This window comes from Protomyctophum bolini (assembly GCF_963924005.1).
Source record: "Protomyctophum bolini genome assembly, chromosome: 22".
Lineage (NCBI taxonomy): Eukaryota > Metazoa > Chordata > Actinopteri > Myctophiformes > Myctophidae > Protomyctophum > Protomyctophum bolini.
The window spans coordinates 2,178,106-2,250,194 of NC_137883.1; the positions used below are offsets into that span (position 1 = coordinate 2,178,106).

Below are 72,089 nucleotides of genomic sequence, written 5' to 3' on the forward strand. Positions count from 1 at the left end.
GTTAACAGTCTTTGTATTGAGTTTGTGCTTGAAATGTACTGTAATTCTGCAAACTGTTAATAAAGATTTCAATCAATCAATCAATCAAAAGGCTGTGGTCTGAATATGGATCCAACCGGTGGAAAAGGGGCCTGGTAGTTGTCAGGGTAACTAACCTGGTGGCTGTGTTGCAGAATGATTGGAGGGAGTTTGTCATCAGTGGAGATCTGGCACACCTGGATTTTCCTCTAGTCCTCTATATAAAAGAGGTGGCTGCTGTGAGGTGTTTTCATCCTGCAGTAAATCACATTTACCGGGCAGCTTCCCTCCAAAGCAACATCAACATCCTTGACCTGTAGTAGGCCCTACAGGTTATAGGCTACAGTACTGACTGAGGAACAAACCTTTTTAACAAAGATTGAACGGTAAGTTCATTTAATAACTGATCTACTTTTGTCATAGTATGATAAAGCCACTATTTGTTCGTGCGTAGCGAGGTAGGCTAGCCATCCAAACAACGTTTGCTGCTTGTGGACTGCTTTTTCAACAACTTTCATGGCAACGGCTGTGATGTTGTAAGGATTAAGACTCTGAACGCAGGTTTTCACATGCATGCTGTCTAACCCTAACCCCACGACTGTTACTGCTCACACATTTAGGTGGCTTTGAGGTTCATTTTCTGCTCCAGTGCTCGCTCTGCCTCCCTTCGTTGGGTTTGTGAACATCATGGCCAACTATGAGTTCGATGCTCCGTCTCATGTGATGGACTTCAACCACCCTCCCCTGGACGCGGATGACGCGGACCGCTGGTTCGGTGAGTTAAATGCTGCTTTGGATTGTTTGAACGGTGTCTGTACAGCTGCAATTTTAGTGATTTTGATGTTATTTAATACAAACAGACTTTTCTGTTTGGCTGTATGGGCTGTCAATGGCAAATGGTGGCTATAGTTGCCACCCTGCCATTAACTTAATGGCAAGATGGCAGCGGAATTTATATTACTGTCATTCATATGTTTTTAAACTGCTCTAGCTTAACCTGTTCTAGATGACTCTACATATGCTATGGTTTCATGTCACTTTTATTAGTTAATTTAACTACTGATTGTTGCATCACTATCAACAGATACATCGGCTAGTAATCTGGCCACAACACCTAACAGAAGTGGCTTTCCCTTTGGAACATCCCCTCAAATCAAGGAACCATGTGACTCTGGTTAGTTTAATATTCATCAACAATATAGATGGTGTAATCCTATATGGCCCTTGTAATAACTTGTATGTTGTGTGGGTAATTCAATAAGACGAGTTTCTTGAAGAGTAGACGTTTATGTTTAGAATAAGAATAATGTGGCAAGTTACAGATCAGGAGCACAACATGTTCTGGCGGGCTCTGTATGAATAATGCAGGAAGCTAGCACAGCACCCTGGGAAAGCTGTCTGTTCTAGGCATTACTAGTCAACCTATAGACTCAATCAAAACAGATCAATATAACACAGACATGAATAATCATGAAGCTAATATGATTTGAGTCATATCATTACATCTCCTTTTCTTAAAATAAAAGTTTTACTTTTATAAAAATGAAATGAAATATTGTAGCATTCACGAACCACAAATAGTGTTGCTTTCAATAAACTTAAAGTATATTTCTTTTCTCTTCTTCACAGAAACTACTAAACATGAACTTCAATAAAGATGAATAAACACAATAATGAAATACAGTTTCACAATTCACTTTTCTTTTCTTTCTTTCTTTTTTTTTTTTTCTTTTTTTTTTCTTTAAACATCACTCAAAAATAACAATTAAATGGTCACAAGCAGTCTCTCTGGTGGTTTCACAGCCCTTGAGGACTTTCTAACTGCTTGCCCTCGATCCTGATCCGTGGATGGATTCTCAGCCGTGTGCTGAGTTTGTTCAACAGTCTCTGTTCCTTGACTTGCTGCGGCTGGTCCTTTGAGAAGGTCTCGGCGGTTCCTGCGCAGTACAGCGCCATCCTCTGTCCGAATGGTGTATGACCTTGGTTGGACCTGGCTCAGAACAGTCCCTTTCTGTGACCATGTGTTTGTTCTGTCTTTGAACCTTACTTGGTCACCGGTGTGTAGTTCAGGTAAATTCCGTGTTCCTCTGTCAAAGTAGAACTTCTGCTTTTCTTTCTGTTGCTGTTTCTGCTTTCTCACTCGGTCCCCTTCCTTTGTTTTGAGCAGGTTCTCCGGGATAGGTAGGTTTGATCTGAGCAGGCGTCCCATGAGGAGTCGAGCAGGAGACATACCACACTCAAGTGGTGTTGTGCGGTATATCAGCAGGCTCTGGTAGAAGTCAGTTCCACTGTCTGCTGCTTTTTGCATCAGTCTTTTCACTGTTTTGACGGAATTTTCCACTAAGCCATTCGACTGCGGAAAGTGTGGGCTTGAGGTTGTGTGCTTAAAGTCCCACTCCTTGGCAAAGGTTCTGAATCTGTCATTTGCAAATTGTGGACCATTGTCTGAAAAAACTTGAGAAGCCACGCCGTGCCTAGAGAATATGGCTTTCATGCATGTTATCACTGCTTCCGCAGTGGTGGTGGTCAGTCTACAGACCTCTGGATACAGTGAGTAATAGTCTGTGACAACAAGATAATCCTTACCTTGACATGCAAACAGGTCAGCACCCACCTTCTGGTATGGTCTGTCTGGTGCTTGGTGTGGGTGTAGTGGTTCTGCAGGGTGACTCGCTTGATATTTGAGGCATGTTGTGCATTTTGACACTTCATTTGTGACATCTTGATTTATTCTAGGCCAGAACATCACCTCACGTGCCCTCTTCTTGCACTTTTCGATTCCTAGATGTCCTTCATGAATCCTTTTGAGCATCTCATGTCTCAGGCTCTTTGGAATGACAATTTTACTGCCTTTATAAATTATGTCACCGACCTCTGATAGCTCAGCCCTGTAGTTCCAATACTCTGCTGTTTCTGGTGAACAGTTTTGTTTCACGTTGGGCCATCCATTTCTGATGATTTGTCTCAATTGTTTCAGCGTCTCATCCTTGTTAGTCTCAGTCCGTATGAGCTCCATCTTCGCATCTGCTACTGGCAGTGCACTTGTGATCATGTGTACATAAGCATCTACATCTTCATCCAGTTTAGTGTTTGCACGCTCCTGTGGGTCAACAGCTCTGGATAGTGTGTCAGCTGTATACATCAGTTTTCCTGGTGTGTATGCAACGTTAAGTGAGTAGCGTTGCAGCCTGATCATCATTCGTTGTATGCGGAGTGGACAGTCATTTAGTGGCTTTTGGAACAATGAAATCAAGGGCTTGTGATCAGTCTCCACACTGATTTCTTGTCCTGATGAAATCTCTCACAGGCATATGTGATGCTGAGCAGCTCTTTTTCGATCTGTGCATATCGCGTTTCCGGGTCTGTCATAGATCGTGATGCATATGCTACAGGTTGCCAGTCATCATATTTTTGTAGAAGTACTGCACCGAGCCCACTCTGTGATGCATCAGATGATATTTTAATAGGTTTCTCTGGGTCATAGAACCTCAGGACCGGTTCCTCTGTGAGTTGTCTCAGTGGGGCCATTTTTTCTGACAGGTTGGGTATGAATTTTCCCATGAATGTGATCATTCCATTAAATCTTTGCACATCTTTTTTGCATTGTGGCCTTGGCATGTTCTCGATAGCAGACACCTTTCGTGGGTCTGGTCTGACACCTTCACTGCTCAGTATGTCGCCCACGAATGTCAACTCTGTCACACCCAGCTGACATTTCTCTTTATTCAGCCTCAGGTTTGCTTTCTTTGTCGCTTCCAGCACAGCTTTGAGTCTCACATCATGCTCAGCTCTGGTGGCACCCCATATTATGATGTCATCCATTGAGGTATCAACTCCTTCCACATGCTCGTAGATCATGTTGATTGTCTTGTGATACACTTCAGGAGCTGAAGCAATGCCAAATGGTAGTCTTAGAAATCTGTATCGGCCAAATGGGCTGTTGAATGTGCACAGTTTTGAGCTTGGCTCGTCCAACTTCATCTGCCAAAATCCTGAAGACGCATCTAGCTTGCTAAAATATTTTGCATTTGCAAACTGTGCCATGATGTCTTCACGAGTAGGAAGCTTGAAATGTTCTCTCTTAATGGCTCTGTTTAGATCTCTTGGATCCAGGCATATTCTGAGTTTCCCATTATTTTTGTCCACAACAACAAGGGAACTCACCCACTCAGTCGGCTCATCTATTTTCTGAATCACGTTCAGGCTCTCCATCTTGTCCAATTCTGCTTTCAGTTGCTTTTGCAGTGCAAATGGGACTTTTCTGCATGGATGTATGACTGGTGGCACACTTTTGTCTACTCTGACTGTGTGTTCTCCTGGCAGGCAGCCTAGACCCTGAAATAGGTCTTTGTACTCCTCCATGAGTTGATCATATACTGTCTCTTTTTGTCTGTCCACGACGAAGACTCTCTTCACCATTTGTAGTCTCTCACAGGCTGACAATCCTAGTATAGCCTGCACATCCCTGGGTACAATGATGAATGATAGCTTGTGCACTTTGTCTTTGTGCGTCACATTGACAATGCATTTTCCTTTCTTCGGTATGTCTGCACCTGCATAGGCTGTCACTTTCATGTTTGCTCTATGTATTTTTGGTCTGGGTCTTATTTTCATGAAATCAGTCTCTGACATCACATTCACATTTGCTCCAGTATCCAATTTAAATTTCAGATGTATGTCATTCACTTTCAGTGTAGTGATCCAATCCTTGTCTCCTTTTTCATCATCATTTACAGCATCCACGTAGAACTCCTCTACTTCATCATCTACTGCATCCACTTTGCCTTTCTGGGCTGGATCCTTACAGCAACGGGCATAATGGTTGTCTTTATTGCATTTATTGCACTTTTTTCCATATGCAGGACACTGCCTAGGTGGATGTTGTGTTCCACATCGAATACAAGATTTCTGATTGGCCACTCTGTTTTTGTGTGATTGTCCCGCCCCTCTGTTGACATCAAAGGTCTTATTTTTGTGGAACTTGTGTGCTTCTCTCTTCACTGCATCCACGTTGCAGCTAGCATCACTTAACAGCTCTTTAGCCTGTGTTCTCACAGTCTCTGCAGCTCTGCACAGTGCTAATGCTTTCTCCAGGTCTAGATCTGCCTCTCTGAGCAGCCTCTCTCTCAGACCATTATCTGTGATGCCACACACAATCCTGTCTTTTATCAGTGATTCTGTCAATCCACCGAATTCACACGTCTTGCCTCTGTTTCTCAGCTCATTTACATACTGATCAATTGTTTCTCCCATTTTCTGCACACACGTGAAAAATCTGTGCCTTTCAAATGTCACATTGCGTTTTGGAATGCAATAAGCCTCAAACTTTTCCATTATTTTTGGGAGCTTCATTTTATCTGCCTCTGCAGCAAAGGTGAAGTTATTGTACACTTCCAGTGCTTCATCTCCCACGACATGTAAGAATACGGATGCTTGCATTTTAGCACTCTTTCCATCCCCTCCAATTGCAGCTAAATACAGTTCAAAACGCTGCTTGAATCTCTTCCAGTTTTCAGCCACGTTACCTGTTAGCTGAAGAGCTGCTGGTGGACGTAGAGCTTCCATTCTTACTTCGTTTACAGTTCTCAAAAGTTAGAAACGATGTCGTCTTTTTCTGCCGGCTTATTGCGCAACTGACATTTCTTGCATTCCTCTTTTCTCCGGAGATTCTTTCACGTTCCAATTCTTTGCACCGTCCTCTTCCAAGCCAATTCTGACACCATGTAATAACTTGTATGTTGTGTGGGTAATTCAATAAGACGAGTTTCTTGAAGAGTAGACGTTTATGTTTAGAATAAGAATAATGTGGCAAGTTACAGATCAGGAGCACAACATGTTCTGGCGGGCTCTGTATGAATAATGCAGGAAGCTAGCACAGCACCCTGGGAAAGCTGTCTGTTCTAGGCATTACTAGTCAACCTATAGACTCAATCAAAACAGATCAATATAACACAGACATGAATAATCATGAAGCTAATATGATTTGAGTCATATCATTACAGCCAAAGGTCGATACCAGCAGGGTGCATTAGTATTGGGCTAATGGTGGTCCACAGATTCCACAATAAGGTCTCCAGTAATTGGTGGCAAATGGCAATACATTTGTAATGGCACTTTAGTTGTGAATTATTAGTAACCTGGGATCTTAAATGCATTTGACAATTACTCTAGCACCCAGTGGATCCAGTTCACCAGCCCCAAATCATCAAAGCAGATGTAAAGCAGCAGATTTGTTTAAATATAATGAATGTATGTCTGAAAACGTAATACAATAAGTAATCTATTGTGTCTCTTTTCCTTTTACAGATCCAGTGGAGAATTTGCCTGGGAATATTTAATTAAAGAAAAGAGGCAAAAAAGATTATGTTCTGGTCTGTTATTTATTATACACCTAATACAGAATGTATGACATGTTTTTAGTTTTTAGTGACTTTGTTCTGCAGGAATGAGTCTACTGTTATTTTGAAGAGATCGTCCACAACACTGGTCACTGGGTTAATGTGAGACTTCATTCACCACATTCAACACTGCTGTAGGCTGAAAGATTTATTTTATCTAGTCTCTTGTCAAGATCACTATCATCCTCATGTATTATTCATCTTGTTATCCTGTATATCCTACTTAGAAATAGTAAGGTGTGCATGATAGGTTAGAACTGTAGACCATTCATCATCAATGCGTTTACTTTCAGGAATTATACATAGTAATGTATGTGACATGTTTATTCATTCATACTCCAATGGTGAATAGTTGCAGACAGTCGCAGTACAACCCAGTCTCACAAAGACGGCGAATTACCATGGAGTAGAAGGGGTTGAATTGAATACTGACCTTTTTAAAACAATATTATTGACATTTTAGCAAGTACATTACTATTTATAACAGATGTTTTAAAGTATCGGTTTGATTATTGATGTGCCAGAGGAACCTATGATGGTGGTGATTACATTTTTGGGATATACTGTACATTGATATACTGTACATAATATTGTGTCAAATATGTAACATGGTAAATGTAGTGTTGCATTGCATAAGCCACATATGATTGTGTACAGGATGTGGCATGATAGATGCTTGTATTGTATCTTTTTGATACAGTCAAATCTGTCTAGTGTAAATTACTTCCCTATTGTGAGTACAGTATTGTACAGTTCACCAGGCCAAACATATATATACTTCACATACTGTACATATCTGCATATATATATATATATATACACACACTTTGGTAGTAGTCTTAGCTCTGTGTGCCTGTCTGTGCTTGTCATAATCTTACAGGTTAATATGCAAGGTGAAGGTGACATTGTATATACCGGTATGTGTTTGTTTCACCAACCTTAGGACTGTGGTAGCCTGAGATTATGTGTGTGTTAGGACAAAATTAACATGGAATTCATTACATACCAGGTCTGTTAGGTTGCAAAATGGAGTGGTGAGGTAAATTAAAAAAATGTGTATTTTTGTTTGTATCATTTTGCATTAATTAAGCATTTACAAGATCATATATTTCCATTTTGCACTTGATCATTTCCCCGAAGCTGTTTGGAGGTGCAGACAGAACAACTCAAGGTCTTTCTTCTGGCAGAGAAGTTGTCAAAGCAGATGCTTTGTGAATAAAACTTCAGCCCTGGGAATTGTGTTGTAGGAAGGCATAATCGTATTAGTTTGCAAATAACATTTTGTGTTAGTCCACAGTCTCACACCACAGGTTTGCAAATGTTCCATATGAAATATAACAAATGTATCTGCAGTTGAATGCGGTTGTAATATGTGTGTGTTGGTTGCAGATCATATAGCTTGTTTTACATTAATTCATAATGTTATATACACATTTTGTTTGAAATATAAACTTATCCATCATTGAAATATAATTGTATTGAGTGACATTTGAAGTTACTGCACAATGTTATTGCTGGCCAAATTGGCCAATGCATTATAAAGTAAGTTGAATGTTTGAATTGGACACGCATTCTACAGATGAAAGAATGCGCACGTAGTATTGGAATAAACTATAATCAACCATGGGTTGAACTCTCAATGTTGCGTGCGCATTCTTTCATGTGTGCCATGTGACACAAACAACCAATAGCATTATTTGACACACCCATCAGCACTTTGACAGAAAGCGCTAATGTACACTATTTATTCCAGGATTTGACAAGTGACAAGTGACAAGTGAGAACATGGCAAGTGGAATGAGTCCAAGTGCGCGGGAGAAATCGGCCATTATTGGCGAGAAATTTGAGCTCCTCATGGTAAGTTTAAAGATTTATCCTGTAAATGTCGATTTAAATATGTATGTTAGTAATTCAAATGAGACTGTTGACCATGCTTATACTGTATTAGCCATGGTTCATGACTCTCGTATTCATATATGAGAGTCAAGAGTTAACTGCACCCTGTTTTTGGCGTTTGCTATATTTACAACTTTTACGTATATATAAACATTCGGATATATTTATTTTTTCTTTGTTTTTTGTATAGTATCAGGTGAAAGATCCCCAAGTTGAAACGGATGAAGTGCTTTTTAACTTGGCGTGTATGAGTTCGTCAGCGGTGATGGGACACAACGCCCTCGAGTCCCAGTTGACTTATATGAGGCAGAAAATTAAATCTTTGGAGAACGTGAATATCCATCTTGGTCGGCAGATAAGGAGGGGCCGGGGGTCTCGACAGCCGAGGGCGTGCCAAGCATGTTCTGATATGTTTCGTAAGCTATATTTTAAATTAGTAGAATAGGTTAGTTGTTAATTAATCATTTTGAATCAAGCTTAACACTATTCTATTGTATTTTTTTGTATGAAACTTTAGCATTGGATGATGACATGGACGCATGTTTGCAGCAAGAAGGTAAACTATATTACATCCAGTATAGAATAGGCTTTCAAAAATGTCATTCCATGCCAGCATCTGGCTTCTATTTGCTGTTATTGCCAAGCATTTTTGTCATAGCTTGAGGTGACACACGGTAGCATCCGGGTGGCACATTGTGTCCTTTCTTGTGTTCCAAACTGTCATAATAGACCTTATTAATTGTAAACAAACCCAATAGAGCACCGAAGTCCTGACGTAAGTCGCTCATCCCGACGATTCCTCTGGTTCGCGGAAGTCATTTCTCTATGGAGAATAACATGGGGTGATCTTAATATCGTCTACTATAAGCGTTGTGGTCCAAAAATGAACAAGCTGTCTCTATTGTTAGGGAAGTGTCTCTGTATCGTTCAATCACTCACTCATATATGATATATATGCTTCTAGCGAAAATGTCACTAATTCAGCAGCAGTAACATTAGCGTTTTCTTTCAGTCATGTTGATTTTTCATATCCATATGAGTGAAGCGGCCAGGGTGACATTTCAAACACAGTTGTTATATGAGGCGATGTAAAATCGCGTCAATGGGGATTTCAATGCAAGTAAACAAATACCGGTACATGAACTTGGGGACTGACGTTCTCTACTGAAAGTGACGTCAGAGTTCGGTGCTGTATTGACATGATTCTATTTTATGACTATTTAGCTGGGCCAGATGGTGGTGTGGCGGCAGCAGCAGCAGCAAGTGCTGGATTTGAAGAAGGTATTTGTATGAAATGATTACTAATAGACATAATCTAGATATTTGTAACGCATTTGACATGATTCTATATATTTTACTATTTAGCCTTGGAAAATCCCACAGCCCTGGAAAATCCCACAGCCCTGGACGTCTCCTCCGATTTGGAAGAAGGTATTAGCAGAGGTTCTACTTATATCAATTATAAAATAAAAATAAATTGCTGTATTTTAACCATACTCTTTTCCCTTTTGTATTTATTTAGTGCTGGATATGGAGAGGCTGGACGACGTTAAAGATTAATAAAAATGTATACACTATGAAGTTGTTTGTAGAATTATTGGTATCTTAATCAAACATTTGTTCATGTACTAATGATTTCTGTTGAGGTAATATTGGGAAATATGTAAATGTATGGACAATGGGCAGATCCTTCATGGATGTGCGTTTTTAATGTCAAGGCATGATGTAGAAATAATGTGCTGCTGCAATGTACTGCTGTAGCTTAGCATCCCGGATAGCTAATAGTGTGACTGGGGGTCAAGTTAGTACTGGATGTTTATGCTGTTGAACCGGAAGTGATATCGTCAGAGTCGATTTATTGTTAAAATGGCTTCCTATTTTCAGCAGAAGACAGAATGAAACATTGTAACATTATTGCAGTATAACGTGCTTATTATTAGTTGCTTTGGAATGTATTTTCCATGCAAATTAAGGTCATAATAATGCAGATGGCATCGATATGTAATATAGTGCGATAATGTAGTTGTTTTAGCTATAGGATTGACGATTGATATGAATATAATGCGAACTGGTGTCGTTGTGGGGTTGCCAGGTTCTGTGAGAGAAATAAGCAACCCGATATATGAAAACGAGGCCAATATAAACGAAAATAGCCGATCTACAAGCATTTAACAAAACCAATGTTGTCCCTGGCATATATTATGTGTTCTCCAGACAAATAATAATAATAACAGGCTAATATAGCTATCATATTTGTACTCATACTCAACATTTACATAGGCCTAATTTATCTGCTACTGTTTTTTGCCATTTTTTCACACTACAAAATGCCAATTAAATACAGTAGTCTATTGGGAGAAATAAAAAGAGGGATAACAGGCAAACTATCAAGATAACATTCTGTAATTCTGTAGACTTATTGGTACAGCCTATGCATTGTTTTTCTTTAGAAACAAGGCCAATTAATTATAATAAGCAGATATGGCAACACATCAGGAATGAAGGGAAAACATCGCCTCCTAAAGTTACAGATCACTGCTGAAATGCTCTAATTTGGGATTGTGGTTATGATAACCTATAACAGTAATTGATAATACATAACGATATGGTTACAGTAAAGGTACTAACAATACATTGTGTTAATAAACAATGTAAACTATACGTTGGTAATGTATTTTGTCTTACATTTACCATGAAAAATCATTGACCAGTTTTAGTTTGATATACAAGCGGACCATGGTCATTGTTCAGTTCTTTGTAAAAAGAGGCTCTACGCACACCAAAGTCCTTGTGGCGGTGCCGACGCACGGGAGAAAACTATACAGGAGGAGATCTTGAATGAACAAGAAGGTGGCCGCACACACCAATAGCCAGAGTACCAAAATTTATTCGGACAGCAGGTTAGACAACATCCAACGTTTCGGCGGTTAAGCCTTCATCAGGGAATACAGGGCACATCATGGTTCACACTTACATATGGTGCCAGATAGTCATGTAACCAATCAGAAGGGGGTAGGGGAGCACGGGTTAAATCAGACCTGTCCCTGTGAATTGAGAGGTCGGGATCATGGTCATGTGGTTCTCAAAATCAAATGACTATAAGGCCTCCAAAGAGGATCTGGAATAAATATTCCTTGTCATGGAGACACAGGGCTGTATTTTGCGTGTCTTAAGTACCAGGTCTTATTACCTAACTTGAGTAAACTAAAGACCTGGAGGCGTGATCAATGCTTTTTGGCCACTCAGAATAGCCAAATGGCATTGATCACGCCTCCAGGTCTTTAATTTACTCAAGTTAGGTAATAAGACCTGGTACTTAAGACACTCAAAATACAGCCCACAATGTCTGAAAAAGTTACAGCAGAAAAGCAAATGTGAAATGAAGAACAATAAAACAATATGACAGCAATAACAATTACAAAAAAATCTGTATATATATAATTAAATACATTCAGTGCAATCAAAATAGAAGAAACATTTTAAGTGGATTAAGTACATGTACTGGCAATAGACCTGAATGCCCCTCTGTGGAGTCGGCCTGTATAAGTATAGGACACCTGCAGGTGAAAAGGGGGAAGGCGGCCATCAAAGTAAGTTTAAAAAGAGGATTTACCAACAATAGTATTAAAAGGTTAACTATAAAGGTACAAAATTATTTTTTATTGTAATATATTTATAAAAAGGATTTAAGGTCAAAATCTACATTAAGGCCAAGGGGTGATAATGTTTTTAAGGACTGAATCCAAAAAGCTTCGCGTTTACGCAGAAGCTGATCGATCTGTCCTCCTCTTCTAGAAACAGACACTTTTTCTATGCCTATATAATTTAGAGAGGACACAGGGTGGTTGGCTTCCACAAAATGGGCGGCAACAGGGTATATAATATTCTTGCACCGAATAGTGCTACGGTGCTCAGCTATGCGTGCTTTTAGTTCACGCGAAGTCATACCAACATATGCCTTGCCACAGGGGCATGTAAGAAGGCAAATGACAGCCCTAGTTGTGCATGTAATAATGCCTCTGATGGGGATATTTTTACCAGAATGAGGATGCTTAAATTTATGACATTTTCTAGTGCTGTTGCATTGGGCGCAAGAGCCGCATTTATAGTTGCCGTTAGGGATAGGAGCCAATACACGTTGAGTCGGGGTTGGGACAGGGGGTAAATCGGACTTGACCAAGTGATTTCTGAGACTCTGACCACGAGAGAAAACAATCAGAGGAGGTTTGGAAAAGGTGTTATTAAATAATGAATCAGATTGTAAAATATGCCAGTGTTTTTTTATAATATGACTGAAATTTTCAGACATTTTAGAGTAGGTAGTAGAGAAGATGGTTGACTGAGTCTTGTTTTCTGACTGTCTGTGAAATAAATCAGACCTGGGTTTTTGATTGATTTTATCCAGGGCGTTGTCAATCTGGGTATTAGAATAGCCCCGTTCTTTAAATTTAGCCTGCATATTTGTCAAATGCCGGTTCAAATCTGTAGGTTTCTCTCCAGTGTGAATTATCTGGTGTTTTCTAAGGCTGTCCATTTGATGGACAGCCTTAGTTTCCTGATTTGCACAAATCAGGAAAGATAGGCTATATAATCACACCCATGTGAAGTGGGGGCGCTAATATATTAAAGTCTAACTCATTTTGATATGGTGATGTAATGATGATGTAAAACAAACGGTGACAACACAAACATTAAATGTCATTAACAATAAAGAGACAATATGACATAATGAGGGACAATATGTATTATACTTCTACCCTATTATGCGTACACACCAGGGGTCGATATACGGTGTTTGATGCACCTTTAAATGCTATATATTTGACTTCTGTCACCTGTATAGGCCAAGGGCCGATATACGGTGTGTGGTGAAGTCTGATGTATATGTGTACGTTACATTACATCGGTGACAGTGTATATTATATTTTTTGGCCTGTCGCCCGTATAAGCCAGAGGCTGATATACGGCTTGTGATACAGCCTTATATATTTATACGTTGCACAGTCAAACTGTTGTTTGTATTCTATCACCCGTATGTGCCAATGGCCAAGGTACGGTGTGTGATGCCGTTTGTTACCAGTATATCAATACACAAGTGACAGTGTATACTTTCTGTCCTATCGCCTAAATAAGTGCGATAAAGCTTTATATATAATATATATGCACGGGTAACTACATATTATATTCTGTCCTGTCGCCCGTATAAGCCAAAGGCTGATTTACGACGTGATACAGGTTTATACAGTCTAGCTTTGGCCATAGCCTTCGCTGCTTGTTAGCTTAGAGCTGGCACAGCTCATCGTGGATGGGCACTGGGTCTGCTTCGTTGTCTGGGTCTAGAGCATGAACACCCAGTGGTGGCAGGACCTGGTCCGGCCTTGTGGTCCAGTTATCTGGGCTGGTATCCCGGCCTGACAGCGGGTCGCGGGTTTGAGTCCGATCCCGACGATATTAGGCGTGACTTAGTAGTCCAAGTGTGACTGGGTAGTCCAACCTTTCCCCATGCGCTGTCGAGCCTGCGACCTGAGACGGCTCGCTCTATGCATCCCGGCTAGAGGCCGTCGACCCACAAGGCTCCTTCCCTGGTGACAACCGCCTCCCCCATCTAGAGGGGGACAGTGCAGCACCGGGATGGCCGCTTCCCACCTGTGAGACCCCACCGGCGGTGGCAGTCTCCCTGCTGTGGGCACTCCGGCTGTCAGACGCCGTAGAGAAGTACAATGGTTGCTGGGACCTGCGACGAGTCGACAAGTCACCAGCTCCTGAACGGCACGTTAATGCAGACATGCTGCTGGGCTCCTATGTTGCACACTTGGTCCTCCAAGGTGCCGGCCAAGCCAGGACAGACAGAGCAGTGAAAGTATTCAGGCTAATTGCTCTGCTGCAGTCCGGTTCGGTGCGAGCCAACAGCCAGGCAGTGGCCCCAGTGGTGGCGTCAGGCCGTCAACTCTGGGTGTACCGGTCACGCCTGGGGCTTACGTGCGGAGAGCTTTCTGTGACCTCCCTGTCACACCAGGCATTGCCTTCGGCACAGGGGAGGCCGACATTCTTTGTAAAGCAGAGAACCTAAGCAGGGATGAGGATGCCCTGGACGAGTTCCCTGGGAAACCGCAGCCCGAGCCTGCACCCAAAAGAGGTCAAGGTCGTGGGCGCACCAGAGATTGTATATATGTGTCTATATATATTGTATTCGTTCTATCACCCGTATAAAGCCAAGGGCCACTGAACGGTGTGTGATAAAGCTTTATATATTTGTAAGGCTCTCGGCCGGCTTGCAGCAACGCTTCGAAGAAGGTCCTGCTCCTTTGCCGGCCCCAAGCCCGGCTCCGTCAGCACCAAGCCCAGCCCGGGGGGCAGTGGCAGAGTGGCACGTGGGAGCCTGCGTCGCCAGAACAGAGGGCGTGGGGGCCCTTCTGCTAGGCGAGGCAATCCTCTGGGAAGAGCTTTTCGTCCCTTTCGCAAGAGGTGGTCTTTGCAGGGATGGCTATAGATTCGTCTCTCATGAGGGCGAGTCTGCCCGGTTCTGTCCTTTCTCCACCGGTTCCACCAGGGACGGATGGTGTCCGTCAGGGACTGCCAACGCCTACTGGGCCTGCTAACAGCGGCCTCATCGTTGGTCCCCTTAGGCCTCTTTCTTCTCGGCCGCTGCAGTGTTGGTTCAATGCCCACCAGCTGAATCAGCGGCAACACAGACACCGTCGTCTCTGATGACGAAGTCCTGTGTGCTCGCACTCACCCAGTGGCGTGCCCGCTCCTTCTTGGAGTCAGGGAGTTCGCTCAACAGGGTGACATGCAGAGTAAGGTTTGCACCGATGCCTCTCTGGTAGGTCGGGGTGCAGTGTACGGATGCATGGCAGCCAGCCGCCGCTGGGATTCGCTGTGGTCTGTCCGAGACGTCGATGTCCTAGAGCTCAGAGCTGTGCGCCTAGCTCTATGGGATTTGTGTTCAGTGTTTGGAAGGCCGGCATGTGTTGGTCGGGTCAGACAACACTACGATTGTGGCCTTCAACCAACAAGGTGGATTGAGATCCCGCCGTCTCCACGAGATGACGCGGGAGCTTCTAGTGTGGGCTCATGCTCACTTCACATCTCTCCGGGCTGCGTATGTTCTGGGGGTCCAGAACTCCGCGGCGGACAGGCTGTCCAGAGATGGACAGAGAGGGGGGATTGTCTCCACCCTCAGGTCATGCAACTACTGTGGGCCAGGGTTCGGAGCGCACACGTGGACCTGTTTGCCTCCCAGAAGACCACTCACTGCCCCAGTTGGCTTTCACTGGCAAGTTCTCCGGGGCCTCTGGGCCTGGATGCCTTGACACACGATTGGCCGCTGACGCGGCTCTATGCCTTTCCCCCATTCCTCTGATCCAGGCAACGCCGGACAGAGTCGAGATGGAGGGTCATTGGTTGCTTCTGATAGCCCCACGTTGACCGAGACACCCTTGTTTCAGGGTACTATGTACGGTCTCTGGTCGTGGGGACACCATGGCAGTTACAAGAGGCCCGACCTGCTTTGTGGAGTCAGGGAGCCCTGTGGTACCCCCGCCCGGTCGCCTCCAGCTATGGGCTTGGCCCCTGAGAGGCGCAGGGGGTCGGGTCTAGGTCTCCCAGAGGGAGTTCTACATACGTTGCAGAGTTCCAGAGCCCCGTCTACTATTGCAAAATACCAGGTTTGCTGGCGCCGGTTCCGCACTTGGTGCGCGACCTGTGGTGCTGACCCGGAACACTGTGATGTTCAGATTGTGCTACACTTTCTGCAGTCACTGCTGGACGAGGGCAGGGCGGCCAACACTCTAAAGGTGTATATGGCCGCTGTCTCTGCATGCCACTCTGATGGCCATGACGGACAGCTGGGTAAGCGTCCATTGCTGTCACGCTTTACGAAAGGAGTAAGGCGCCTCCACCCATTGAAGGCTCTTTGGGTCCTCGCTGGGGACCTTGGCTTGGTGCTCTCAGCACTCGGGAAACCTCCCTTCGAGCCCCTGGATACTGCCTCTCTTCAGCACCTTCATGGAAGGCTGCGTTTCTCTTGGCAGTCACATCTGCAAAGAGGGTTGGGGAGCTCCATGCGCTCTCGACGAGCGCAGTGTCTCCAGATGGGTCCTGGTAAATCGAGTGTTACTTTGCGACCCAATTCCTCCTTTCTGCCGAAGGTTCTGTCCGTGGGACATGTGAATCGGCCTTTTCACATGTCTGCCTATGTCCCCCCCTTGAGTGGGGAGGGCTCGGGTGATGCTCCTCACGTCCTCTGCCCGGTGAGGGCTTTGGACGCCTACGTTGTGCGAACGAAGGTGGTCAGACTGACTGATCAGCTCTTCGTATGCTATGGTGATAGTCTTGGGCCAAAGGCTTTCGAAGCAAAGACTCTTGTTGATACCATTGCTTGTGCTTACCGCTTGGCTGGGCAGGCTCTGCCGCCCGCGGTGGTGGCACACTCGGTTCGGGGCATGGCTACTTATTGGGCGCAGCTTAAGGGGTCCCCCTTTCGGACATCTGTGCCTCAGCCAGCTGGACGTCGCCTAGTACCTTCACCAGGTTCTACCGCGTTGATGTACTTACTTACTTACTCCTCTTCGTCCCCAATGGGGCTTCAATGAGCGCTCTCCATTTCATTCGATCCCTGGCAGCATGTTGCGCCTCTCCCCAGGACAGGTTCATCTGTTCCAGCTCCTGCGTCACAGTTCTGCGCCAGGTGGTCTTGGGCCTCCCAGGTTTTCTTTTTCCTGGTGGTGTCCATCTTAAAGCCACCTTTGTGATGCAGTCCTGCTCCATTCTCAGTACATGCCCTAGCCATCTCAGTCGTCTGTGTGTAATGTCCTTGGTAATGCTCCGGCTCCCTGTTTGTTTGTACAGTTCATTGTTGGATATTTTATTTGGCCAAAAGATCTGACATATAGGTCTTAGGCATCTGTTGTGGAACACTTCCATTTTCCTTGTGTCTGTCTTGACCACTCTCCAGCTCTCAGATCCATACAGCAGAACAGACTTGACATTGCTGTTGTATATGAGCATCTTCGTTTTGAGGCTATACTTTTTGGATTTCCAGATGGATCGGAGTTGGGAGAAGGCACCCTGAGCCTTTCCCAGCCTTGCTCTGATGTCTTTTGATGCCCCACTGTCCTTACTGATAAGGCTGCCCAGATAGGTGAAATCGTCCACAAACTCGAGTGGTTTTTCATCGACAAGGATGGGTTGTGTGGGGGTGGAGTTCACACACAGCACTTGTGTTTTTGAGGTGTTAATACCGAGTCCGACCTGTCTGGCGAAGGTGTTAAGCCTGTCAGTTTTAGCCTGCATGTTGTTGTGGTTTGTGGATAGGAGAGCAAGATCATCAGCGAAGTCAAGGTCTTCCAACTGGGAGAATAGGGTCCACTGGATGCCTCTCGGTCTGTCAGCTGTGGTGTTGGTGGTGATCCAGTCAATGGCGACAAGGAAGAGGATAGGAGAGATGATGCACCCCTGCCTCACTCCGGACTGCACGGGAAACGCCTCAGAGAGGTTATTCCCCATGATGATACTACACTCAAAATGTTCATAGAATGTTTTTATGATGGATATGAGCTTTGGTGGTATCCCATAGGAGTTCAGTATCTTCCAGAGGGTGTTTCGGTGGACACTATCAAAAGCCTTCTTGAAGTCCACGAAATTGATGTAGAGGGGTGTGTTCCATTCTAGGCACTGCTCTATTATGTTCCGCAGTGCAAAGATCTGGTCTGTACATCCTCTTCCCTTCCTGAAGCCTGTTTGCTCCTGTCTAAGCCTGGTGTCAATGGCTGTCTCCATCCTGTTGAGAAGGACTCTGCAGAACACTTTGCTTGGAATAGATAGAAGTGTGATTCCACGCCAGTTATCGCAGTTCTTGAGGTTGCCTTTCTTTGGGATTTTGACAATAAGACCTTTGGACCAGTCTTCAGGGATGGTGTCACTATTCCAAATGTTTTGGAAGAGGTCCGTCAGCACTCGTGTTGATGTAGCAATGTCGGCCTTCAGCATCTCGGCATGGATGGTATCAATGCGTGTGTGTGTGTGTCACTGTGTATGTCTGTGTGTGTGTGTGCGTGTTTCAGAGAATCAAGGAAGGGAAAGCACATGATTCTTCAGTTTAATCTCACGTGAGAGAGAAAGAAACACATGACGTATAGCCATTTTGTCTCATGCATATTCTGCATTGCTGCCTCTCTCCCTTCTCCAGGTCAGACAGACAGACAACAGACAGACAGACAGACAGCTTCCAGCGTTTGGCCTCTCTACACGTCGCCTCGCAGCTCGACTGATTTCCTCTGGTGTTCAGAGTGGATTGGAAGTTTTCTAGCACCATTTGAAATCGGTTGCGTTGAAAGGGAACCGCAATACAATACTTTTTATTTATTTTTACGTTTGTTTTTGTGGCTTTCGCCTCTATTTTATATATTTTTTATAGAGGGACAGAAAATAGGCTGACAGGAAATGTCAGCCCGCGGCACATTGTCAAGCTCAGGCTACCGGCCAAGATGCCTGGACCGCTGAGCCACGGCCTAGGCCAGGGTTCCCCAATTAATTTTCCTCAAGGGCCATATATTTTGACTAGCGTACCAGGCTAAGGCCCGAGTCTGCGCAAGGTCGAGGTCTTGCCCTGAAAATTCATTTTCAGGGTAAGACCCCATTTGAAAAGGATGCCCAGTTTGACATGCATAGGCAACTGACCCCCATGTACAGGGGCGCAATAAGCTAGGGGACGGAGGGGACGAATCCCCTGCCAGCGTCACATTGGTCCCCCCCAAATGAGTTTGGGGGTCCCCCTCTGGCTGGGGGGTCCCCCCCTTTATCCCCCCTGGCTCCAAAGTTATCTTAGGAGTAATACTTGTGAAATCCTGCGTTCATAAACGCGATATATTTTGAAGGGTATATTTGATCCACCCCTGTCTAAATCCCAAAATGGTTTGGCCCACCTTCGGTTTTTTGGAAGTTGTTACACCGCCATCAGTGACCCAATGTGCTTTGCACTCTGTGGTGATTGCGTAATGATTCTAATTATACAGGAACAGGATTCAATAGATCACCATTTTTGGTGTCACGCACAACTTTTGGTAACGTCTAACGTGTATTGACTAGATCGATAGGAGATGAATGAATATAGGCTACTTTATCCTCTACTCTAGTACAGTGGTTCCCAAACCTTTTCGTGTCAAGGACCCCCAAATGGACACGGTGACGTATTAGTTGTTTAATTTCAAGGACCCCGCTGCGTCCACATGACATGCCACAAGGCGACAAGGGTCCATTTGTTTCCAAACTATCATGTAGCTGTACTGTACTGTACCCCCTGGAACTCACGGCTCAAGGACCTCTGGGGGTCCCCGGACGGCCGGACCCCACTTTGAGATTTATATTATTATATTAGCCGCTAATGAAAGCACAACTGTCAACACCCAGGTAAGGTGCAACTACATATTTAAAACATGCGAACCCAGTCTGCTCTCCTGAAAACTGCCCAGGTGTTGTACATTTTATATAGAATAGGCTGACTTACAGATGGTCAGTGAGTTTTGACCTGTTATAGGCGCTGCTGATAATGTGGTTAAACTTTTACGTTTTGAGACACATGGGAGGAGGAGGAATCACAGCCACTGCCAGGTAATTCATAATAATAATTATAACAACTGTGCCAAAGCAGTTTTGTATGTGCATTGAGTCACTGGAACAACCTCTCTGTAGTCCGACCCTAACCATAACCCCACGTTTTGGTGGTTAGACCCCCCCATCCCCCCCTCCCCTAGGGTGGTGAGGGGGACGGGGGGGACGGATTTTTCGGCTCTATATCCCCCCCTAGCGTTCGGTCAGTGTTGCGCCTCTGTATCTTGTGATATCGCTACTATTATTCTGAAACATAATACTACTTCCACCACTGTACCCAGAGCCAGGCAGGATTGAGGTTAAAAAAAGCACACCTGTGTGAAGTGAGGGACGCTCTTATCACTATACATCATCTCATTCTGGCCAAAATAGCCCATTATGCTCGTCTACATAATATCACGTGAATGTTCCTTTAATTGTCAAAGGCATTTAACCCATTCTGGGCGGGAACCCGGGTGTCATGTCGTGCGTTAGCTATTGAAAAATAGCAGATCTACAAGCTCATAAGCTCATAAGCTCGACCAGTATTTAATACGTGGACACCATGGAGCCACTCAATGACTCCAGTGACGACATGGACATCGACTCCCCACAGCCGCAGCCAATGCGAGGGGGCAACATCATGTTGTGCCTAACAGTGCTCAGGTCTATAACTTCCAGACTGAACTGGATCTCAGCCAGACTGAGGTAACTACTGTAACTGAACACATTGATAATATGTCTTAATAATGTACATGCATGCACATTCATAACTGATCAACATTGATCAGAAGTGTGACAGTCAACGAGTAAAACGAGTCAGAGTAAAACATCCAACAATTTGCAAAGTTTGTATTCACTAAAAGGCAAAAAAAAACAACCAAGGGCTTTTCCACTAAAACCGTTTATTTGAAGAAAAAAAACTGGGTCAAACTGGGACAAACCGGTGCAAAAAAAACGGCCAAGGGCTTCGCCACTAAAACCGTTTTATTTATTTTTAGTGTTTTTTTCTTTAAACTGGGTCAAACTGGGACAAACTGGTGCAAAAAAAAATAAAAAAATGGATATAGCATTCGCTCAAACTGGCTTTTAAAGATATTCTCGCACAAATAATGTAGTTTTCAGGTCCTACATTATAGTATGGCAACAGCCCCATAACTAACGGTTATAATCTTTTTTGGGAGGGGGTCGATTTGATGTGCCTAGCACATAGAGGGTTGAAAGCCGATCACAGATATATAAATATTTTCTCTGTACGATGAATGGAAGTGGGTGAAATTAACGTTTTAAGCCATTACCCAGCATGCTTAGTGTCGAGCGGCCATTTTAGAATCGAACAGCCATTTTGTGGAAATTGGGACAATCCAGATTTTCAAGATTTTCGCATTCATCGGCCTGTAGCTCAGGCTACGATAGTCCCACAGAAACCAAACGCATGTTCGAGTATATAGTTCAAAGGCTTGTGAATCCATAGGATACTTCGGCGTCCCTGAGAGCCCCTCGGTTCGTTCACTAGGGGTGGGTGAAATTTCATAACAAAGTCATTTTTTTGGAAGTCATCTTTAAGGGTTTTTTTTATCCCTAACCCTCACCCTAACCCTTTTTCGACACTTCCCCTTAACTAATTGTTGTGGCGCTGAGTCGATTGGTGCAGGTCTCGAGTGTCTACGACACTTGGAAGTGGGTGAAATGGCCTTTTAAGGACCAAATTCGTGCAAAAAATGCCTTAAAAAAGTGAGATTTTGAAACTGTATAGGCTATCGTTCGGTCCAGGACGCACCAATCACGCCACAAGTGGTTTGTTTTTCAGCTTGGAGTAACTACTGTATCAGCACTGAACAATATACACTAAGAAATACACTTTCAAAGACTCATCCGCACATGGTCAGAAAGTGACCAAATGTCATATTTCTCTGGGTAACATTAACTATCACTAGGTTTAGCTACTGGTACTAATAGTCATATACTGGTGCTCATTAAAACAATTTAAGAGCCATAATTGCCAATTATGTACCGGATTCCAATGACGACAAGACGTCTTCCCTTGGGATTTTTTTTTTTTTATCCATATTTTAAAAATTCCTCTAATCTGGTGTTTGCATATCTGCTATTTTCCAGCATAGGACCGTTGCACAGTGCAGTATAAACAAGTCTTTAGGATTCATAAGTCGTTTTTAGAATCCTCCTCCTCAGGAGCATATCCACGGATATCCCAAGCCGTGCATATCCACGGATATCCCAAGCCGTGCATATCCACAGCTTCCCAAGCCGTGCATATCCACGGCTTCCCAAGCCGTGCATGCCTATTCCCACTATAGGCTGAGGAAGAAATGCCACTTGACAGTTTTCAAATCAGCCTCATGGTGGCGCTACAACAGGTCAAGTTGCGTCTCTCTCACACACACACACACACACACACACACGCACACACATTTGAATTATTTTATTTGGATCTGCACAAGAGGCGTAATACAATAGACCCAAACACTGATCAGAATTATATGGTCCAACCAGATATAGCTGCTGCACATGCTTAACACACAGAGGGAAAAGAAGAAAAAATAAATATATATAGCACATTGTTGAAATACTATTACTTGACACTACTAGACAGGATGTTTGTTTGGGGTTTTTTTAAGCCACCTAGGGATAAATGAAACTTGATGTTAGTGTGGAATGCAAAGTGTCACAGTAAAGACTCGGGTGGGATTGGTCCCTTTATTTTTTTGTTTGGGGTTTGAACCCACAATCTCCCGATCATGTGGCAGCGTTCTAACACACTGAGCTACTGGTTCCAGACAATTCACACTTATTTTTTGTTTGTTTTATTCTTCTGAAATTGGTGTTGAAAGTAAATACTTGAGTGTGGTTTGAACTCACCATCTCCCCAACATGTGGCCAGTGTTCTAACACACTGAGCCACTGGTTCCAGATAATTCACACTGCTTTTTTGTTTGTTTTATTCTTCTGAAATTGGTCTTGAAAGTAAAGACTTAAGTGGGTTTTGAACTCACCATCTCCCAATCATGTGGCAGGGTTCTAACACACTGAGCCACTGGTTCCAGACAATTCACACTGCTTTTTTTGTTTGATTTGTTCTTCTGTAAACTCATAAAGTTTTTCACCCAGTAAATCAATTGATACTTTTTTTCCACCACTGCATGTGACTCACTTGCCATCCTGATCTTGCAGGATGGTAGCCTGTATTGGCTGTACCGGGGGCTTCCTGTGACCCCATGTCCCTCCATGGTGTCTGTATTGGCTGTACCGGGGGCTTGCTGTGGCCCCTGTCCCTCTATGGTGCCACTCTGTCCCCGCATCGAATCCTCTCCTCCTCGCTGAGGGTGGGGCTACGGAGCGAGTGGGGAGGACGCGAGGAGAGTGAGTGAGTGTAAAAAGTTGCGGTATTGGAATTTGGCTTATCTCTCACTCTGTTTCTAACACAACAGTGCCACTTTTGCCCCTATTCGTACTCTAATCATAGGGACATAGATTGGGATATAGAGGCATTGCTGTTCCTTGGAGTGGTTGCCCCCCTCGCCCCAATCAAACACAAGTGTTTGGTCAAACCATGTGACTTCCATTGGAAAAGCATTAAGGCGGCCATGAAACACACGCAGAGCACAGAACAGTTGTGCTTTATGTGTGTATGAAACCTATACTGTAAGTTATCCTACATGAGTTGTAACCTCTTCCTGTGTGAGACTTGGTCTCAGCCTATTAAAAGTACTTAATTCATATTGTAACGACCCTGCGAAAGACCTGGCCGTAACTTGCTCCTCCAAGTGAGCGAACTCTCTTGGCGCTGCTTGTTACTTGCCTTGTCTACTGAGTTGGGGGCCGGGGTTCGGCTCCAGCTCAGGGTGCTAAACGTTACAATATACACCATAGTATATCTAGTTCACTCATATGTTTTGGTCATGCCCAAGACTGGTGGATTACTGCAGGTCTGTTATTTCTGAAATACTAGGACTGAATGTGGATCCTTCACCTTGCGTTGCTATTTTAATACTAGGACTGAATGTGGGTCCTTCACCTTGCGTTGCTTTTTAATACTAGGACTGAATGTGGGTCCTTCACCTTGCGTTGCTTTTTAATACTAGGACTGAATGTGGATCCTTCACCTTGCGTTGCTATTTTAATACTAGGACTGAATGTGGACCCTTCACCTTGCGTTGCTTTTTAATACTAGGACTGAATGTGGATCCATCACCTAGTGTCCCAGAAGAGGGAACCAGACTGGAAAAGAACAACAGACAGGTGTCCCAGAAGAGGGAACCAGACTGGACAAGAACAACAGACAGGTGTCATTGAAACATACTCTGTTTGGCATACCAGTATTCCAGGATGATGCATCCAGGCACACCGCTCTGCTTGAGTTTGACAAAGAGCTTGTGCTGATTAATTATAACAAAAGCATGGGAGGTGTCAATAAAACAGCATGGGCCATGTCTTCTGTATTATTCTACTGCTTGTGTACCATGGTTGTCAGGAATGGTTTAACTTAATGTATCTGATTGTACCTCATCTCTATAACACAGCCTTGATCAAACACCTGTACTACTGTAATTTACAGGGATTGTGACATAAAAAAAAACTGAACTTTTAACTGTGAGTAGATTGTGGTCTGGGGTTTTCTGGCTCAAACAAGTGCTCAGATTTTACTGTGGAATGTGACGTAAGAGCCATATATGTCAATGGGATTTCCCAGCAGATGTCACATGTTTTTCCTGTTTTCATTGCAGCTCAAAAAGCTTCACAGACACAGAGAATCCACTGAATGTTCAAAGTTCAGATTTTTGGGTCATAAAAATAAATAAAATAATGAATGAATGGAAATGAATGTCATGAACATTTTAATACATTAACTGTATAATCTTCTCATTGTCAATAACGTTCCTTTAAATGATGCATGGGCAACAGGCGGCCCGGGGGACACATTCAAACATGACTGAATTTAATTACTTCTAATTAAGTCTAAATGAGTAGCTTAATGCGTAGTATTAAAATATTATTGTCTTGTTTATGTCCAATGTATTTGTATTTAGTTTATAAAGTTAACATAACTATTATTTAAAGGCATTTGAAAGGATTCAGCATTTCAATTAAAATATAGCAAAACTAACTGATCTACAAGCTCAAAACGCAGTCTAAAACATCGCAGTGCGATGCGTTTTGAGCTTGTAGATCAGCTATTTTTGCTACAACAGTAATATGCAATGTGGCCCCTCTGGAGGGTGTGCGGAAATATAGTGGCCCTCTCCATCGTCAAAGATGCCCACCCCTGCATTAAACAATACACTCTAATGGATATATGGAATCTGAAAATACAATCTTTCTACTTGTATTTGTCACTGTTTTTTGCCATGAACATAATTGTGTGTAAGTGTTTTTGCTGTTTTGTGGTTGTTAGTACTGACCAAAGACAAATTTCCACATTGTGGACAATAAATTAAACTAACTAACTAACTAACTAACTAACTTTCAGTTATACAAAAAACAATCAGATGTTTTGATCAATTACAAAAGATTTATTTGATGATTTACAGTAAATGACAGTTCAATCAACTAATAAAGTACTACCGGTATCCATGTATCACTTCTATAATGTTCTGTGAAAATGGACTGATTTAAAATGACGTGTCGATGAAGAATACATATTTTCATCAATAATTGGTTCCACCATATTTTAGAAAGTAAAACATATTTTCATGTTTTTGCTTCAAATGAAGTCTTCTTAAATGCTGCATATTGTTTAATCCGTTTCTCAAACACCCTGTGATAAATCTTAATCTAAATACATAGAAAATGACACATTTTGAATTAAATAAATATATAATTGGTTTTAGTTCATGTGACAGTTAAATGTTCACTTTATCATGATGAAATAAAGGAGAAAGTACAAATTTCAAAATTAAATGAATTTGCTTCTATCCATTCATAATATTCAGAAAATAGTCTGTATGATGACTTAATTGTCGCATACATAAATGTAGAATCAAAAAAACTTTTAGTTCTGCATATTATTCAACAGAATGTGTTGTAAGATCTGGGAATCTCAGTTGCCTTTAAAAACTAAAGTTAACCATGCCTTCTTCTAATACATTTTCATAATAAAAAACACATGGGGCCATCTATAGGTCTGTGAGTGAGTCTGTGTGTCTGGCTAAGACTAATCTTGCACTTTGCAATTTCACAATTTGTGAACTGAATACTGCCACCATCTGACGGAGTCTGGTTAAGTCTAATCAGCATCAAATTACTTTTTCTCACTACTACGCCACAGATGTATTTTTTTTTAAATAATGTGTGTTGTTTTGTGCATATTTAGCTGTTAGTGTTCTTCAACACTCGCATGTCTGAAGTAAGGCCAGGCACCACACAAGCTGACTTCAGGTCAAAAATACCTTTGTTCATGCAATGTTATTGGCTACGGTCTCCAGAGGCTTTGACCTCCACCGGCGGGGTAAAGACATTGTCTTTTAAATTGGACAATGGGCTGTCTGTGTGTTAAAGTCCACTCCCGTGGGGGGAGGAAGGGGTTGAGGGGTCAGTTTGACCGAAAATGTTTCAGATGTAAAATAAACGTAAAAAGAACAGAGTTCATTTGAATCGAATATTTACGAAAGGTCATGGAAGGAAACCTTCTGAGAGCTTCACGGGCAAAGATAATCAACTTCACAATCTCAAAATGGGTCAGAAAGACCTCAAAGACACTCAAGTGTTAAGAGTCATCAAACGATAGTATCGGATTGTGTCACTTTGAAGAGGGTTGTGAATGTTTCAAGTCACAGATTACATCTCCTTCAAGCTTTCAATAGCTTCCTCTTGGGTGATATCTCTCCATTCTTTTGGAATTTCGTCGCTGTCCGCAAACTTTTTGCCATATTTCGTCTCCAGTTTCTCTTGAAATTCACAGACAAACCACTTCCAGTAAAGCAATTTTGATTCATCATCCGTGATCTTCCAGTTGGCAAACTCTGGACCAGCTTTTCGATACTCTTTGTACAAGACAAGATTCTCTGAATCTGCTGACTTGTAGAAACCTCCATTACTTCCAACTTTTGTTGTGCAGAAAGAAAGAGAAAGTATTGGTTTGCCTCTAACGTACATTCCGCAAATCCCTGGCGAACGATGAAAACGGACGTTGTGATCGTCAGGAATGTGATCCTCTAGGGTGTTGGTGCAAATGGCGCCACAGAACGGACACTGTGCCCAGCAACACTTGCACAAATGGTCGATGAGAATTTGATCTGGGCTCACACGAACATCCTCCGTGTTGATCGAGAGGCTGTTTAAATCATCCTTCATGGAACGGAGACCTTTCTTGATCTCATCTTTAAGAAAATCAAATTGGTTTATGTCATTGAAGTTTTCATAGCAGTTTGTGTCGAATCTTAGATCATCCTTTAACAGACTGGAAAACTCCTCCAGCCACATGTCGGTGTCTCCTTTCCGAGTCGTGACTTTCTCTGTCGCGTCATGCACTGCTTGATCCAGAAGCTGGCACACATTCTCCACATGATTCTGCATGATATCGAGTACCTTGTCATGGTTGGTGGTGATGTATTCCTTAACCTTTTCTTTTATAAATGTCTCCACGTGCTTCCTTGGACTTGTGATGTAGTTCATGTAACTGTCAAAGTCCGCTAACTCTGCCAGTGATACTAAAACATGTCTCTCCATGTTCACCCTGTTCCCGCTGAAGGGAGGGAGACTACATTTCATCTCTGCAGCCAAGCCAAGGGCGGTCTTGTCATAGACAGACTGAGTGGCAGACTCCTTCAGTTTGCTACAGAGCAGCTCACCAAGCACAGCGGCAGAAGAGTTTCCTTCACAATAGCCTCTGAACGCGTTGTAGTATTGGACCTTTTTGCTTTCCAAATGAGTGAGTGGATCATTGTTGATCTTGAATTCTTTGTGAGACTTGGAAAGACAACTCTCTGCAGCTTGAAATACATGAAGTAAAAGATCAACTTTAAACGCAGGTTTAAGGGCGTATGTCTTGTCTGAATCAAATTCTTTGAACTGGTGTATGACCTTCTTTGCTACTTCTTGCAAGTAACTGCTATTGTAGCCTCTGGTTCGAACAGGTTTGCTCTCAATAAAGCCAACGGATTGATCCACAATATTGCGGATGAAGGTTCTAGCCTTTTGATAAGGAAGTAGGTCTGTACTAATCCCAATCTTGTTCAATCCTTTAGAGATCATGCTTTTAGGGCTTACATAAACCGAATAATCCCATAGATCTGATAGGTTTTTGTATTTACCAGAGCATCTGTGTTCATGATAATGCTCAATGCCCATCTCCTGAAGGATATAATCTTCATCCTCTTGCATGTTGATCTCTTTTATGGAAGGAATATCAGCTTTGAATTCAGTAACCCAACCTTCCCAAAGATCATTGAACGCCCTTTTGAGTTCCTTTTCTTCCTTTGCCTTGCCTTTTAATTCACCGGCAAGTGCTTTGCTCTCCTGTAGCAGCTTGTTTTCGTACACCGTCTTCTTATCATCCAGCTTCTTCCGAGCATCTCTCTGCTGAATAATCTCCTCAAGCTTCTGTTTGGATCCTTTCACCAGGTCATCATGGAAGTCTTTAATTTTGGTTTCAAATCGTCCTCTCCACTGAAGCAGTATGTCTTTATCTTTAACGGCGTCAAAGTGCTCTTTCATCTGTTGTACCACTTCTTCATGAGTCTTGTTCATTCCTTTGACGAGCTCATTTTGAATCTTGTCAATGGTTGTGCCATTATCAATCCTGGTGTGGAGTTGGTTTTCAGTGTTCAACATGTCTTGTTCTGTACACTGAAATTTCCCTTGTGTTTTTGAAACTGAACACAAAGTTTTCTTTCAGCAGGGCATTCCAGAGGTCTTCAATGGTGCTTTTGAATTCTGACAGTGGAATTCCACGAGACTCTTTTGCTTTAGAGAGGATCATGTCCTTCAGCTCTTGGATGCTCTCACTATAGCCCGGGTTTGGAGGAGCCATGGGTGGGCTGCCTTCCCACAGCTGGGCAAAGTATTTCACATCGGTTTCCACATCAAATGCAATTATATCACTGAAGAACTCTGCATTGACCACTTCCTCCTTGGCAGCTAGCTTCGTCATCGCATCAAGATCTTCTTGTAGTCGTCTCTTCCCCTCCTTGTTTTTGCTACCAGCCTCGATATCTGTGACATTCTGATGAACAAAGATACAATTTGGAGTCATCTTAACCTTCTTCATCCTCATGAAGGCCTGAACGGCAATGTGAAGAATGTCTTGCATGTCAGACGTATTCTCTCCAAAGATGTTGATCAGAGTCATGTTTCCCAGGCCAATGACAAACGTTGCCAGTTCGTTGTCATGGTGAAACATATTCTTCCCCGCCAGCTCGAGAGCACGCAGTCCTTCGGTGTCCACGACCAGGACGTAGTCGAACTGGAAGACGTCCTGTTTCTCCTCTGACACTTTCACCAGCTGCATGAAGGCTCCTCTGGTGCACCTGCCGGCGCTCACCGCAAACTGCAATCCAAACATTGCATTCAGCATGGTGGATTTTCCGCTGCTCTGGATGCCTAAAATTGACAAGACAAAAACCCTCTTGTCTCCCAGTGTCTTGACGACCTCGTCTAGAACACTGGTGATCCACGTTAAAGGCACGTGAGCTGCATCTCCGTCCATCAGCTCCATTGGATGTCCTGTGATCATGAGCTCTGCAGCCAGCTTAGGGTATTCAGAGTGTCCTTCTTTCTTTGGAGATGCATGAGCTTCGTACATTTGTCCCAATTCTCTCAGGATGTGCTCAAATCCAACTGTCGCTGAATACAGTTTCTCGGAAATGTCTTCCAACTCCTTTTGCTTCTCCTCCAGTTGTTTTGGATTGTCACGCTTCTTTTTCAAAGCCAAGACCGCTGACCACTTTGCATCATATTCCTGGTTGATTTGATAAAGATCGTCTGTTGAGAAGGTATCCAGTAAGATTCCAATCCATTTTAGGAAGTAACGTTTTTCATCCCCTTTCAGAGACTGCAGGTTTTGAACAAACAGCTTCATCAGCTTACTGGAGGATTTGTCTCGTTGTTCAGTTCTTTTTTGCTCCATTCCCTTTTCTTTTTTAGATTTGTCTTTCTCCTCGTCTCCTTGGAGACGGTACCGATCTTTATTGAGTTTGCACCACTCATGCCACATTTTGCCTTGGCATGGCAGAAATGTGTCTTTGATCTCTGAAAGCTTCTTTCCTTGAAGCAATGTCAGAATCTGCACAGCAGCAGATTTCCCTCTTTGGCATGGGTGTTCAGCTTCATCTGTTCTGATTCCAGAGACACTTGCCATGGTATCAAGCTGGAAGGATTCGTGTGGTGTTGACAAAATCTTTTTAAGTATTGTTTTCAATTCTGTAGCCACATCTGACTGACTTCTACCCTTCAGACCCATTTTATATTTTCCTGATCCTATCCCAACTGTAGCAGAATCATCATCAGCTCGGAGACAAATGAGATGATTTGGACGCTTGCAAAGGTCTGACAGAATTTTCCAACCTTTGTCACCTTTTCCCAGAGTAGGTACAAGGACAACGTTGACTGAAGCCTTGTTGATCAGTATCTCACGCTGTTTTTCATGTAATACAGCATCTCCATGAAGGTTACAGAAGGCAACACAGTCAGAGAAAGCATCATTGGCTTTTCCAGCAGGGTAATACCAGGCAATCTCTGCCATACCATCTATCAGGCAGTGAGATTTGGTGGCGCCTGGACAGTGCCTATGAAAGAACGTGCTGTGACGGTCATTGACTATGGTATTCATCAGCTGAGATTTAGATGATGACAAGGTGTCATCATCTCCGACAGAGGTGTCGGAGCCAAGACGGAAAAATGACACCATAGGTGTCTTAGCTTGACAGATGGGCATGTTCTTACTTGTGATGGTACCTGATTTATCAGTCACTTTCCAGGATTTTCTGAGTTGTCTAAAAGTCCATAAAGGACACTCGATATCCCCTGTGAACGGGTCTGGCACTAGCAAAGGTAAGGCATACTGACACTGGGCTAGTTTAGTAATCATGTTCTGCCTGAGGAAGCTATCTGAGCAGTGAAACACAGCCATCTGAACATCCATCGGATGGACGTGGCTCTGCTTCAGGCTCTGGCTAGTGTCTACATTGGAGCTGAATATAAAATCACAGTCGCTGTCTTCTGTGTCAATGTCATCAGCGACTTCAGTGGTTGCTGAATGCTTGTCCTCGGTACTGCCCACTGCTACTGGGATGTACCTGGCTCTGTGGTCTAGCATCAACAACTTCTGAAGGAACGTGTGAGCTACGTCTTTCTCAATTATTTCATCATGCTTCTTTATAGAAGGGAGAATTTTCAGAAAGTCAGCAGTAGTCAACTTATCTTTATAGTGGTGTTTGAGGTTAAGTCTAGAAAACAGTTCATCGACTTTCCGAAGTTGCTCTTCTGGGATGATCTTCTCTGAATTCTTCACAGGTTTGTGTACTTTGCCAACCTTTAAAAAGAAAAAGAAAACACATAGAAAACAAAGTTAATACATTTCCACATAATGATGTTAAAGGTAGTGTAAGTGATTTTATTTGTTTAAAATAAGTGTTAAAAAGCTCAATATTGTGACAGTAATCATTGCTATAGAGTGTGTGTTCAGTACCAGTGTTAAATAGCTCTATATTGTGACAGTAATCATTGCTATAGAGTGTGTGTTCAGTAACAGTGTTAAATAGCTCTATATTGTGATAGTACCCATTGCTATAGAGTGTTTGTTCAGTAACAGGGGTCTCCATGTCTTTAAACAATGCATTGCAATCAGGATACACAGTCAGGATACAGATTGGCTGAAATCTTGTCAACTACCTGAAAATGCCTTTTCTGTTTATCAAAGAGCTGGAGAGACATGGAGACCTCTGTTACTGAACACACTCTATAGCAATGATTACTGTCAGAATATAGTGATTTAACCTTTTAACAAAATATATCACTCACACTACAATTAAATCAATCAGATATGATGCAAACATTCCTGGAGGTCAGGACTAAATAATGCACTTGACTTAAAAAAAAAAAGATAACTTACATCATCCTTGTTCTTGACTTTCTCTACAATGGTGGAACCTGTTTGAATCAATAAGGGTTAAAGAAGGTTAAACCTATAGTAAGCATCTTAATGCTACTTTAAAAGCTAACGTTACAGTATTTTGTGATTGCAAATATTTTCCTGAAAGTCATTGCAAAAAGCTATTGCAAAAATGTTCTGGTTTTGTCCGTTTTTGTTGTTGTTTAAATATTCAAGTATTGACATTATGAATAATTGTACCTGTCTCACTTGTATCAGGATTAATCAATCAATCAATCAACGTTATTTGTTCAGACTCAAGGTCCAATAACAACAGACAACATAAAACACTACATACAGAGAGAAACACCCCTAACCCATAAAACATAATTTTACAATAAACATTCATAACAGTGCTTCCAAAAAGCAGACCGGTACCTGGTGCTACTGAAGCTGGGGTTACATAGCAGCATAATTATACAGTTTTTAGACTCATTGAGCCGACACATACATTTGTACATCAGGTTTCTCAGTAGGGCATGAAAGGTGTAAACTCCCACACTACAGAACAACTCACTAGCACTGCTCCACCTCGGTTTGTTCAATAGTATACGCATGCAATCGTTATAGGCAACCTGCAGTTTATACAAACTTGCTTTCTTATATTTTACCCACAAGGGGGCGGTATAGAGGGGAGTACAGTATGCTCTGAAGAGATTAACCTTCACCTCAGGTGAACATGAGCGGAATTTCCTCCCCAGCATGTTTGCCTGAGCATACAGTATACGGCGCTGCCTATACAGATCCTCATCATCAGACAGTTGGTCAGTTATTACATGTCCCAGATACTTCGCTTTACTGCAGATGGATACCACCTGATCAGATAAATAAAAGGATGGAAAGGAGAGGTCTTTATCCCCTTTCGTTCTGCAGAACATTACTACGCTCTTTTTGGCATTATATTTAACGTCATACGCTACCCCATATTCAGAGCATACATTTAGCAGCTGTTGAAAGCCAACAATACTGGGAGAGAGTATTGCCAAATCATCAGCGTACATCAGATTGTTAACCAGGGAGTTTCCAATCATGCACCCTGTGCTACAGTTATTCAGCTGAACAGAGAGATCATTCATATAGAGATTAAATAGGGCTGGGGAGAGTAACCCCCCCTGCCGGACCCCATTACCTACAGTAAAGGGAGCCGAGACCCCACTTCCCCATCTAACCTGCATACTCTGGTTAGCATACCAGTATGCCAGGATTCTTATGACGCTGTCAGGCACCCCCCTTTCCCTCAGTTTTAGGAACAGCTTCTGATGACAGACCCTGTCAAAGGCACGGGAAGCATCAATAAAACCAACTATAACGGATGAGTTAAGGCTTTTGTAGTTATCAACCACCTCTTTTAGAGCATAAATGCAGAGGTCAGTACCATGTTTAGCCTTAAACCCAAACTGATTGTCCGTGGTGTTAAAAAAGGAGCCTAAACGATTTAATAGGATCCTTTCAAGGACCTTGGATAATACCCTGGCAAGAGCAATAGGCCTATAGTTATCCAAGCTCCCCACTTTTCCTGCCTTGTCCTTGATAACTGGTACCAGAGTGACAGACAACATAGAGTGTGGCAGTAGTCCATGTGTCATGAGACCAGTGAAACATATGGCAAGTAGAACTGCAACCTTAGGGCTGCAACCTCACCCTGCAGCAACAGAACACATTACAGATACCAAGTTACAGCAATGACACTACTGCATGGGGTCTAGTCTATCTACTTTGTTATAGCAAATGCTTCACAACAACACAGTGAAACAGTGAACAGTGAAACATTCCTTAAACAGTACTTAATTATCTGTTTTGAATCTCAGGTATGTTTCCATTGCATGTCTCATAAGTCATCAACCTAGAGTACACACCTTAATGAACTGACACCAACTATTTAAGCTACGTTGACAAACACAAAACTAGTTTAGCTTGTAGAACATCCTGTCTCCTCATGTCCCCAAGTAACACTGTCCTCTGAAAGGCCATCTGCAATAACCTAATATTAAGTATACTGCGCACCCATTCACCTTTGCAGCTAAGTGTCCCTTTCTCGGACTGCAACTGTAGCCTACTTACTGTATATGACGGAAGACCCATTTATTGAAATCCCAAACATGGAATATACTTGGACCATGCATTATGTCACATATAATGCTTGTCTGGACGGCCACCTGCCAGTATACAGTGGATAACTTCCCAGTCTTTCTGGGTAAGTTGGGTGACTATATAGCTATTTTTACCCTGAAATCCCAATTTTGGGCCTGTCATTATAGGCTAAGAAGAAAGGACAATTGCTGATCTACAAGGTCACAACATGCCGTAATGTGTTGTGAGCTTGTAGATCGGCTTTTCCCCAAAAATAAGTTTTGATAAATGACTTATTTTAAAATGTGTAGCGCAGTGGAATAGAGTAGACACTATGACACGTCAAGAGTCAATTAGTACTATAGGCTATACATTTGTGTTCTGGTAATATCATTGATCACTTGTTTTGCATGTCCGTGGCAAAAATAAAATATTAATGGAAATGTCCATCACATTCACAAGCTGGCAAAGTGATTTCCCCGGGTGCAGATAGCTGCTGTATTATCATGGTTATTGGTGGTGGTGGCAATATTAATAATTTTAGTCTGAATATATCAAATCCTGTTTTGAGGATCACACAAGAATAGCATCACTTTATGGACAAAATAACACCCAAAAGGGTTCATAATTTCAGTCTGCTTGAGGTGTAATGCAGCTTTAAACAAAATAGCAGACAGTGGCACTGGTACATATCTGAACTCATCTTCTCACAGTGCGTGTCAACCACATAGCCGACATTTCTCAGCTTCAATGATCAATCAATCAATCGTTGCATAGAAGCATCATGGTTTTGTTATGCGTACACACCCATGGTACTGTGCCAAGAGAACTCACAAATCAAACGCACGTACAGTACACGCAGTCAAGTTGTCTACAGTCTACCGATGTTAACCATCTCAAACCCACACCCTAACCTCCCACGGGGAAGCACACCTAAACTGCGGTCATCCTGTTCAAGAGCGTTCATTTGGGCAAGATAGTCGAGCATATTTAAGGAGATCACGAGCAAAGAAATACTTGATGAGTTCCTCTAAGGATGACAAGTAGCCCTCCCAGTCACCTGACCGACAACAGAAAGACAAAGAGAAAAGAGAAAGACAGCAGCAGCCTGGCTGATCTTGGCTGATCTTTATTTAGCAGCAATATTTGCTAAACTTGGGTCTGAGGCACCTTACTTTGAAAATAGCTGATCTACAAGCTCAAACTACAACCTTGTAGATCAGCTATTGTTGGCTAAAGTTCTCCTTGGAAAATGGATGCTATGGTTCAAGTGGTTTAATGTAAAAAAAAGAAAAAAAGTTCCTATCCCACAATGATTTGGTGGGCCCCTGTATAGTAACTCTGAGGACCCCCTAGGGGTCATGGGCCCCCTGTGGAAGACCCCTGGTATTGGCTACTACCATTTTTTTTATATCAGAGCCCAGCTACAAATACTTTTATGCTTAATTTATGATCTAATTTGACAATATTCTGGAGCAGGAGCAGAGCGAGGAATGTAATGAGAACTGGAATAGGCCCAGGGGTCAGTCCGGGAGGTCCCAGGTGAGGAAACACCCGTACCAAAAGTAAAAAAAGATTCTTCTGATCACTTTAAAAGTTTAAGAAATCAACTCAGAATGTTTTAAAACATACAAAATAATTCTAATATTATGAAAATCGGACATTAACTGGCTGGCATACTGTTCTGGGAGGTCCCAAATAGATGACCCCCCCAGAAACGGGGTGGGGGTCGGGAAAATTTGAACCCCATCATTTTCTCATAGTTTGGACTACAACATTGCACTGCTCACTTCACAGGGGTGTGATTTTTATTAATATTACAGTATTAGTATTTTTCTTATGAAAGCAGAGAGTCTTCCGTTTCATACGGTATATAGTATGTACATGTCGCTATAGGCCTTATTTTGTGAATAATAGTTCTTCAGGTCCATGCTTTCTCTAAAGTTCTCTCTGGTGGCCGCAAGCTGCATTCAATAAACAATTAGACAAACTGTACATGGGATCAATGTGTATTTGTTTTCCTCCTAAAAGTAGACATTCAGGGCTTTCATTCAGTGTATAGTATGTATATGATATTATTTGTGTTCATTTTTATATCTGTCTGTCAATGTCTGTCAACTTCAAGCCTCCATATCTCTGTTGTTTTTTTTCACGAGCAGCATGCAGGCAAAAGCAGGTGTTAGAAAAAGGTCAATATCTCCAGAATGGAAGATGGTAGAATCATATATTTTTTTTTAAATTGAAGTGGACAAGTTAGGCTTTCTTTTGATTTATGCGGTGTGATTCTCGCTATAAGAGGCCCCTCGCTGTGGGCCCCTAAAAAAGTTCAAAAGTCCATAGAATCGTTCAGCATTGATCGGGTCTGCAGCCCACAGCCCGCCAGCACTAAAAGTGTTAAGTAGGTTACAACATTACATTATATTCACTTCAGAAGTCCCGCCTCAGATTTCAAACAGGCTGCCTCCTCTCTATGGGAGCCAATCAAAATTGTTGCCGTCACAGGATGGCCTGTGAGAGTAGGCGGGACATAATGCATGTTGCTCATGTGGCCAGCTAACTGTACCTTTATATTAATAAGACTAGTTAAATATCTATAATATTTATGTATACAGAACCTTATTAAAACATGTAACTATAAGAATGAAATGTCAAAGGAATACATTTGAACTGTTACTGACTCATAATAAACTTTACCAATTAAAGGATAAAACACAAGTTAACCGAATCTTACTTTAAAGACTAATTCAAAATAGGTTATATATTTACAAATGATAAGAATAGCTCTGTAATGTCATACATTCAACTAACTTTATAGTTCAGTCTTAAACAAACGGAATATGAAACTAAGTAATGAAAAAGATAGAAGGTATAAATAGGTCTAACAAATTGAGCATAAATATATTCTAGACTGCAGTTTTGAGACTACATTACTTTTAAGATAAATCAAATCAAATCAAATCAAATTTTATTTATAGAGCACATTTTCAAAGACCAGGAGGCCAACCAAAGTGCTGTACAGGAAACATGACACAAGTAACATAGTAAAACAAAATCAAAGCAACACAAAAGTACACAGGTTATATTACAAAATCGAAGCAACACAAAAAGTACACAGGTTAATTAGGTCAAACATTAAAAGCCAGGTAGAAGAAATGGGTTTTTAGTAAAGACTTAAAGGCCTCTAAGGAAGGAGCAGACTTAATATGAGGGGGTAGACAGTTCCAGAGTTTGGGGCCAGCAACTGAAAAGGCACGGTCACCTCTGGACCTGAGATTTGAATTGGGCACAGTCAGGAGCCGCTGGTCAGCTGACCTCAGGGCCCTGGATGGGGTGTAAGGGACCATGAGTGACGATAAATACAGGGGAGCCAAACCGTTAAGAGATTTAAAAACAAATAATAAGATCTTAAAATCAATTCTGAATTTAACAGGAAGCCAGTGGAGGGAGGCAAGAACGGGAGTGATATGATCACGCTTCCTCGTACCAGTGAGTAGGCGTGCGGCGGCATTTTGGACAAGCTGCAGACGTCTGAGGGTGGACTGGTCCATGCCTACATATAGCGCATTGCAATAATCGAGCCGCGATGAGATAAAGGCGTGGATAACTCTCTGAAGGTCAGGTTGGGAAAGGTAGCCCTTGATCCTGGCCACTAGCCTAAGTTGATAAAAACTTGCTTTGACCACGGAGCTAATCTGTTTATCAAATTTAAGGTTGTTATCAAAGAACACACCCAGATTTTTGACAGATGAGTGGATATTTGCACTGAGGGGTCCCAAAGTGGCAAGGGACGGGGCTGACTGTTGGCCAAAAATGATAACCTCCGTCTTACTTTCGTTGAGGGTGAGAAAATTATTTAGCATCCAACTTTTGATGTCGGAGATGCAATCGAGGAGTGGCTGGAAGGGGTCTGTGAGCAGACTATTGGTGTTTAGAGGTAGATAGAGCTGCACATCATCCGCATAGAAATGAAAAGAGACATTATGCTTCTTAATTATGCTTCCTAGGGGCAGCATATATAATAAAAATAAAATGGGGCCTAAGATAGAGCCCTGGGGAACTCCGCAGAACAGGGGGGCGGTGCGTGAGGAGTATTCCCCGAGCCTGACAGCAAGACTCCTGTCAGTCAGGTAGGATCTAAACCACAGTAGAGCCGTACCAGTGATACCTACATAATGCTCTAACCTGGAGAGCAGGATGCTGTGATCCACGGTATCAAAAGCGGCAGTCAGGTCCAAAAGGACCAGGGCGGCCGGACTACCTGAGTCAGCGGTTAAACTCAGGTCGTTAAAAACCTTAAGTAGGGCCGTTTCGGTGCTATGACCAGGTTTAAAACCAGACTGAAAAGTATCATGGATACCATGAGTAGTTAAAAATGCTTGAAGCTGTATGTAAACTACTTTTTCTAAAACTTTAGATAAAAATGGGAGCTGGGAAATAGGTCGGAAATTAGCGAGGACGGAGGGGTCTAAATTATTCTTTTTAAGAAGAGGTTTGATAGTGGCGTGTTTAAAATTAGCCGGGACTGTACCCAACTTCAGGCAGGAGTTTATGATTAAAATAATGGTGGGGCCAACAGAACTGAAGACATCTTTCAATAAAGATGAGGGGATGCTGTCCGAGGGGCTATTAGTTGGTCGCAGAGCATTGACAATATCAGTGAGTGCGGTTAGGGAGACAGGCTTGAAATGAGTGAGGGTAGCAGTGGGAGTGGATAGGGCCGGCACCAGGGAAGGTGAGTGGGCAGATCTGAGTGTAGTAATTTTATCTAGAAAGAAATTAAGGAAGTTGTCACAGAGAGTAAGTGAGGGCACAACCGGGGATGTATCACAGGGATTTATGATGGAGTTAAGGACATTGAAGAGGACCTGTGGCTTGTTACTGTTTTTAGACACAAGGTTGGAAATATAGTCCTTTTTTGCAGCTACAGCAGCTTTCTGGTAGTCCCTGAGGCAGTCGCGAAGAATCTCTAATGAAACATGAAGTCTATCTTTTTGCCATTTCCTCTCAGCGCGTCTACAGGCTCGTCTGAGATCGCGGGTGTTAACATTAAGCCATGGCTCAGAGAGTGCTTTAGTGCTCTTAATTTTGAGCTTAAAGGGCGCAACGGAATCCAAGGTGCTAGTGCATGTATGGTTAAACATGGAGAGGAGTTCCTCCGCACTCAGAGTGCTAGTGTGATCAAGGGCCCAAATTGCTGAATTGTTAAAAATGCGGGAGAAATGAGGAGCAGTGGCAGAGGTGATGGTGCGCTGGCGACGGGCAGGGGCAGCAGATTTGATTTTGGAACAGGGAATAACGGCAGTGAATAGGATGGGGAAATGATCGGAGATACAGAAGGACGTGCAAATGTCAGTGACAGTGATAGATAGACCATGAGACAAAATAAGATCAAGAGTGTGCCCCTTATCATGGGTAGGACCGGTAACTGATTGTGTTAGGTTAAAAGCATCGAGAAGATTAAGAAAGTCCTTTACTAGGGGTTTTGATTCACAGCAGACATGCACATTAAAATCAGCAGAGATCACAATATGATCATAGTTGACCATGACTTCCGATAGGAGGTCACCAAAGTCCTGGATGAAACCTGCGTTGTATTTTGGAGGGCGATAGATGACAGCACAGAATACATGAGAGGACAGGTTTATCCGGAATTGCTGGAGCTCAAAACTGGGGTAACGACGGGCAGGTTCAATCAGTTGACAATCTAAATTTGAATTAAAAACTGTCGCTAGGCCCCCACCAGTGCTAGTGGTTCGAGGGGAACTGAAGAAGGAACAGTCAGAGGGGAGGAGTTCTGAAAATGCTGAGAGGTCACCTACAGGCTGCCAGGTCTCTGTAAGGAACATAATGTCCAATTTGTGAGACATAAAAAAGTCCTTCAGGATGAAAGTTTTATTGATCATGGACCTGACATTTAAAAGAGCCATACTAATGTTTAGTTCAGCCTTGGGTGGAGCAGATGCACGCTTCAGTGGACGGAGGATACGGTGGTTAATATTATGTCTAGGTAGGGGGAGTGGCACTGAAGGCAGTATATGATTTCTATTGCCAGTTGTTGTTGAAATAGTAGATATATGGGTATCATTATTTCTAGTTATATATGATGATGGTGATGATGACGATGATGATGTGATAGTTATTAAATTTGAGAGAGTATTTGCACGCTTTGACATAGAAATATTTAACTGTCTATGTGTTATTATTGTTTTAATATTTAGTGTGATAATTGTTGTGTTACAAACTGCAACTGTAAGTGTGGATGTTGGTCCAAGTCCAATGGAAATGAGGCTGGGAATTGAGGCGGAACTAATGGTACTGGAGCTAGGACCAGGGGGACGTCAATCCGTGACGGAAATCACAGAGGTGTCAGGACTGGACTGTGTTGTTGTTGTTATTGTCGAGTAGGGTGAAAGATGATGGCGGAGGCTAACAGTTATATTTGTGGCCAGTGCTTGACTTCCCCGGCTGCTCGGGTGTAAACCGTCGTTGTAGAAAAAAGAAGCACGGTGCAAAAAAAGATTGAAGTTGTCAATGTAACCGATATCATACGTGCGACAGAGACGCTGCAACCAGGCACTCATACTGGCGAGTCTAGTGAACTGCTCATCACTACGGCCAAAAGTTGGGATGGGGCCGGAGAGGAAGAATGGCATTTTAGAGCTGCGTAGAAGATCAATCAAATGAAGAAATTCATCTTTTGTCAACTCCGATTGGCGGAGGGCTGTATTATTGGTTCCGACATGGACTATAACACGTTTAATGGTGGATGGGAGAGACGGCAGCAGTTCTTGGAGCGCTTTGGTGATTGTTTTTATCGTGGCACCGGGGATAAGACACTGTCTCCAACCTCTGGAGTGCTGTCAGCATCAGGAACAAAGGCTTTGTTTACACAAGCCATTTCTAAGACTTGTATGTAAATTCTGTACCTGAAATAAACTCAACCGACAGTGAGTGATTAAGATTTACTCATATGGACAATGGGTTTCCTTGAGTGATTTATAAAGACAATGGGTCTCTCTGCGTGAGATCTCTGGGGTGAGATCTTCCCAGGCCTAGCTTCCTGGACCCCTAATCTACACCAGAGTCATGACCATATGACCTTTGTTATAAGTCATAAGATATCAAATTATACATCAGACGCTTGTAGTGTGGTACGAGGCGTCAAAAAAACAGCTCCCGTAGGATTTTTGTGCTAAAATTGACCCCCACCCCGTTTCTGGGGGGGTCATCTATTTGGGACCTCCCAGAACAGTATGCCAGCCAGTTAATGTCCGATTTTCATAATATTAGAATTATTTTGTATGTTTTAAAACATTCTGAGTTGATTTCTTAAACTTTTAAAGTGATCAGAAGAATCTTTTTTTACTTTTGGTAGGGGTGTTTCCTCACCTGGGACCTCCCGGACTGACCCCTGGGCCTATTCCAGTTCTCATTACATTCCTCGCTCTGCTCCTGCTCCAGAATATTGTCAAATTAGATCATAAATGAAGCATAAAAGTATTTGTAGCTGGGCTCCCACGCACTGTGAGAAGATGAGTTCAGATATGTACCAGTGCCACTGTCTGCTATTTTGTTTAAAGCTGCATTACACCTCAAGCAGACTGAAATTATGAACCCTTTTGGGTGTTATTTTGTCCATAAAGTGATGCTATTCTTGTGTGATCCTCAAAACAGGATTTGATATATTCAGACTAAAATTATTAATATTGCCACCACCACCAATAACCATGATAATACAGCAGTTATCTGCACCCGGGGAAATCACTTTGCCAGCTTGTGAATGTGATGGACATTTCCATTAATATTTTATTTTTGCCACGGACATGCAAAACAAGTGATCAATGATATTACCAGAACACAAATGTATAGCCTATAGTACTAATTGACTCTTGACGTGTCATAGTGTCTACTCTATTCCACTGCGCTACACATTTTAAAATAAGTCATTTATCAAAACTTATTTTTGGGGAAAAGCCGATCTACAAGCTCACAACACATTACGGCATGTTGTGACCTTGTAGATCAGCAATTGTGCTTTCTTCTTAGCCTATAATGACAGGCCCAAAATTGGGATTTCAGGGTAAAAATAGCTATATAGTCACCCAACTTACCCAGAAAGACTGGGAAGTTATCCACTGTATACTGGCAGGTGGCCGTCCAGACAGGCATTATATGTGGCATAATGCATGGTCCAAGTATATTCCATGTTTGGGATTTCAATAAATGGGTCTTCCGTCTTATACAGTAAGTAGGCTACAGTTGCAGTCCGAGAAAGGGACACTTAGCTGCAAAGGTGAATGGGTGCGCAGTATACTTAATATTAGGTTATTGCAGATGGCCTTTCAGAGGACAGTGTTACTTGGGGACATGAGGAGACAGGATGTTCTACAAGCTAAACTAGTTTTGTGTTTGTCAACGTAGCTTAAATAGTTGGTGTCAGTTCATTAAGGTGTGTACTCTAGGTTGATGACTTATGAGACATGCAATGGAAACATACCTGAGATTCAAAACAGATAATTAAGTACTGTTTAAGGAATGTTTCACTGTTCACTGTTTCACTGTGTTGTGGAGCATTTGCTATAACAAAGTAGATAGACTAGACCCCATGCAGTAGTGTCATTGCTGTAACTTGGTATCTGTAATGTGTTCTGTGCTGCAGGGTGAACTACTGTATGGGTATAGTGTGGTACGAGGCGTCAAAAAAACAGCTCCCGTAGGATTTTTGTGCTAAAATAGATTTTTTTACAGATCTTGGTTCTATAGAGTCCAAACTATGAGAAAATGATGGGGTTCAAATTTTCCCGACCCCCACCCCGTTTCTGGGGGGGTCATCTATTTGGGACCTCCCAGAACAGTATGCCAGCCAGTTAATGTCCGATTTTCATAATATTAGAATTATTTTGTATGTTTTAAAACATTCTGAGTTGATTTCTTAAACTTTTAAAGTGATCAGAAGAATCTTTTTTTACTTTTGGTAGGGGTGTTTCCTCACCTGGGACCTCCCGGACTGACCCCTGGGCCTATTCCAGTTCTCATTACATTCCTTGCTCCTGCTCCAGAATATTGTCAAATTAGATCATAAATGAAGCAAAAAAGTATTTGTAGCTGGGCTCTGATATAAAAAAAATTGTAGTAGCCAATACCAGGGGTCTTCCACAGGGGGCCCATGACCCCTAGGGGGTCCTCAGAGTTACTATACAGGGGCCCACCAAATCATTGTGGGATAGGAACTTTTTTTCTTTTTTTTTACATTAAACCACTTGAACCATAGCATCCCTTTTCCAAGGAGAACTTTAGCCAACAATAGCTGATCTACAAGGTTGTAGTTTGAGCTTGTAGATCAGCTATTTTCAAAGTAAGGTGCCTCAGACCCAAGTGTAGCAAATATTGCTGCTAAATAAAGATCAGCCAAGATCAGCCAGGCTGCTGCTGTCTTTCTCTTTTCTCTTTGTCTTTCTGTTGTCGGTCAGGTGACTGGGAGGGCTACTTGTCATCCTTAGAGGAACTCATCAAGTATTTCTTTGCTCGTGATCTCCTTAAATATGCTCGACTATCTTGCCCAAATGAACGCTCTTGAACAGGATGACCGCAGTTTAGGTGTGCTTCCCCGTGGGAGGTTAGGGTGTGGGTTTGAGATGGTTAACATCGGTAGACTGTAGACAACTTGACTGCGTGTACTGTACGTGCGTTTGATTTGTGAGTTCTCTTGGCACAGTACCATGGGTGTGTACGCATAACAAAACCATGATGCTTCTATGCAACGATTGATTGATTGATCATTGAAGCTGAGAAATGTCGGCTATGTGGTTGACACGCACTGTGAGAAGATGAGTTCAGATATGTACCAGTGCCACTGTCTGCTATTTTGTTTAAAGCTGCATTACACCTCAAGCAGACTGAAATTATGAACCCTTTTGGCTCTATTTTGTCCATAAAGTGATGCTATTCTTGTGTGATCCTCAAAACAGGATTTGATATATTCAGACTAAAATTATTAATATTGCCACCACCACCAATAACCATGATAATACAGCAGCTATCTGCACCCGGGGAAATCACTTTGCCAGCTTGTGAATGTGATGGACTTTTCCATTAATATTTTATTTTTGCCACGGACATGCAAAACAAGTGATCAATGATATTACCAGAACACAAATGTATAGCCTATAGTACTAATTGACTCTTGACGTGTCATAAAATGTCTACTCTATTCCACTGCGCTACACATTTTAAAATAAGTCATTTATCAAAACTTATTTTTGGGGAAAAGCCGATCTACAAGCTCACAACACATTACGGCATGTTGTGACCTTGTAGATCAGCAATTGTCCTTTCTTCTTAGCCTATAATGACAGGCCCAAAATTGGGATTTCAGGGTAAAAATAGCTATATAGTCACCTAACTTACCCAGAAAGACTGGGAAGTTATCCACTGTATACTGGCAGGTGGCCGTCCAGACAGGCATTATATGTGGCATAATGCATGGTCCAAGTATATTCCATGTTTGGGATTTCAATAAATGGGTCTTCCGTCTTATACAGTAAGTAGGCTACAGTTGCAGTCCGAGAAAGGGACACTTAGCTGCAAAGGTGAATGGGTGCGCAGTATACTTAATATTAGGTTATTGCAGATGGCCTTTCAGAGGACAGTGTTACTTGGGGACATGAGGAGACAGGATGTTCTACAAGCTAAACTAGTTTTGTGTTTGTCAACGTAGCTTAAATAGTTGGTGTCAGTTCATTAAGGTGTGTACTCTAGGTTGATGACTTATGAGACATGCAATGGAAACATACCTGAGATTCAAAACAGATAATTAAGTACTGTTTAAGGAATGTTTCACTGTTCACTGTTTCACTGTGTTGTTGTGGAGCATTTGCTATAACAAAGTAGATAGACTAGACCCCATGCAGTAGTGTCATTACCCACTCATAATCAAAATAAAAAAGAGAGCACTTAAGTTCTACAACCACCTAAAAGAAAGTGACCTAGATGCACTCCATAACAAGGCACTCACACACAGTGAAACTCTAGAGAGATGCCCCCTCAGCCAGCTGGCCCTGGAACTCCGGGCACAAACACAAACAGAGCCACGAGATAGAAAACCCATTGGACTAAACCAAATTATAAAACAGCAAAGGGAAAACTATTGGAAAACACATTGGAAAGAAGCAACACAAAAGCAGAGTAAACTAGAATGCTATCTGGCCCTAAACAGAGAATACACAGTGGCAGAATACCTGAGCACCGTGACCGACCCAAAACAAAGAAAAATCTTAACTAGATACAGACTCAGTGAGCACAGTCTCGCGATCGAGAAAAGCCGTCATAGGCAGACCTGTATCCCGAGAGAAGACAGACTATGCACCCACTGTACACTAAACGAAGTGGAAACCGAGCTACACTTCCTAACCATCTGTCCATTGTACCAAGACATCAGAGACACATACTTCCCACAGATTACAACCACACACGGAGATTTTGAAAACATGACCAATGACAAAAAACTCCCATATCTGCTGGGCGAAGTACAACAATGTGCAAACACAGCAGCAAGATTTGTGAGTTGCTGTGATAGGAGAAGGATATCAAATGGAACACAACCACCCTAAAGACTAATCATTGTTTATATTCCTGCACTATACCTGCATCGAGTTATCTTGGTACACAGAAGTTGATCTATTGAAGATTCTGACCTTCAAAGTACATAATTTTTGTTTTGATTGTATTGCTGTATTGTTGTATTGTTCTTTCTGCTTTGGCAATGTAAACGTATGTTTTCTCATGCCAATAAAGCCCTTTGAATTGAATTGTGTGTGTGTGTGTGTGTGTGTGTGTGTGTGTGTGTGTGTGTGTGTGTGCGTGCGCGTGCGTGCGTGCGTGGGTGTGTGTGTGTGTGTGTGTGCATGCGTGTCACCTGCTTACACACACAGCCAAAAAGGAGGAAGCTTAAAGTCTAGACATTAAAGTGCATGACACATTTATGTACCGGTATGTATTTTGTTATAGTTATTTAGGCCCCAAAATGTCTAAATCTCACACAGGCAACCGGCTGGTTCCACTCGCTGCACAAGGTGACCTTTTTTTCACTTGAGCACCTGCCCCTCAAAATGTCTGTGCAGTGTGCACGCCACTGCATCCAGTCCTAGTATTTCAGAAATAACAGACCTCACTCCAACCAGTTATCTGAACTGACTTGTATATTACACATGGAGAAAATGTGTTATGTTGTGATGGATAACTCAAGCACGTTCCATGCTATTTGGCAGCCATTCTTAGAACACCTTGCTCAAATGTCTCACTGATCCCACTTAGCATTTAGTCTGCATGCAGCATCTGTTTGTCCTCCACTTTCCATATGATATACTCTAGTCTAGTCTCTAGCAGTGTAACTCATTGATTTGAAATCAATCACTTTGATCTTATGCAAAGCAGGAGGGATGTCTGCCGATGTATATAAAGTAAATTTGGCCTTTTGCCAGTTGAGTAACTGGTAGAACATGGTTAATACCCGAAGGTCATGACTGTATCTTAAATCTTATAAAATATATTGAAGCTCATTGAAGCTAACTTAAGTATATTAGCATGTGTTTGCCACTAGCTATGAGTTCGGTAGTGTCATATCCCTATATTAACATATCATGATATGGTATGGCATGGTGTAGTTGTTACAAACTGTTCAAGTCTAGGGGTCTTAACAACACGGCTCATAAAAGAGTATCTGCTTTAATACTCAATTCAACAATAAATAACAAAGTGGCTTAAGTGCATCACAAAATGATAGACAGAATGGCTCTGTGAGCCAAGAATGAGTAGTATGACTTACATGACTGCATGGATCAACAAACACACTCTAACAGACAGACAAATGGAACTACAACTAAACCGGACATGAAACACATAAGCAGTCGGCTGGAGGGAAGGCCAGCTAAGCACGCCTAGGCTACTAATAAATATATATATGATAGCATCAGCTCTATATATACTTAGCACCATTAATCAAAACATAATCATAAACAGCCAACGGCTGTTACAGTAGTACAGTTTGGGTTCGGTAGTGTCATATCCCTATATGTATGGTATGGCATGGTGTAGTACAGTTGAGTTTGGGTTTTTCACCCCAGCCTACTGACAGTTAATATGCTGAGCCGTGTATCAGACGGTTATTCTCTTGAAACCACATGGTTTCATGGAAATCATCCACCTGCATGTCTTATCTCTTTACACAACATAACTAAACATTATGATATCAGATTATCAGATCTGATTGTGAAAGTACAACAGAAGTACAACAGAAGGTACAACAGTTTTATGAATAAATTAGCTGGCGTTTTCAGCTGAGTCAGCGTGCACGCGGTTTCATGGAAATCATCCACCCACATTTCTATTAACCTGCAGGCCACATTAAGTGAAGGTGGGGGCCACATGTTGCCCAAGTATGTCCTATAGGGGCTCTGCTGGAATGACGTTAACACGAGCGCCTAAATGTGTCAGAAGCATTGCTCACACACCTGGTGGTCAAATACTATAATCATACATGGGCAACTGGAGGCCGTGGTGGGGGCCACATGCGGCCCCCACCTTAAAATGTGGCCCTCAGGTTAATATCACAATACTGATGTATTATTGATTTGCAAACATGACCCGCTTTGATTACTTCAGTCTAGATTAGTAGCTTAATGAGTACAGTATTAAAATTATATTGTCTTTTTTAAAGCAGGAGGGATGTCTGCCGATTGTATAGAAAATAAATACATTTGGCCTTTTGGCAGTTGAGTAACTGATAGAATGTGGTTAATACCCGAATGTCATAATTTATCGGACGGTTATTCTCTTGAAACCACATGGTTTCATGGAAATCATCCACCTACATGTCTTATCTCTTTACACAACATACAACTAATCATTATGATATCAGATTATCAGATCTGATTGTGAAAGTACAACAGAGGTTAAAGTTTTATGAATAAATTAGCTGGCGTTTTCAGCTGAATGGAAATCATCCACCCACATTTCTCATCACTTAAGTTTCATGAGTAAGTGACGTCACCGAGTCAGCTAGTGGGCACTACACGGTGTGTGTGTGTGTGTGTGTGTGTGTGTGTGTGTGTGTGTGTGTGTGTGTGTATATAGGCCTATATTCTGTGATCAGCAGTGAGGTGTTGGATGCGACGCTGACAAGGAACAATAGTGTGGTACGAGGTGTATTTCCGTAGGATTTTTTTGCTAAAAGTGTTTTTTTTTGCTTTTTTGGCTTTCATAGGGACCAAACTGTCAGAAAATGATGGGGTTCAAATTTTCCCGACCCCCACCCCTTATTTGGGGGGTCATATATTTTGGGACCTCCCATAATATTACGCCAGACAATTAATGTCCGATTTTCATAATATTAGGGTTGTTTTATAGGTTTTTAAATATTCTGAGTTGATTTATTATTATTACACTTTGAAAGTAGCCAGAATAATCTTTTCTGACTTTAGGTTGGGGTCTTTCTTCACCGGGACCCCCCGGACTCATCTCAGTACTCATTACATTCCTCGCTCTGCTCCTGTTCCAGAACAATGTCAAATTAGATAATACTTAAAGCATTAAAAGCTTTTGTAGCTGGGCAGTGATTACAAAAATGAGTAGTAGTTAATACAGGGGGTCTTCCACAGGGGGCCGGGACTAGTTTTTCCCCTATTCTTGCACCCATATATACAGATTTGCAAGTATTTCGAATAGTATTAGAATATCTTGCGTTTATGTAAAGTACTTTGATAGTTTATTAGTATTCTACCATTATTGTTGACAGATGTTACTGCAGGTAATAAAGGTATTGCAACTTCTCACTTTGGGCACGCAGAATGTGTCCATTTATTTCACACACTGCACTCACACTAACAACACACACACACACACACACACACACACACACACACACACACACACACACACACACACACACACACACACACACACACACACCTATCCTCTTAAAGAGCCCATGGTCAATTATGCCTACAATACATTATTTGCAGGATCTATTCATCTTCGTCATCATCATCTTGAATGTCCTCCCTAATAGTGTTGGGACCGTACCCAAGTTCCCTCAGCCCTATGTTCCCTCAGCCCTATGTTCCCTCAGGCCTATGTTCCCTCAGCCCTATATGTTCCCTCAGCCCTATATGTTCCCTCAGCCCTATGTTCCCTCATTCCAAAACAGAGGGGGGGGGGGTAAGGCATCGATTATACTATAATGCTACCCATACAGTAGTTCACCCTGCAGCAACAGAACACATTACAGATACCAAGTTACAGCAAGGTGTAGGCTGTCAATCACAATCACGACTGGCCAGTCACAGCGCACCATTTACTCAAACCCACAGATGAAACCATATTCGCTTCATTATTGTAATATATCGGGTTCTGTAGTATTTATGAATGGACACGGACACAGTACTTCTGTTTGGATGCCGGGTTATTTAGTGAATGAATACAAGCGGGAGCATAATAGGCTGGTGCACATGCAGTTGTGCTGGAATGCACCATCAACAGTTGTCAACAGGGGGAGCCCTGGTATAGCATAATATGTATTAAAGCCAATACATTACAATTATGACCTAGAAGGGCATGCAGGGCCAGAGCCCTCTGATTAGGGTTGAGCAGCATTGAGTGCACCTGTGCGAGCTATAGGCTCAGTCAGAACAAACAGAGTTTCAGTGGTGGAGCTCTTACTACGTCAAACAAGTGTCCTTAAAATAAAGAAATAAAGATTCAAATTAACTAACTCCCCTAAAATAATTGGCAGAAGGCGCACACGGTATGTTACATGTTGTTGTTTTGTTTGTAAACAGTATTGTCATGTCATCGTTTGTGAACATGTGAATGTAATGGACATTTCATTGTGTGTTTGTTTATAATGTGGACATTCATGAACATGGACGATTTCATGATTATGGACACTTAAAAGACACAGCTCGACTGTCAAAGAGGACATTCATAATTCATATGCATGTATAATTCATTGTGGTTAAAAGATATTATTTGTTTGTTATTCTTTGCAGTTTTTCACGTTGTCTAGGGGAAAATAAATACCCTTGAGATATCAGTTGGAGCGTTCTGCTGGTTAAACTTTTCTGGGCGGGAACCCCTTTTGGTGTTTTAAAAAAAATAGCAGACCTACAAGCTCATAGCGCGGGTGGCGCGCTATGAGCTTGTAGGTCTACTTTTTGAAAAGCCTATGGAGAAAATGAACGGAGAATCATTTCCTGGGCCACTCGTCGTTCTGAAAGGTGGCGGGACTGCGACGCTCTATAATGAACTAGTGTGTCTGGGTTGCACTCATGGCTATTGAGCGCCGCAGTCCCGCCCCCTTTCAGAAAAGCGAGTGGCCCAGGAAGTGGAAGCCCCATGCATTCTCCCATCGGCACTTTTAATATAATTTATTTAAAGACGGTTATTTATTTAAAGACGGTTATTTAAAGACGGTGACAAAGCCAATTCGGATCGTGACGAATCATGACAATGAACACAATATTTTGGGCCGATCAAATAATTTATAAGACGAAAAATAAAACAAATAGTGTTGTCTCCTGACTTTCTTTTCTTCTTTCTAATGATTTGATCGTCCCAAAATATTGTGTTCATTGTCATGATTCGTCACGATCCGAATTGGCTTTGTCCGCGGCGTAACCGTCTTTAAATAAATTATATTAAAAGTGCCGATGGGAGAATGCATGGGGCTTCCACTTCCTGGGCCACTCGCTTTTCTGAAAGGGGGCGGGGACTGCGGCGCTCTATAGGGATGCCATATCATTGTCCCTATTATTTAATCGGTTCTGCAGCAGCAAAGGAAAGAAATGTTAAAATTCATCAATGAGTTCAATATACATCAAAATTGTCTAGTAGCCTACCTCTAGTCTAGAACAAAAGCCAAATCAAATATGACGTAAAAATAAACATAAACATTTTCTACATTTAATTTGTGTACTCATTCAGAAAAGGATATAGGCTTTATATTGATCGATCGCTTGTCAGAGGATGTCAAACACAGCAGAAATATCTGTCAATTCAAATTACTGCTCAAGCTTATTCTCTAGTCTAAATACAGTATATCACAGGATAATTAGTATATTAAATTATGAGGGTAGGACAGTAGTGAGAATGATAGCAATGATATATGGTGGTAATAGTTGTCGTAATTGTTTCTTTTTTTATTGATTTTTCTTTACGACATAGTATTCTTAAAACAATTATTCACATATATTTTTTTATAAATTATGTCCATGAATACAAAACAAACTAAAAACAGAAGAAAAAAAAACACAATTAAATATAATCAAATGAACATCACAGTTCCTCACCCCCAGCCAACAGCTGACAACTCAAGTTAACCACTATACATCCAAAGCCTCTTCAATGTCGTTGTAGTAATTGTTAATTCAATTTGACCTATGATGATGATTATGGTATTAGAAATAAAATAAAGTCAATTTGCTTCAATCTGGGAGATCTGCTTCAATCTTTGAGATCAAAATGAAGAGGCTAGCTATAGCTCTATAAATAACTACACACATCATATTAGATTAGTACAAAAAAGTACAAGAAATGGGTGTTTGAAGAACCAACTGAGAGCAGTGGAGATAATCAAGAGCCTGTTGATTCTTGTAGACTCACTGAAATCACATTAATTGGCCTAAATTAAAGTTGAGCAATATTTTTTTTAGCGACCATGTCTGCATCTGTACTATTTATGGTACAATCTTTTGGGCTTGCATCGACCCCGCATTGTTTCTTCAGGAACAATATTTCTAGTCTATTATTAAATGTTGTTATTTGAGGATGAAAAATCATATTCTCCCTGTCCTAGAATAGGAGATGGAAAGAAGGTAGGCTACCTGAATGCTTTTTTCCCCCACTTTAACACTATACCATATTGACCAGCAGGCATATGTCAATATCTTCTAAACAATTTAACATAAAACAGCCTACAGGCAAATTAAAATGTATTTCTATTGTATTCATAGAAACACAAGAACGCTACGAATGGCACTAGGTGTCACATGGACTGGCCGTATCAGAAATGTGGACCTCTATGGGGTACCTACCACGGGTCACAGACAGAGAAGGATGAGGCTGGTTGGGCACTGCGTCAGGCACCCAGAACTAGAGGCAAGTAAACTGACTCTATGGGAGCCAACCCAGTATTGGCCGGCAGCGGGTCAGGGGCTGGATGGTAACCGCAAGGTTGCCAGTTCGAACCCTAGCTGTGGGCTCCCCCAGAGTTGGTGTCGAAGTGTCCTTGAGCAAGACACTAAACCCCTAATTGCTCCTGATGTGCTGGTTGGTGCCTTGCATGGTTTCCGCCGCCATCGGTGTGTGTGAATGGGTGAATGTAATGCACAATCTCTGTAAAGCACCTTGGATAAAGGCGCTACATAATGCACCATTTAACATTTAAAGGAAAGAGGCACACCACCTACGTAGACACACTGTGACGCTAACAACACTGTAGAGTTCAAGAACCTGATGTTAGATATAGGAAAGTGTGGAGGGCTGCAATCCAGGAGTCCTTATAGTGTTGGCTAGACCTCACTCTGGCAGTAACTAATAGAAACCAACAAATGTGTTGTTTAACACAGGTTCACAAAGTCTGTCTGTCTGTCTGTCTGTCTGTCTGTCTGTCTGTCTGTCTGTCTGTGTGGCGTACGACCCATTGGCCCCTGCAGCTGATTGGGGTGGCAGTACAACTATAACTGCAGCCATTTGTTGTTTTTTTACTCACTGCTTGTGCTGAACCATTTCCCACACTGGTCACAGGTGTAGGGCTACTCTCTTGTATGAATTATCTGGTGTCGTTTGAGATGACTGCTCTGCCTGAAGCTTATCCCACACTCACAGGTGTAGGGCTTCTGTCCTGTATGAATTCTCTGGTGAGCTTTGAGAGTACTGCTATGGCTGAACCGTTTGAAACACTGGTCACAGTAGTAGGGCTTCTGTCCTGTATGAATTATCTGGTGTTGTTTGAGAGTACTGCTCTGGCTGAAGCTTATCCCACACTCACAGGTGTAAGGCTTCTGTCCTGTATGAATTATCTGGTGTTGTTTGAGAGTACTGCTCCGGCTGAACCGTTTGAAACACTGGTCACAGTAGTAGGGTTTCTGTCCTGTATGAATTATCTGGTGATTTTTGAGAGTATTGCTCTCGCTGAACCGTTTGCCACACTGGTCACAGTAGTAGGGTTTATGTCCTGTATGAATTCTCTGGTGACTTTTGAGAGTACTGCTGTGGCTGAACCGTTTGCCACACTGGTCACAGTAGTAGGGTTTATGTCCTGTATGAATTATCTGGTGACTTTTGAGAGTACTGCTGTGGCTGAACCGTTTGCCACACTGATCACAGTAGTAGGGCTTCTGTCCTGTATGAATTCTCTGGTGACTTTTGAGAGTACTGCTCCGGCTGAAGCTTATCCCACACTGGTCACAGTAGTAGGGCTTCTGACCCGTATGAATTATCTGGTGACTTTTGAGATCACTGCTCTGGCTGAACCGTTTGCCACACTGGTCACAGGTGTAGGGTTTCTGTCCTGTATGGATTCTCTGGTGATTTGTGAGAGTACTGCTCTGACTGAACCGTTTGCCACACTGGTCACAGGTGTAGGACTTCTCTCCTGTATGAATTAATTGATGTTGTTTGAGATGACTGCTCCATCTGAAGCTTATCCCACACTGGTCACAGGTGTAGGGCTGAGTTCTCTGGTGATGTTTGAGATGTCTATGTCTGCTGTGGATATGTTTGAGTTGGGCAGGAAAGACATCTGGGATGGAGAATGAGGACAGAGAAAAAAAACATATGTTTTGAAATAACATGCAAGCTGTGTTGTATTACCAACTGATAATGTTCAGTTGGTAATTTAGTTAATTTACGGGTCAGAGCTTAACCCATTTTGGGCCATTTTGGTGTTAGCATCATGTCGTGCTTTAGCTATTGGAAAATAGCAGATCTACAAGCTCATAGCGCACCACAGAGTGGCGCGCTACGAGCTTGTACTGTAGGTCTGATATTTTTGAAAAATCGAAGAGCGACTGACATAGAAGACATTTTTAGAATCTGATCTCAGGTCAGAATGAAAAATGTCAGGATGTAGAAGACATTTTTAGAATCTGATCTCAGGTCAGAATGAAAAATGTCAGGATGTAGAAGACATTTTTAGAATCTGATCTCAGGTCAGAATGGGTTAATGAACATTACATACAAATGTAGTGTAAATACACCTTTCGGATTTAGCAGCGATGCTAATTTCCATCCGTAGTCCCCAGACATTTAACACTAAACAGTACTTACATAACAAGACACGAGTGAAATGTACAAATACAGTACATTTCAAACACAGTAAGGGGAAAATAAGAAGAATAAGAAAAGATTAAAACTATTACTAGGGTAGGCCTACTCTATTGTCGAGTGAGAGTCATATGTGATCACATGACTGGTTGTTTAACCACTGTTTCAATTGCCCTTTAAAAGCTGTGAAAGTGGGGATTCTCCCTCAGTGTGACAGGGAGCTCATTCTATTGACAACCTTTAGTCTAGCAGCCAACAGGCTTCTATATTGTTTAAAGTGCAAAATTCTGTATATAGTATTTTTTATTGGCCAAAATATTGTCTATATACTGTACATACATTCTATCACCTTACTACGAGCGCAGCTGGACAGAGGAGAGGGTGACTAAAGCGCGTCTCCTTCGCCAAAAACTCCTGACTTATAACCGGCCATTGAATCGGATTCCCTTCATGGATTTAAAGGAGACAGGGGAGAGAAATCACGCGCCCCACCAAGACCCCCACCCCCCGCCACCCCCACCCAGAAACGTGCCTGCACAGCCCAAGTACTATCAATCAATCTTACTTGAAATGTGATGTGATGTCTTTTTCCATTTGATGGAATTTTTATACTTCCCCGGGACAGTCCGGACAGACCCCCCCAAAAGAGGACGTATGGTAAAGATGTTACCCCCCCCCCCCACACACACACACACACACACACACACACACACACACACACACACACGCAAGCTGTGGAGGCAATCTTTGATGTAAAATAAAAGTATCGGCACAAAGTTGTCTTTGTGGCTTTAATACCCAGGATTGTATGCATAGAAATGATTGAAGTCTCACTCAGGCTGTGAGTAACACACAGAACAGAGGAGTATATATTGTTCCCAGGGGAGAGGATCATAGAATGAGAGGGGTTGCTCACATAGAGATAAACAGGACATAAACAAGGAACCACTGGTGCCTGCAGTGACCTTGAGGTTCAGGAGGAGCCGTAGAAGGAATCTGATACAGCTAGGTCTGCTGCTAGGCACTTAGAAGGTATACTTACTGTAGCTGGCTGTACACAAACACTATATATGACAGCTTCAATACATTGAAAACTAACTAACACTCACACAATGTCCACTCTTGCATATCAGTGGATTGAGTAAAAGAGAAATGACAGTGTTTATAAGTTGCATAGAATTAAAGTGACGTTCCCTAAACGTCCCTAAACACAAGTGCACGCACACACACACACACACACATGCACACACACACACACGATTTCGTGCTGGGAAGAAGCATTACTATTCTCCACCGAGTACCGACAACATTTCTGTGCATCTGCTTTCTGTTGAAGCTGAAAGAAAATTGTACAGAGACATAAAAACATGTACACACCTATTATTCTGTGTAACTTTATCACAGGCTGCTTCAGCATGGCTCTCTGGTCCATCTGTTGCTTCTCTGACGCAGCAGCTGGAAAGCTGTCGGACGACATGTCTCTTTTAAAAAGCCCAAATAGTTTAATATCTCCGTCTTCGGTCCACTGTGATGGTCCACGTCTGCTCTGCTTCCCGGTTCAACTCTCCCCCAGATCAACACGGGACAGAACGGTGCTTACATGCAGGACCAACCCACTCTCACTCTCTCCACCCACTGCTGCTGTAGCGCTCACAGAGACACATAATGGGCGGAAATAACATAGTGGTGGAAAGCAGTGGTTCCCAAACTTTTTCATGTCGAGGACATTCAAATTGCAGCCGTCCGTATAGGTGCCCTTTGAGAGCGGTTTGGAAAGAGTCAAGGGATTTGCATGTCTTAATGACTGTTGGTAGGGTGTTCCACTTTTTGGTGGCATAGGAGCGAAATCAATTAAGTCAGCCAGTAAAGCTATAAAAGAAATGTCACTTTGATGAATATGAATAATTGTCACAGACATGGAATGTTGAATTAACCCCTTGCTCTATGGACTGCCCCCAGCAAGCCTGTAATGGAAGCAGTGGTAACTAAGTAACTAAGTACTTTTAAGTCAAGTACTCAAGTACTGTACAATTTTGAGGTATTTGTACTTTACTTGATTATTTCCAATTTCCAATACTCCACTACATCTCTGAGCCAAAAATCTACTTTTTAATACACTAGAATTATTTGAACACAATTGTGAGCTTGTAGATCGTCAAATTTCAAAGGATTTTGTACACATTTTGAACTTGTGGAATGGGACATTCTGAAATTTGAGTACTTTACTTTTAGTACTTTAAGTACATTTTGATGATGCAGATACATTTGTACTTTGGCACAATTTGGCACAATTTTCTTATGTTCTTCATTAGTTTGCATCGTGTTTAGACGGAATTCACGTTCATTCTGGTCTGTAAGCAACGGCAAAGAAAACTTGCAAAAGTGGGCCATTTGTAACATGTTACAAATGGTCCGCTTTCCATTCAATACCATTATATGTAATATTTACATATTTGACATATTGGCCAATATTATATGTTCAGTCAGGTGTCTTCATTACTGATTGTATTCTAAAATTAGTTTAGGGTTGTATAACATTGTACAACTCAATCAATCAAACGTTTGTTTAATCAATGTATTTCCCCATTGAACTGACCAAAAAGTAAATAAAAGCCCAAACTGGTACACCCGATACTATTTAATATTTCCCTTATGTTTGAGACATTTTCTTATCACATCCATGGTATGAAAACAATGCTAAGGAGTTGCTTCAATGAAATATAATTGCTTTAAGCTGAAAACGATATGTTTAATGGTGTTTTTTAGCGTTGTTACATTTATCATGCATGCCGTTACAATTAATCCGATATGCGCAGCAAATGTAACACTGAAACAGCGTCCACGTTCGGTTTAATAACTCCCGACCTGTTTAATCAAAAAAATAACTTGAAGTGGTTTATGGTAGCTGACATGTGTTGCCTGAAAATATTGTGAATATATATGTGTAGATAAACGGATCTCTGAGTAAAAAAATGAAACGTGCAAAATGTTACATCCTTGGCGGCTCTCCCCTACTTTACTTTAAGTACATTTTGATGATGCAGATGCATTTGTACTTTGGCACAATTTGGCACAATTTTCTTCAGTCTGTGTCTCATGGGAGGGCTGGTGGGCAGTTCAGAAACCCGTCCACCAGTGACATCATCGATGGGGAATCCAAGCTAATAGAAACTGCAGGCTGTCTAGTCCTGAAAAGTTGCAATGCGAAAATGGAAACTAATATCTTGTTTAAAAATAATCTGCCTAACGATGATGTCACTGGTGGACGGGTTTCTAAACTGACCACAGCCCTCCTATGAGACGCAGACTGAGTAGAAAAAAATGTGGTATTTTATCATGAACATTAGTGAGGACCTATTATATGAAGATACGTTGAAAAGTGGTCCTTTAAGTAAAACCTTTTAGTACTTTTTCCACCACTGAATGGAAGTGTACTGTATGTAATCTACGATGCTGGTATGTTGTTGGATCATATTCATATAGATGGTGTGAGCGCCGTAGCTCTGTGGGAGGCATTGACGGAACACTCCAGGAGGAAAACCTGCAGGGTGCTTACAACAAGGTTAAAGACATTCACACATACTCACTCTCTTAAAGACTTAGAGTGCCGTGATTTTGGTAGCCTATACTTTTTCAGGATACAACACTATTTGTTTTGTTTTTCTTCTTACTAATTATTTGATCAACCCAAAACATTGTAATTATTTGTCCGATCCGAGTTGGCGTAACCGTCTTTAAATAAATACTTTTTGAAAAGTCTATGGAGAAAATGAATGGAGAATCATTTCCTGGGCCACTCGTCGTTCTGAAAGGTGGCGGGACTGCGACGCTCTATAATGAACTAGTGTGTCTGGGTTGCACTCATGGCTATAGGGATGCCATATCATTGTCCCTATTATTTAATCTGTTTTCAGCAGCAAAGGAAAAATTAAAAAATTCATCAATGAGTTCAATATACATCAAAATTGTCTAGTACCTCTAGTCTAGAACAAAAGCCAAATCAAATATGACGTAAAAATAAACGAATTCAGAAAAGGATTTAGGCTTTTTATTGATCGATCGCTTGTCAGAGGATGTCAAACACAGCAGAAATATCTGTCAATTCAAATTACTGCTCAAGCTTATTCTCTAGTCTAAATACAGTATATCACAGGATAATTAGTATATTAAATTATGAGTGTAGGACAGTAGTGAGAATGATAGCAATGATATATGGTGGTATCGGTGGTAATAGTTGTCGTAATTGTTTCTTTTTTTATGGATTTGTCTTTACGACATAGTATTCTTAAAACAATTATTCACATATTTTTTTCATACACCCAAATGGCAGCACAAACACTAAAATCAAAATCTTCAAAGAAACAACAGGATGTTGGCGGAGTTGGCGAAAGGGCCTTTCTGTGTGGAGTTGCATGTTCTCCCTGTGTCCCCTAGGGTAGGTACCCTTGTAGCGACCGGCTATCGCACGCACGCACACACACTCACACCACCGCAATTATTCATGTCCATGTCAAGTACACACACAGACGAGCGTCAGCACAAAAACATGCAGTAATCCTGGTCTCTAAACTGCCTCCCCCTGGCCAGCCGGGGCGCCTGATGGAGGAGAAAGGAACTGGTTGGAATAACGTGTTCCTTTCACACGCTACGTCCAACCAGGGAAACTCCCCCCTGTCAGGTGTAAAGGAACAACTCGGACACTCAAGCATGAAGGAAGCATGAGTTAAGTCCGTTGCTCTCCCCAGGTTGGCGGAGGGTGTGTAGAGCCCAGGATCACAGTAGATGATTGACACAGGGGTGAAAAATGGGTTACAAAATCGTGGGATAAAAAATATATTAAAAAAAAAAGAAACAACAGGATATAAATTATGTCCATGGATACAAAACAAACTAAAAACAGAAGAAAAAAAACACAATTAAATATAATCAAATGCACATCACAGTTCCTCACCCCCAGCCAACAGCTGACAACTCAAGTTAACCACTATACATCCAAAGCCTCTTCAATGTCGTTGTAGTAATTGTTCATTCAATTTTACCTATGATGATGATTATGGTATTAGAAATAAAATGAAGTCAATTTGCTTCAATCTGGGAGATCTGCTTCAATCTTGATGCGTATGCAAATAAAATGGCAAATTGTGCCTGATTTGCTGGGACCAGAGTACATGGTGTGTCTATGTATGACTAGCTCTCAATGATGACGTAAGACATATGGTCATGTATGTAATCTGGTCCCAGCAAATCAGGCACAGATATATTACATACATGACCATATGTATGACATTGGTGCACATGTCTTATGTCATCATTGAGAGCTAGTCATACATATGTATATGTAATTTGTAAGTTGATTAGCGGTATACTGTGGTTACTTTGCGACAAAAACCGTCCCAGCCAACCCGCCACTTTTGATGTGTATGCAAATAAAACAGCAAAATTGTGCCTGGTTTGCTGGGACCAGAGTACATAAATGACCATTATGTCTTACGTCATCATTAAGAGCTAGTCATACATACACATATACACACACCATGTAATCTGGTCCCAGCAAATCAGGCACAGATATATTACATACATGACCATATGTCTTACATCATCATTGAGAGCTAGTCATACATATACATATATATATTTAATTTGTAAGTTGATTAGCGGTATACTGTGGTTACTTTGCGCCCAAAACGTCCCAGCCAACCCGCCACTTGATGCGTATGCAAATAAAACAGCAAATTTGTGCCTGGTTTGCTGGGAACAGATTACATAAATGACCATATTTCTTACGTCATCAATGAGAGCTAATCATACATATACACACCATGTACTGTGGTCCCAGCAAATCAGGCACAATTTGCTATTTTATTTTACTGATTATATATATTGTATGTATGACTAGCTCTAAATGATGACGTAAGAAATATGGTAATTTATGTAATCTGGTCCCAGCAAACCAGGCACAAATTTGCTGTTTTATTTGCATACGCAAACAGGCAAATTAAAATGTATTTCTATTGTATTAATAGAAATACAAGAACACTACGAATGGCACTAGGTGTCACATGGACTGGCCGCATCAGAAATGTGGACCTCTATGGGGGACCTACCACGGGTCACAGACAGAGAAGGATGAGGCTGGTTGGGCACTGCGTCAGGCAACCCAGGGCAAAGCCAGTAAGGCTTTGCCAGTTCGAACCCGGGCTCCCCCAGAGTTGGTGTCGAAGTGTCCTTGAGCAAGACACTAAACCCCTGATTGCTCCTGATGTGCTGGTTGGTGCCTTGCATGGTTTCCGCCGCCATCGGTGTGTGAATGGGTGAATGTAATGCACAATCTCTGTAAAAGCGCCTTGGATAAAGGCGCTTCATAAATGCACCATTTACCATTTAAAGGAAAGAAGCACACCACCTACATAGACGCACTGTGACGCTAACAACACTGTAGAGTTCAAGAACCTGATGTTAGATATAGGAAAGTGTGGAAGGCTGCAATCCAGGAGTCCTTATAGAGCGCCGCAGTCCCGCCCCCTCTCAGAAAAACGAGTGGCCCAGGAAATGAAACCCCAATGCATTCTCCCATCGGCACTTCTAATATAATTTATTTAAAAACGGTTACGCCGCGGACAAAGCCAACTCGGATCGTGACAAATCATGACAATGAACACAATGTTTTGGGCCGATCAAATAATTTATAAGACGAAAAACAAAACAAATAGTGTTGTCTCCTGACTTTCTTTTCTTCTTTCTAATGATTTGATCGGCCCAAAACATTGTGTTCATTGTCATGATTTGTCACGATCCGAGTTGGCTTTGTCCGCGGCGTAACCGTCTTTAAATAAATTATATTAGAAGTGCCGATGGGAGAATGCATTGGGGTTTCATTTCCTGGGCCACTCGTTTTTCTGAGAGGGGGCGGGACTGCGGCGCTCTATAGTGTTGGCTAGACCAGCTCACTCTGGCAGTAACTAATATACAGTAAACGAACACATGTGTTTAACACTTTGCAGATCAGGTTCACAAAGTTTGCCAGTTTTTGAGCGGTCTCTAACCGCTCCAATGACTGGCCGTGTCTGTCTGTCTGTCTGTCTGTCTGTCTGTCTGTGTGGGGTACGACCCATTGACCCCTGCAGCTGATTGGGGTGACAGTACAACTATAACTGCAGCCATTTGTTGTTTTTTAACTCACTGCTTGTGCTGAACCATTTCCCACACTGGTCACAGGTGTAGGGCTACTCTCTTGTATGATTTCTCTGGTGACTTTTGAGATGACTGCTCTGGCTGAAGCTTATCCCACACTCACAGGTGTAGGGCTTCTGTCCTGCATGGATTCTCTGGTGTTGTTTGAGAGTACTGCTCTGGCTGAAGCTTATCCCACACTCACAGGTGTAGGGCTTCTGTCCTGTATGAATTATCTGGTGTTGTTTGAGATTACCGCTGTGGCTGAACCGTTTGAAACACTGGTCACAGTAGTAGGGTTTCTGTCCTGTATGAATTCTCTGGTGACGTTTGAGATGACTGCTCCGGCTGAACTGTTTGTCACACTGGTCACAGGTGTAGGGCTTCTGTCCTGTATGGATTCTCTGGTGTTGTTTGAGATTACTGCTCTGGCTGAAGCTTATCCCACACTGGTCACAGTAGTAGGGTTTCTGTCCTGTATGGATTCTCTGGTGATATTTGAGAGTACTGCTGTGGCTGAAGCTTATCCCACACTGGTCACAGTAGTAGGGTTTCTGTCCTGTATGAATCTTCTGATGTTCTTTGAGAGTACTGCTCTGGCTGAAGCTTATCCCACACTGGTCACAGTAGTAGGATTTCTCTCCTGTATGAATTCTCTGATGTCTTTTGAGAGTACTGCTCCGTCTGAAGCTTTTCCCACACTGGTCACAGGTGTAGGGCTTCTGTCCTGTATGAATTATCTGGTGATCTTTGAGAGTACTGCTCTGGATGAACCGTTTTCCACACTGGTCACAGTAGTAGGGTTTCTCTCCTGTATGAATATTCTGGTGAACTTTGAGAGTACTGCTCTGGCTGAAGCTTATCCCACACTCACAGGTGTATGGCTTCTGTCCTGTATGGATTCTCTGGTGTCGTTTGAGAGTACTGCTGTGTCTGAAGCTTATCCCACACTCACAGGTGTAGGGCTTCTGTCCTGTATGAATTAGCTGGTGACTTTTGAGATGACTGCTCTGGCTGAACCGTTTGCCACACTGGTCACAGTAGTAGGGTTTCTGTCCTGTATGAATTATCTGGTGATTTTTGAGAGTATTGCTCTCGCTGAACCGTTTGCCACACTGGTCACAGGTGTAGGGCTTCTCTCTTGTATGAATTCTCTGGTGATTTTTTAGATGACTGCTCTGGCTGAAGCTTATCCCACACTGGTCACAGTAGTAGGGTTTCTGTCCTGTATGAATTATCTGATGTCGTTTGAGATTACTGCTCCATCTGAATCTTATCCCACACTGGTCACAGGTGTAGGGCTGAGTTCTCTGGTGATGTTTGAGATGTCTATTTCCGCTGTGGATATGTTTGAGTTGGGCAGGAAAGACATCTGGGATGGAGAATGAGGACAGAGAAAAAAAACATAAAATGTTTTGAAATAACATGCAAGCAGTGTTGTATTACCAACTGATAATGTTCTAAATTACTTTAGTTAATTTATTTGGATGGGCCAGAGCTTAATAAACATTACATACACATGTAGCATAAATACACCTTTCGGATTTAGCAGCGATGCTAATTTCCATCCGTAGTCCCCAGACATTTAACACTAAACAGTACTTGCATAATAATACACGAGTGGACAGCATACAAATACAGTACATTTCAAACACAGTAAAAAGAGAAAATAAGAAGAATAAGAAAAGTAGTAGCCTACTAAACTATTACTATGGTATAGGCCTACTCTAGTCATATGTGATCACATGACTGGTTGTTTAACCACTGTTTCAATTGCCCTTTAAAAGCTGTGAAAGTGGGGATTCTCCCTCAGTGTGACAGGGAGCTCATTCTATTGACAACCTTTAGTCTAGCAGCCAACAGGCTTCTATATTGTTTAAAGTGCAAAATTCTGTATATAGTATTTTTTATTGGCCAAAATATTGTCTATATACTGTACATACATTCTATCACCTTACTACGAGCGCAGCTGGACAGAGGAGAGGGTGCATGACTAAAGCGCGGATCCTTCGCCAAAAACTCCTGACTTATAACCGGCCATTGAATCACATTCCCTTCATGGATTTAAAGGAGACAGGGGAGAGAAATCACGCGCCCCATGCCCCATCCCCCCCCCGACACATGTTGTGTCTTCGGACTGGGTCGTGTTCGTTTCCACTGAACCCGCCATGATAACGCAGCACTTTCTTTGAGGCAACGTGACGTGACCTTCGGAAGATATGCTCGGGAACACACTTACTGTCCACAAACACATGAGAATGAAACCGTTCCACCGAACTGTTCTCATGTCATGGACACACATGTCTTTACACACAGCCGCCTTCTACCCCCCCCCCCCCCCCCCCCCCCCCTGGTACCACCCCCCCTGGTACCACTCCCCCCTGGTACCACTCCCCCTGGTACCACTCCCCCTGCTCTAGCTGGGTTATCTTTTTTTCCTCCCCCCGCGCAGCTCATCCCTTTTGGATGGTATGCGTGGGAGCAGAGCTTCTTTATGCCTGGCCCAAGACCCCCACCCCCCGCCACCCCCACCCAGAAAGGGGCCTGCACAGCCAAGTAGGCCAAGTATATCAATCTTACTTGAAATGTGATGTGATGTCTTCTTGGCACGTTTTGCCAAGCCCAAGGAGTGTTTTTTACATGCGAAACCCTGGGTTCTCCTTTAAATCAGGATCCCCCCCCCCCCCCACACACACACACACACACACACACACACACGCAAGCTGTGGAGGCAATCTTTGATGTAAAATAAAAGTATCGGCACAAAGTTGTCTTTGTGGCTTTAATACCCAGGATTGTATGCATAGAAATGATGGAAGTCTCACTCAGGCTGTGAGTAACACACAGAACAGAGGAGTATATATTGTTCCCAGGGGAGAGGATCATAGAATGGGAGGGGTTGCTCACATAGACGGGCATAAACAAGGAACCACTGGTGCCTGCAGTGACCTTGAGGTTCAGGAGGAGCAGTAGAAGGAATCTGATATACAGCTAGGTCTGCTGCTAGGCACTTAGAAGGTATACTTACTGTAGCTGGCTGTACACAAACACTATATATGACCGCTTCAATACATTGAAAACTAACTAACACTCACACAATGTCCACTCTTGCATATCAGTGGATTGAGTAAAAGAGAAATTACAGTGTTTATAAGTTGCATAGAATTAAAGTGACGTTCCCTAAACGTCCCTAAACACAAGTGCACGCACGCACGCACGCACACACACACACACACACACACACACACACACACACACACACACACACACACACACACACAGTTGATTTTGTGCTGGGAGGAAGCATTACTAGTCTCCGCCGAGTACAGACAACATTTCTGTGCATCTGCTTTCTGTTGAAGCTGAAAGAAAATTGTACAGAGACATAAAAACATGTACACACCTATTATTCTGTGTAACTTTATCACAGGCTGCTTCAGCATGGCTCTCTGGTCCATCTGTTGCTTCTCTGACGCAGCAGCTGGAAAGCTGTCGGACGACATCTCTCTTTTAAAAAGCCCAAATAGTTTAATTTCTCCGTCTTCGGTCCACTGTGATGGTCCACGTCTGCTCTGCTTCCCGGTTCAACTCTCCCCCAGATCAACACGGGACAGAACGGTGCTTACATGCAAGACCAACCCACTCTCACTCTCTCCACCCACTGCTGCTGTAGCGCTCACAGAGACACATATGGGCGGAAATAACATAGTGGTGGAAAGCAGTGGTTCCCAAACTTTTTCATGTCCAGGACATACGAATTGCAGCCGTCCGTATCCACACTTTTCCTGGGCTGTGTGTGCTCCAGTTTCTGTTGATTTCATTGGATATCATTGCTCATCTGACCAGTTTCATTGGCTTTCATTGACAGGAACTGGAGCACACACAGCCCAGGAAAAGTGTGGATAGGTGCCCTTTGAGAGCGGTTTGGAAGGAGTCAAGGGATTCGCATGTCTTAATGACTGTTAGCAGGGCGTTCCACTTTTTGATGGCATAGGAGCGAAATGAATGAAGTCAGCCAGTAGGCCTATACCATGTTTTCCAAATGCAATCGGCAAATATGCAATTATGCCTTATTTAAGCAGTTGTCTAAAAAAAATACGTGCGTGTGGGCAACATTGACGATGGAGAGGGCCACTATAGTTCCACACTCACTCCAAAGGGACACTATAGTTCCACACTCACTCCAGAGGGACACTATATTTCCACACTCACTCCAGAGGGCCACTATATTTCCACACTCACTCCAGAGGGCCACTATATTTCCACACTCACTCCAGAGGACCACTATAGTTCCACACTCACTCCAGACGGCCACTATACTGTAGTTCCACACTCACTCCAGAGGGCCACTATATTTCCACACTCACTAGAGGGCCACTATATTTCCACACTCACTCCAGAGGACCACTATATTTCCACAATCACTCCAGAGGGGCCATACTGTAGTGTAGCACACTGTACTGTACTGTACCGCAGGGGTCTGCAATAGTTTTCACAAAGTTCAATTTTTTCAGTCAGTGTGGCATATACCATATCTAAATTAAATATTGTCCATAACTCCATATACACATAACAACCTTAGAAATATTGTTTTGGACATCAGGATGCAATGTTAATAACCCACCTATAGGCCTGTCTACGTCCCATTGATTGATTGATTGATTGAAATCTTTATTAACAGTTTGCAGAATTACAGTACATTTCAAGCACAAACTCAATACAAAGACTGTTAACTGTGAGTGGACGACCCAATTAAGCCTTACACTTGTTTACAACAGGGTCCACATTGTTCAATTCATCAAAACATTTAGAGACAAACAAATAGACACTTCTATGTAGTTAAAGAACAGAACAGGAATTCATCATATAGGAAGCGAAAAGGGAAAAAATATATATATACAGTGAGGGGAACAGGGGGATAAAAGAAAACAAAAGACAGAGTGTAGGGCGCCTGCACACAACACCATGCGTTGATGCCATGTGTGCATATGTGCAGGCACCCAACACCACGTCCATACAAAAACATAGTACAATCCAGATAAAATTTCAGCTTTTACAGAGGCCAGTTTCGAATTGCAGCCATCCGTAGGTGCCCTTTGAGAGCAGTTTTGAAGGAGCCAAGGGATTCACATGTCTTAATGACTGTTGGTAGGGCGTTCCACATTTTGGTCGCATAGGAGCGAAAAGAATTTAGTCCCTTGTTTGTGCCGAATCTGGGTTGTACATGGTTTGTTGCACTCCCTCTGGTGTTGTGGGTGTGGACTTCGTTTACATTAAGGAAGTATTTAGACAGGTACATGGGTATCTTGGTGGTGTATCGAATCTTGTGGACCAGACCCATTGCAAGATGCTGTACTCTGTCGTCGACCCTAAGCCATCCCAGCCTGTCAAAGTGGGCAGGGGTGAGGTGGGTTCGGGGGGTGAGGCCAAGTAGGAGCCTGACCAGTTTGTTTTGGGAGGTCTGGAGCCTAGTTTTAAGGGCCTTTGAGGTGCTGTGGTACCAGGAGGTGGATGCATAGTCAAAGAAACCTTGTACGAGGGCTCCTGTTAAGGTCTTCAAGGTGTTTTTGTCGACCAGTGAGGAGATCCTGTAGAGGAATCTTGTTCTTTGATTGACTTTTTTGATTACGTTGGTGGCCATCTTATCACCGGAAAGATTGGCCTCCAGGATGGAACCTAGGTAGGTAATTTTATCCTTCCGTGTGATAATATCGTCACCCACTCTAACCAAGAAGCCATCTGCCTTTTTGAGATTACTATTTGATCCGAAGAGAATGGATTCAGTTTTTCCCAGGTGTAAGGATAGTTTGTTATCAGCGAGCCAGGTGCAGATTCTACCGAGTTCAGAGCTGAGGGTCTTTTCAACCTGCAGTTTGTTCCTGTCCGAGACCAGCAGTGCTGAGTCGTCTGCGAACAGGAACAAGTTGCAGTCACAAGCTGAAGTCATGTCGTTTACATATATTAGGAACAGTAAAGGGCCTAGTATGCTTCCTTGTGGGACGCCACAGCTCACTGGGAGGGGGGGGGGACAGTGTTCCGTTCACTTCCACCATCTGTTCTCTCCCCTCCAGGTAGGATTGCATCCAGCTCACTGATGTGCTATCAAAACCAATAGCTTTAAGCTTATTAACCAGTATGGAGTGGTTCACGGTGTCAAAAGCCTTTTGGAGGTCCAGCATGACCATGCCGCAGTATTTTCCAGCATCCACCTCGTGTTTGATGTGGTCGCTCAAATAGAGAAGGCATGTGTCAGTGGAGTGGGATGTTCTGAAACCAGATTGGAACTCGTACAACAATTTATTAGTGGCAAGATACTTTTCAACCTGTTCATAGACTATTTTTTCCATCACTTTCGAGATGGAGCTTAGAATAGAAATAGGGCGGTAGTTGCCGGGTTCTAATTTACTCCCTTTTTTGTACAGGGGGGTTACTTTGGCCAGTTTAAAATCTCTGGGGACCTGTCCTTGTTTGATGGAGAGGTTTACTATGTGGGTGATGACTGGAGCTATGGAAATGGCTGAGTCTCTGAGAAATTTGGAGGGAATATTGTCATGGCCAGTGGCCTTGTGGGGTTGGAGGGCACTCAGTTTCTTAAGTACCTCCTCAGTTGTTACCATTGTCATTTTAAAATCATCTTTACAAACACCTAGGTTTTTGTAGAAGCCTTTGATGTGCTCTACACCAAAACGCCCAGAGTGGGAGGGCAGTTTGTTAACCAGCATTGTTGCAATGTTTGTAAAGAAGATGTTCAAGTGATTGGCTACATCAAGCTTGTCAGTGATGAGGGTGTTATCTGATTTGATGTTTATGTTAGTAAACCTGGTTTTAAGTTTCTGACCACAGCCTAGTTGGTTGTTTAGTAGCTTCCAGAGCTCCCGAGGATTGTTTTTGATTTCCTCGGCTTTATCATTGATAAAGTTACTTTTGGCTGATTTGGTCATGGCAATTACACCGTTTCTTAGCTTGTTACATTGGGTTTTAAGGATGCACAGTTTGGTTTGGAGATCACTGTCGAAGCGCTTGGCTAGCTTGGACTTGCATTTAAGAAGTTCAGAGCATTTGTTGTCTCTGGCTTTCATTGCAGTCAGTATGTCCGAATTCATCCATGGCTCCGAGCGGGTTTTGACCCTGACGGTTCTCAGAGGAGCCATGATGTTTAGTACTGATGTAAATTTGGTTTTAAAGCCAAGCCATGCTTCTTCGACTAGTGAGCTCCTGAGCACATCGGACCAATCCAGTCTCTCCAGTTCTAGGTTAAAGGCCTCACTAGAGTAGGTTTTGAGGTCCCTAGATATGACTGTTTTGTACGTGACAGTCAAATTTTAGTTTCTGTATTTTGCGGGTACAGAAAATGATCACTGAGCCCACATACAATAACACCTTTCTTGGAGATTCTGGATTTGTCCGAGGTCAGAATGAGATCAATGACAGTTTGAGTAGAATCACACACTCTTGTGGGTTGGGTAATTAGCTGGCTGAAACCATGCAGATCACAGAGCCGACTAAACGATTTAAACACAGGCACTTCCTTACGATGCATGTCCGTATTCCAGTCGCCAATCAGGATTTTCTCTACAGATTCCTCCCCAGCTAAGCACCCCTCAAGAATATCATAGAACCCGTGCTGATCAGGCGGTCTATAGACGGTGCCAACTAGTACTGATTTAGCATTTTTGAAAATTAATTCAACCCACACAGTTTCAATTTCATCATGCTGTAATTCAGTACGAGTAACATATTCAGTGTCTTTGTGAATATACATGCACACGCCACCACCATGCCTGTTTCTGTCATTCCTAATGACAGTATAGTTTTCTAAGACCCAGACTCCATGTCACTTCAACTATAGAGCGTCGCAGTCCCTCCCCCTTTCAGAACGGCGAGTGGCTCAGGAAATGAAAAGCAATGCATTTTTCCCATAGCCGTTTCTGAAAATATTTATTTAAAGACGGTTACGCAGCGGACAAAGCCAACTCGGATCGTGACAAATCATGACAATGAACACAATATTTTGGGCCGATCAAATCATTAGAAAGAAGAAAATTAAGGCAGGAGACAACACTATTTGTTTTGTTTTTCTTCTTATAAATTATTTGGTATTGGTACGATAAAAAACGTGGTTATAAGAGCGAGTTAAGAAATTGTGTTTGTGATGAAAAAATTGCTGACTCATTCAGGCAGTTAACATGGAGTTTTATGACACATTATGATGGTACACCTGTCGCTTTCAGGGCTGTAGTTCACGTACCGTATTAATCTGGGCTGTGGTTTTGACATTGGGTGAAAGAGACCGAAGAAACCCATGCGTGTAAAGTTAATATTTTGGCCGTGAGGACGATTTGTTCGGAGAATTTCGCTAGTCTTCAGTGGCTTCTCTCTCTGAGCCGCTCTCTCTCTGGGCGTGCGACACTCTAAGTTGAGATTCTTGCTCAGACCACACACACTTTGAACTGCGATAGCGGGCAAACGTATTCGAATTCCGTCTGAACCACAACAAAGTTGATTGCCTCGTGTGCTGTTTGACGTTTAAATCGTTTTTCTACGTAACAGTATGCCAGAGTAATGTGGCTCCAAAGTAACGTGTCGTTTTCTGTTTTTACCCGCATTTCCCCATTGACTTTGAATGGGGCATTTTTCGCGTCGTTTATTGCGAATTACGTCGGCACGGTAAACCGAAACGGAAAGACAAGCACACCATTCCCGGCCGAGCCGCACGTTTCGATGTATATATTGTGGGGCTTTGGTAAACCGTGCGGCCGGCCATAGACGTCAAAGTTTCGTGTCTTGATGATTATTACGATTAAGTACTGTATGTGTTGCGGATTTCAACCTGTGTTTCTGCCATTGCATGGCAGGCACCCAGAACAACTGTTCTGTGCTCTGCCTGTGTTTCATGGCCGCCTTAATGCTTTTCCAATGGAAGTCACGTGGTTTGACCAAACACTTGTGTTTGATTGGGGGGAGGGGGGCAACCACTCCAAGGAACAGCAATGCCTCTATATCCCAATCTATGTCCCTATGATTAGAGTACCAATAGGGGCAAAAGTGGCACTGTTGTGTTAGAAACAGAGTGAGAGATAAGTCAAATTCCAATACCGCAACTTTTTACACTCGCTCACTCTCCTCGCGTCCTCCACTCGCTCCGTAGCCCCACCCTCAGCGAGGAGGAGAGGATTCGATGCGGGGACAGAGTGGCGCCATAGAGGGACAGGGGCCACAGCAAGCCCCCAGTACAGCCAATACAGACACCATGGAGGGACAGGGGCCACATGAAGTCCCCGGTACAGCCAATACAGACACCATGGAGGGACAGGGGCCACAGGAAGCCCCCGGTACAGCCAATACAGACACCATGGAGGGACAGGGGCCACAGCAAGTCCCCGGTACAGCCAATACAGACACCATGGAGGGACAGGGGCCACATGAAGCGGGGTCTTTGGGCTGGATCCAGGCTAACTATAATCATCATCATCATCATCATCATCATACTATAATTCTGACAATGTCTGAATGTCTGTGTGTCACTGTGACTGCCGTAGCTCCTCACTGCCTACACCAATCACTCCCACTTTTCACACAGGCATTGGCCATAATAATATGGAGGTCTTAACGAAGCCCTTTTTTAATTAATAATTTATTTATTATTTAATAAAAAATGCGCAAACGCACCCAGGGCGCAGTACCCCCCCGCGGCCACAAGGCGGCAAGTTCAAGGTTCAAGGTTCAAGGTTATCTTTATTTGTCTCCCTTGGGAGAAATTTGTCTTGGAGACAGAGTCACAGCTGCATACAAATAACAGACATGTTCACATACGAAAAGAAAAAACACCATGAAACACCCACATACACAAAACAGAGATATTGCACACATTCCCTTGATAAAGTGCAACTATAGTCATTAAAGTGCATTCGTCAATCCCTGATTGAGCATTTTAGTTGACAGGGGAACAAAAGAGTGTTTGAATCTATTATATACACATCGTGGAGTTCTATACCTCCTACCGGATGGCATTAGCTCGTACTCTCGGTACAGTACATGCAAGGGGTCAGATACAATATTCCGAGCCTGTCTCACCACTGCTTGTTCAAAGATGGCCTGGGGAGTGATGGGTGGGGTGGACATGCCCATGATCTTCCCAGCCATGTTTGCTAGCCTATTTACTTGAGACTTGTATTTCACAGTGAGATTGCCAAACCAGCTGGATATACCATATCTTAGGATTGACTCTATACTAGCTCTGTAAAAGGTCAACATGATATTTCTACTGACTCCAAAAAGTCTAAGTCTTCTGAGAAAGTGTAGACGTTGGTGTATCTTAGAACACAGTGTTGTAACATGCGTGTGCCAGCTCAGGTCCTCATCGATCTGTACTCCCAGATATTTATATGAGGGGACCTGTTTGATGTTATGGTCATGGACACTAATTATACTGTGGTCTCCTATGGACCTGGGGTCTACTATGACCTCCTCTGTTTTGTTTACATTTATTTTCAGATGGTGTAGATCACACCACTCTATAAACT

The 72,089-nt window shown here is 42.6% G+C and overlaps 1 protein-coding gene across 1 annotated transcript; it reads right to left on the reverse strand.

Annotated features, from left to right (window-relative positions):
• Positions 1-26,696: 26,696 nt before the first annotated feature.
• LOC308310444 (interferon-induced very large GTPase 1-like) lies at positions 26,697-55,873 on the reverse strand (the record flags this gene model as incomplete). The annotated part of the gene is given in 4 exon segments (XM_080756786.1): positions 26,697-28,692; positions 28,694-31,389; positions 53,783-53,872; positions 55,799-55,873. Coding segments are annotated over 4 exon segments (4,857 nt in total).
• Positions 55,874-72,089: the final 16,216 nt, after the last annotated feature.